Raw genomic sequence first — 68,106 nt, forward strand, 5'->3', positions numbered from 1 at the left:
ATAAGACAGCGCTCACCTCCGCCGCCGTCGGCTTGACGGCCTCGCCACCCTCCTCCCACACTTCCCGGTTTTCACCAAACTGTTTGGATTTTAATATCACCCTTAAGTGTTGTTGCTAAAGACGTCCCCAGCTAAGTACTAATTTGTCCCAACTTGAAACGATTGAGCCGTTTCTACATCTGCGTAAAATAACATTAATTTGTTTTAACTGTGTACTTTACTCTGTTTATAAAAGGATTTGTGTTTTTCATTTTGGGATCGTCGCTTTTGCCTTTAAGTTTCTAATGCATGTTTTATTTTTCAAGTAAATGTTTTTGGTAATTACGCGTAAGCTTAGTTCACTTCTTTGGACTTGATTTTTGTCAACAAATGGAACCAAGTAAATATTTTAATAATTTATTATTCTTGTATTATAACACACGTGCAAGATAGTGATAGATAGTTTTGTCTTGTTAACTACGCGTTTGTAGTGAAATAAATGAGAGAACCGTATGAACTTCATGTCGTCGACGTCTCTACGTTAGCTATAGGTGCATCCCATTTCTATTCAAAGTATTAAAAAATCCTGTGCTGTCGGACATTTGGAGAAGCAATATGTTTAAGCAGGTATTATTTATAATTCAACGCATAAAATCTACATTTGAGAATTAAGTTTATCTTTAGCTGCCTATTTCGTGGTGGTTTAAGACGCCCAATTTTTATGCATGAGTGCGCGTTCGAAACCTACCAACACCAGCAAGCAATGTGACTTTTTCCGAGTTATGTGTACTTTGTAAGTTTTTCGACACCACTAACAAATGGTGAAGGAAAACATCGTGAGGTAACCTGGGTTTATAATTTGTAATTATAATGTGAAAGCGTGGTGATTAAATGCTCAAACATTTAAACGGAGAAGCCGTGTGAGAAAAGGTTTTTGGTCAACAGTGGCCACTTATAGGCTGTTCATGTGATGTGTTATGTTCCTAATCGATTAGGGCAAGTGACCCGGTTGTGGCCACCGACCCCTTTGTGGCCATTTGGACCTTAAAATATTTATAACTAAGGCATGGACAAATAAATTACTCTGTGATGTACAGTATTTAAAATATTGAATATTGGAGACACTGATACCGTTGGCAGCTTTAATGTGTCAAACTTCACTTCGATGCAACAAGTCATTATTTTTAGTTGAGGGTGAAATTGTTAAGATCTTAACAAAAAGGCTAAGGCGAGCGGGTGAGGATTTGGTTTTTATTTTTTAAATCTTTGCTTATTGTTTGGATGTTTATGTTAATACTACATGAAGAATATATTGTCTAAGTGAAACTAAAGTTATTTTGTCGCCATATGTTTCTGAAGTGCGGTTATTAGAAGGTGGCCACTAATGGAGCCAAAATTATGAATTTCTCCATCTTTGGCCACATGGCTGGCCAAAACTAATGTACACAGACACCCAACTTCTTCCCCTTTATTTTATCGTGGCTTTTTTTCCTTGGCTTTACATATCAACAAATACATATTTTTCATTTTCAGAGATGCAATAAATTGCCTTCACACAAAGGGGAGGTCAGTTTATTTTGCAGCTTTTACCAACGTCATATAAATGTTGTTCTCTTTATTTGTAAGTTAAATTCAAGTGAAGTAATAATATTTCATATTTTCCAAACTAAATAAAAACCATTGTTTGTAAAATGTCTAATTTAATTAATAAATTTTGATTACTTTTATTGTATTTTTTGATGGCCAAAACTGGCACACGACCGTGGCCACAAATGGCACGAATCTGGCCAAAAATGGCACAAACTCCCTTTTTTTTTCTTTCTTATACAGTTATTTTTCTATTGGACGTTCATTAAAAAAGGTTTTTCTTAGGCAAGGTTAATACATGTTAAATGACTTTTTACAAGAATTATGTTCGTCATAACAAAAACTATAATTTAAGAAAGCCTCAAAGTCGACAAAATTCTTAAAGTGGCCACAACCGGGTCACTTACGATACATAATTATTAAGGACATTATCACCATTTTTCTATTGATTTGGTCAAGAACAGTGGATTGACTTGGTTTATTTATCAAGAATCATAATTTGTGTTTCAATTTGTCTCGGCAGAAATATTATGTTTGGGTTCAACCCAAAGTTAACGCCTCAAGGTTTTGATTTTGAATATTCAATAACGGCGATGAGAATTTTTAGTATGGTTTAGTAGTAAGAAGTTAGTAGAATTTTTAGTTAGTACGGTATTGTGTATACAAAATTCTATAATGTCCTATGTGTGTCTTTCCTGTAACAAACTATAATTAATTAAATACATAAACTCAAAGCGTGCACTGAATAAATACCCACGTCACAAACTTAAAGATAACACAGGAGCTAATTAATACTATTGTTAATGTAATGAAACTATTATAAAAAAAAAACAAGGTCGCGTCTTTTATACCCGAAGGGGTAGGTAGGTACACCCACTTTTCACCATTTTTGTTATCAAGTCGCATGTAATAGAGGGTGAGCCTATCGCCATATGCTGGGCACAATTCCAGACTCCGTGCTACTCCCGAGAAATTTTCGACAAACTGAAAAAAAAGCCCAGTAATACTTTGGCCAACCCGGGAATCGAAACTGAGACTCCTTGTCCGACAGTCACACTTGCGACCACTCGACCAACGAGGCAGAGAAACTACTATAGTGTTTTAATAAGTTCCTCGTTCAAAAGGTTTACGTGATATCATTCATAATAACATCGTGATGATTCATTGGACGGGCCACAGGTGCACCGCCGGCGGCCGCATGACCACACTGTCTAAATTGCATCCAGTGCGATGCGACAGTTACGATATGAGCATTCCTATTTCTATTACGACGAACTTATTTACGATTTAACACATTCGTGGACATACTATCTCACAAGTTGCAGCTACTAAGACACTACTTTTTTCGTACATTGCCCACAGGCGTAGTGTCACATAATGCAAAAATGTAAAATAATGTAGTGACAGTACAAAAGTCGTAATTATACCTGTGGTGACAGTACAACCGTTCTTTACGATAGTATGAAAAATCAGTCGTGAGGCGTACTGATTTTATCGAACTAAAAACTGATACGTCGACAGGCGTACTGTTGTATCACTTTAGGCTATCTACACGTTGGTGAACAGTCCACCAACGTACCTATTAAGACCATTTTAACAAATCAATTCAGCAGTAGTCACTGCAGGCAGATATTTGTACTTAGGTACTAATGTGAAAGTTTCTCTATGTATTTGTATAATATACCAATACAATCTACTCACCATAATTCAAACCTTCAGTAATTGATCGATATTATCATGAGGTACCTAAAATCTCTTTATACTATTATTAGAACTTAAGCCGGGATATTTACCATGTTCATTTATTTCGATGAGTTTCCGATAGTTCGGCACTGTTGCAAGCGCCATGATCACGGACACGGATAAACGTTTACCCGTGATCATGGCGTCTTAAGTTCTAATAATAGTGTTAGTGACCATGTCAGTTTAAAAACTTAAATCTCCTTATATTGCGAACTAAATCAGTACGGTACATTTTTATGCATTCGGTAATTCGAGCAAAAGAACATCATTGCTACGTAACCAAATGATTCGTTAATTTGATCTTATCGGCGTCAAACTATCGGTAATTTTCAGTTGCAGAGTAAAAGATCTCTAAGTTTACCTTCTAAGGCAATTCTGAGGCAAGTTCGATTATTCGAAATATTTTGGGAGTATCTCGATATCCTCGAATTTCATATTAACGAAAGTCTACTGTACAATATACAAGATAGTTATTTTGATAGGATAGATTTTTTTGGTGGAATGGAACTGAACAGAACTGGCCTGTGGAAATGTGAGTTATTATATTAGAATGTAAATAACGCAAAAATATAGTGCATTTAAAATATCGTACAAGTGGAAGTTGTCGCACGTAATACACTAGGTAGGTACTCGACTTACAAAGCACACGCAAAAGCGTAAAATCACATGTCATTAGGTGTCGGTTTATTTAGATACTAGCTACTTCCGCGCGGTTTCACCCGCTCTGCTCGGTTCCTATTGATCGTAGCGTGATGATTTATAGCCTATAACCTTCCTCGATAAATGCGCTATCCAACACAAAAAGAATTATTCAAATCGGACCCGTAGTTCCTGAGATTAGCGCGTTCAAACAAACAAACAAACTCTTCAGCTTTATAATATTAGTATAGATGAATGTCCATCCAGTGCCTATTGCTTCAAACGATGATACCATCACGGAACACCTGAGCCATCCCATAGAAACTCCCATCCATCATTAATTTTAAACAAGTGTAGTGTAAGTAATGGTTGTAATTTATCTGTAAATAGATTTTGAGTTATTCTTGTTTGGTAATAATAAATAGTATGTCCTATTTTGTCCGCAGACTAAAACTAAACAATTTTATTATTATCTTCCACTGCTCTCAACAAACTACATTTAGTGCCATCTAGGGTATAATAGAATGCAACACACTGTTTTCATCTGACTCTTTCCTACCAATACGATTTTTATTTTATTTTGGTAACACTGTAATGTTCCAGCTATTCGCCGCTCTACGGATAACGAGGGCGCTTGTAGCGCTATTAGTTCTGCTATTAGACACCAGTTAGCCAAATGAGCGCTAGTAGTATGCTGTTTAGTGTATCTTTTCGCCACCAGTCGAACATAATGGCGCTAGTTGTTTCCTGTTTCATTTTATTTTAGTAATTTTCTACCAAATGTGTTACGCCCTCTAGGGTAACTTCTACCATAAATTCAACACCAAGTTACTCCACTACAAGATACCAAGTCTTTTGCGCTCTCTACGAATATCGCAGTTATCGCTAGAGGGCGCCGTACGAGGTTTACCCTACCTACCACGCCAGTAGCCAGTACTTTTTATCAACAGATGGCACCCACGTACCCGTACAACTTTCTCAATTTATTATCATTAAAATTAAACCTATAATGTAAATATTTTTTTCTCAGCAAAATTAACTTACTAATTGTAGGTACAACCACTAAAACCTTTCGGTTTATACTAAGTTCAAGATATCAACATTTACCGTGACCACTGAGTGTGAAATACCTAATTAAATAAAGGATACTTGACGAGGATGTAGCGCCGAAGTGAATATTAATTATCACATGTTTTTGAAAGCAAGTACCATCAACGTTTTACCCTACAAGACGTTTATAGCAACAGATTTTTTAAAACAAAATATCATTATCAATAACTAGAGACAACAGACAGTATATTTTAAGAACTGGCGTGAGCTCGTACTTTTGTATAGTAAAAATTTTCTTTAGCGTACTGCCTTGTACTTATCATACTACCTACTATTTATTGTACCTGAGCGTACCACGACGACTTTCACATTAAAAGCTAATAGCACTCTTCCATAATTAACAAAATTTTCATACTGAGTGATACCAGTGAGTGGATACCAATTGTATTACTGGCGCACTTAGTGCTTCTATACTGGCAATATACCTCCTTTACACATATGGGTCGTTGTGAACTGTGCTAAAGTGCAATTATAAATCTTACTTAGGTAATGGACTAATAATAAACCCATCCTTAAGGAGATTTCGAACGTGTTCCGCTATTCTCTTGAATATTTTCTTTAGTATATATTAACTTTTCCCTCTTCTGTGGTCTGTGATAGCAATCTCGAATGTCTCCTGAAAGTTAAAAATTTTAAAATATTTACTAATAAGAAAGCTTTGTAGCTCTTTAAAATTATGGGACCGTCGTGATACGGCAACCTCACAGAAAACCAGCGTGAATCAACGCTTGAGTTCGTTGCTCACGATATAAAGGTTGGCAGATAACTTGGCAAGATTTTGTTATAATTTTTTTCAAGAAAATTACTTTATTAACTAAAAATACGCGGACGCGGACGTTCAATAGTCAGCGTAACGTCGCCGCGTCTGCGCACGATGCTTATGAGGATCAATCCCTGTACGACAGGCGGAACTTTCTTATTATTTAAAAAAAAAAATTGCCAAGTTACGTGCCGAAGACTATACTAACGTTTGAAAGTTTTCAAAACACGTGTTATTTTTGTGCCTAATTCTTCCTTCACATCTGCGTTGCTAGGCACATATTTTTTTTGTTAGGATAGCCATGCAAAAAAAACTGAATCTTTGGAACATTGTTCGTCAGACCATGTCATAAAACTACACAAAACGTTTATTGTGAGTTCTCATACCAATATCAACTCAGTCCTTTACTGCTGCTTTAGGTAGGTACGTTTCATTTTATGTTTGGTTATGCACTTTGTAGTTATAAGACTTAGAGAGAATTATTATTAGTTGAAAGTTACTAATTGTACGTTTTATAAACGTATAGATACTTTTGAACTTACAAATTTTAATATGAGGGCAACTTTAAAGTGGGGATGGAGAAATAATAAAATTCACCTGCACTGGGACTCAGCATGAAGTGACATGGCGGCACCTCATGTCGAGTCACTCTGCAGTATTTAATATTATTGTAGTATATATTTAATGGCGAAAGAATATTACACATGAAATTCTTAAAGTACATGTTCACGGCGTCGAAGCTCAATTTTTCGTCGTTATGGATGGCGAACCATTACTATCTACTTACGTTTAAATATTGACACAATAATTGAAAACCACAGATACTAGTTATAATAAGTGAATGAATTATCATTACAGAAAAAAACATAACTATAGATAGATATTACAATCTTAAAGTTTCCTACAGTATTCTAAATAGTATAAACATACATACTTGAAATACTTATGCTTAAAATATGAGTAATTATGAATAATTTGTATAATAGCTAGTAACTTACAACATTATTTTTTTTTATATGAGTGAATAATCATGAAATATTGAATATAATAAGATTATAATATTACATCCTAGAAAGAGACAATAAAGTATCCTTTACAAACTCTCCAACTCTTGGTAATGTTTTCTATTCTGAAAAATGCAGCACGGCTATACTCAGATGGTCAACAATATTTGCACTCCTCTTTATTGTCTCGTCGTACACAATACAATGGGAATATGATATTTAAGATTACTGTGATGCTTAAATATTAGCCCTAAATTAACTCTATCCCTATGTTCGTAAACATAGTCGTTTCGGAATTACCCTTAGACAAGTGTCACCACTATGCAGACAATGTTCTCATAGACGCTTGGTAGCGCGCGCGGGTGGGATTGCGTACAGCGCACCACTGTTCCAGAGTACTAGGCCAGCAGGCTGCTACAGCTGCCAGCTCGGTCGATATATCGCACAACACTGAAACAGGCTCTCACACGGATGGTCGGACAAATCTTCAGCCTTATTATAAACGACGTTAAATGTATCTACATAATATAATATTACTGTATCGTGGCTAGACACCAACTTCTATGCTGGTTCCACGATTCTATGTCGAATGTGTACGCGACGACTACTACGTACATCATAGCTTACCCTACTTATCATTAATTCCTTAATCTGTTATCTAATGGCAGTGATGGTTAGCAGTTGTCGGGAGGGACTAAAAAACGTCAACCTTGCCCCGGAAAAATCAAATCAACATTCATAATACAACAAATTGAACCAAAATCTTTTTTTTTTTTTTGTCTTTTGTCAGTTTTTTATATCTACTACTCTACTACATATTTTATATGGAGCAGGCGTGGCGGCCTGCTCAATTTACCGATAGACGCCCGGACAAATTACCCTAACGCGTAACCTGGCTTCGGGACCTATCTATTTTTCTTACGTTTACCATTTACGACATTAATATTTTATGTAGTAATTTCATCATGTCTAACTTATCTTTAGCACTAACATTAATCGATCAATTGAGATGTTAAATTGAAACATGAAGCACATATAATCGTCTACTCCGCCTACCTACAAACCGATTGTAAATCGATGTACTACTATCAAGCCACGATGCGAAAACCATTTACTTATTTTACAAATTTAAAATTATCCGTTCGAGTTCGCACTTACTGCCATAGCAACCAGATGGAATCACAACTTTAACTCTATCGTGAAATAATGTGTGAAACTGGAATGTACTTTAGTGTTTAATACCTAAGTTTTTAGCTTTAAGCCTGTTTCAGTGCCTAACGCCATAAATCCGCCCTTGAGCACAAACATTTCAGAAAATAAACAACTCGTTTCGTTTCAATCGAACAATGAGTTCCACCGAACAATCAAGGAATGAATGACGAGTGACAGTCTTAATTGAATATTTTACAAAACGTCTAATAGTAGTAATAGATAACTAAGGGCGTGTCAAAATTATACAACAAATTATATGAGAATGTGCATTTATATAACGAGACGGAAATATCGCCTCGAGTGACATGTGCGACAAGACGCCACAAGCACATGCAACGCGACTCGCTGTATCAACTCAACAGTAAAACGCGCATCGCGCGTCGCGTGATAGCGTGGTCGTAACGTGATCGTGACGCGGTCGTAAGGTGGTCGTAACGCGGCGGCAGGGCCTGCCGACACTTGCGATTATCTTTCATATATTGTAACCATTGTTTGAAGCCGCGTCGTACATTTTTGCCGTATCTTGATCGCTACTAAAGGTAGTGGGCAAAACAACTACTAAGTCATTGACCGAATAATCATAATGCAATTAAATATTTTACATTCTATAAATTTTGAGTACATTTCTTTTCTAAACCTTAACAATTAATTCAATATCAAAATTTTATGGACTATGAATTATTAATAACGTGAAAAACAGTCTTCCAGGGTTTTCGATTATCAAAAATTGTAAATTGTAAAATTTCATTTGTATAATAAACCAATAAAGTACAAGAATCTCAAAACAGTCTAATCATACACGATAGCTCATTCTTTAGAACTGAAGAGCTATGTTTTTAAGAAATGCATCATTCTTTCAAATTTATCTAAATCAGCCAATTTTTGGTATCAAATATTCTACACTTACAAAGTAGAGTAAATTATTTAAAGTAGAACGCCATCGGCGCAGAAGTATGAATGAGAAGAGAGATTTGTGAAAAAATAATCTCAAATAGGTATACGACGCTTCATTCAAAGAGAGTAATGGGCGTGTCCCATTTAGTCAATAACGACAATTTAAAAATATCATTCGTAGCCCTGTTCTTACACCCTGTCAGTATATTACGGACTTTACAGATGGAAACAATGCGGCGGCTGAATGTGATATCAGAAATGGTCGAGTAAGTTGGCACGATTTATTCACTTCCCTAGAGAGAACACGCCTGCGGTCGTACTGTTCAGGCGACTGACTGCAGACTCCAGTTCCATACATACGATACGATGATGCGCTGCAAGTGGACTATCTCGATACAATTACATACTCTATTTATCATTTGAATAAATGTTTGCCTAAATCTGAATACGATATAACTGCAATACTTATTAATATTGATTTGAATCATCCAAACATTTAATGACAGAATTATCAAATATTTAAACACATATAGCATTGAAACATTACACGAACTACATCCGTAAATATAGAAACAAAATGTTTACCTAAGACGAAATGGTTAATGTAATACGACACGACATCACGTCAACTACATATTATAAAGAACGGAGACCACAATATTATAGCTCGCGTTCTCTTCAACTGAAAGCAACGGGAAAGACAAATGGATTTACACACTTATAATTTACAGAATCTACGACGAGTCTGACTCTTAAGAGTATATCTCAACTTGTTAATTAATTAATTATACGGTATAATGAAATTTAGCGCCGTACATGCCGTCGTCGTTTACTTTTCTTTCTCATTGTCCTTCTCCTTGCCTTTCTCGTCCGATTCCTTTTCTACTTCTTTTTCCTTTTCATCGCCCTGTAAGTACAAAATTACAGATATGAGTACAATAAGCGATTGGGCTACAAATGTAATAATTATTAGTCTTTACAAAGTGTACATATAATTTACCTTGCCCTTCTCCGGCTCATCAGGTAGTGGCTGCTTCTCAGCAGGGCCGGTGCCTTCCTTGGTCTCCTTGACTTCCTTGGCAGGTTTGGGCAGGTGCGCGTTGAGATCGAGGGTGGAGCAGATGTCATCCCAGTCGTTGAAAGCGCGCTCCTTGATACGCGACACCAGGCCCACGAGGTTCGGGAACAGCTCACTCATGGCGTCTCGCAGCGGGTGGGCCACTTCTTTGTCGATGAAGTGGACTTGTGCGAGGTTGGCGAACGCAACCACATCCAACTGAAAATAACACGTTACGAATCAATCTTTGTTCCTATATTCCTACTTTTCGTCATCAACTACTCTCTGATAAAATGCTTAGAAAGACTAATCTTGTAGTTGAAATTATCTAATCTTATTTGGAATTCCATTAGCGTAATGGACTAACAGACGAAACATCTCCGTGTAAATTGTAAAACCTTGACTCACCCTCAACTTAGATAATGAGCTTTAACTTTGAGCTTAAGCAATAGTGACAGCTATTGAGCATGAAATTTTACAAAGGTTATTTTGTACGCGATTAGAAGATGGTTTAAATTGACGCCTACCAAAATATTTACTGACTATAAGATATACAGGGATAATATAGAATGTATTTAATAAAAACAGTACTTACAATAGTTGGTTCATCTCCGAAAAAGAAAGGTCTATCTGACAGCAAATCAGAAAGCACCCGTAGATCATTCTTGCCGAATTCAAGAATTTCTTCTTGTGAGTGAACGCCGATGCCATGAGCCTTAGCTTTTTTCATGCCCTGCAAGTATTTACATAACATGAATAAAATAAAAATAAATAATAACGTCGGCCCATTTAACATAAAAAAGGTATTTATTTTTATGTAAACTTTTCAATAACTTAAATACTCCCGCCTTAGACCCATAATTATGAACGAATTTAAATTATGAATCCCAAACAATAAAAAGTTGTACGATAACTACACCATTTAATTCAATAACTCTGTTATGTCACTATAAACAAATACAAACAACGAACACCCCCAAAAGTTAAGTAAAGAAGCGATGGTGACGTAATGACGTACCTTACGGGCAGCCGCCAGCTTGTAGCAGAAGTTCAGGATCGGGTTTGGCAGGCGGGTGTTAAGCGCGTTCTGCAGATTCACTTGGTAGCCCTTGATTACGCTGTCCGGGTACTTGGCGCGCCACCACAAAACCACCCAAGACAGATGGTTCTCGATCATAGAGATCATAGCGTGGCTCACGACCCGCTGCTCCGGCGTCAGAGCTGTATATAACAAATGGGTCAATTCAGGGACGGCAGGTCACTACATTTTATGCACATGCGCGACGTCCCAGAATTATCTAGGAAACTAGGACTTGCCCCGGCCGCGCAGAGTTCCTGTAAGCCCTTAGTTAAATATAGGAGCTCTGTACATCAATACTATCGGTATCCAACCCCCACCGGTTTTCCCCGGCGACCTACATTTCAACCTACATTCTAACAAAGAAAATATCATGATAAAAAATATTATTATGTAATTAATTTCTCATTCAACAAAAGGGCTTTAAAGTTGCGTAGATATCATGTACAACTTCTAAAGCTCTTCACTTTCTGAGCTCCATATTACCGAAAACAAAGAACTGGAAACAAAGAGTTGCAGTTGATGGACACGTACTGTATTTACATACATAATATGTTGAATAATGTACTTACACGCATCAAGATCTTTGTTGAATTTCTCAGAGAGCTCTTTGATGATGAAGGCGCTGTCGGCAATCTCTTCGCCATTTAGTTCTACGAATGGCAACTGGCCCTTCTTAGATCGGAATTTTGCCTTGTGATCGACGTTCTGTAAGAATAAAACAAAAAACATTTAAAGAACCTACAAGATATCTTGTTTAACAATTATTTGTAACAATCGCAGTTAAGCAATAAACTAAATAAATAAAAGAAATAAACCACCTAAACGTAAGCACATTTAGTAAATTCCAATTGTGCAATTGTACATTGACACTTAACGCATATGCTCGAACGAGCAAACGTGTGTTCAACTTGAACCTAAACGGTTAGATTTAACATTAATTTAAAAGCTATCTGCGCACTGTGTTTAAGAACGTGTTTTTTAGACTTTACCACCCATAACGGAGATAAAACGATCTTTAAAGACTTTTTGACTGAGCTTACAGATTAATATTGTGTGAGTAAACAATAACGTAGATAATTATAATGAACAATATCTAATTCTACCTAAACCTGGTTATCATAAAGTTATCTTTAGCTAAAGGAGGATTTGAGTGATCCAGATATAAGATTGCAATAATCAACGGAATCACTCTCCGCATACTAATTACATCGAACTTATCGTTGACAATGGATAGCTGGGAGCTTGACAACAATTCTCCCGAAATAGAAGCGCGCATATATAACGTATGTATCGTAATACATAAGTACCTTACCTACCAAGATAATCACAGATTGCTCTTTTAACGAGAGAGTAGTAAATATTTGTTTAGATCGTCGTAATTACCATGTATAAATTAAACACTATTATATACTCTAAACTCTAGACTAGAAGTCCGTGTAATAAAGTAAAGTAAATAGTTTAAGCTCAAGAGACAAGCCCCCGTACGAGTATTCTGCCGTTAGAAATCCGTCGCAAACAGATGAAAAATACATAGTGTTGTCCATTTTTCTTTATATTCGCGAATTGTTATTTAGATACCAGAATACTGCGGGTAAAGTTAGACAAACATTTTTAATGGGGGCTCGGCTTTCAAGCGTAGGCGCCCTGATAAAGGTCGCAGAGGGTGACTGCATGCAGGTCGCTACCAATTGGATGATCAAGAAGTTATTAGGGTAGACCTATGTTCAGCAGCAGACTTTGAATGTATCTATTTGATATTTTTTCATATGGTTGTGTGTGATTGATATTATTCAAGTGTTCACATTCTCACAAGAACATTTCACATAAAGGATTCAGCTTACGTAAATTAATGATATAATGAGTTTTTGCGTGATGACAGAGAGACAGACAAAAAAATCACATTTTTGGCTTTAGTGTCTTTCTAGTAACAGTCCCTACTATTTATATATTTTTTAACATTTTTTATTTGCAGAATTAAAACGACTACAGTACTTTTTAGTACATATAGTAGATGTGACCCGCCTGTTGGAAGAAGGCCCAATCAATTTAAATTGCATTTAAAAAAAGTATCACACTCGACCCTAAATTACGAGTAAGGCAAGTTACATTAAGTTAATTAAGTAGTATAGAGGGTCGCATTATACGTTACTTGAAAATGTAAAATTCACTTTATTTTTGTAATTACACAAATAGAACAAAACCCGGCCAAGTACGAGACGTACTCGCGCACGACGGATTGCTCATACGTACCAATATAAAAAGGAAAGGTCACAAATATTGTATGGGAACCTCCACAACCTCCCAGTAAAACATAATATATTTACTTTATGTCTTATTTTTAGTAAGTAATTATTCTGTAAATATTTCAAACGTCTACTAGTAGCGCTGTAATAAATATCGAGCATATTCTCATTTTTGTATGGAACCCCTTTAAATATTCATTTTATTATATTTTTAATTTTTATACTCATGTTAGTTATACGTATACGGTGCTAAAGAAATAAATCATCTGTAAAAATATCAACTATCACGGCTCACGGAGATACAGCCTAGAGACAGAGAGACGGACCGTGACGTCTTTGTAATAAGGTCTATTTTTGGGTACAGGACCCTAAATATAAAATCGTTAACGCTACCAGACCCTACCCAAAATATCACACGAAGGTCGATCGACAGTTATGTTGCCGTTAAGTAGGTAGAGAATTGGTTCAATCAATCGGGGGTAAGATTATAAAAGGGATTCACAAAAACGTCTCGAATAACGACTTTGCTGTAAGCAACTAATGTAAGTGTTTCAAAAAGTGTCTATCCCAACTTCTACTGAAGGAAGTTCTTGATACACGAACTCTTGAATTAGTTTCAACGTGACATCAACAGGTTGTTCGTTGTCTGCATAGTAACAGAGAAAAAGTTTGAATAATTGTCAACAAGGAGGATAAGTATGCGGGATTTGGTCGGGTGGCGGGCGGACCACGAGGGGCGCGTGGTGCCGGCTGCGAGGAGTGCGGGGGCAGGACGCGGCGGCCGGGGAGAGGGCGGCGGGGCCTCAGCCGTTTGGTTTATCTGGTACGGTATCCATGACGACGGGCTCCAGACTTCGCCGAGCGCAAGCTCGCCGCGCCGTGCGGGGAGAGCGCAGCTGTATTGATTTCGACTAGCGAGGTTCAGCGGCCGGTAAACCTACCCCGCCGCCCCCCGACTGCCGCGCCTCTCATCTGCTTGAGCCCCAGCCAGTTATTATTATCAGTCAAATCATTATCACATGTATTTACGATTTAACAATTTTGATATTTAATTGATGGTTCAGTAGCAAGGATCTACCAAAATTAATTGAAATCATAATTGTACGGACAGATACTCTTTAATAATGGTTAAGAAAATTGATTCTCATAATTAATAATAATATCTTGAGTAGGTATGTTGCAGATACTTTACTTATATGGCAAAGTATAATAAATTATTGATTTTATTGAACCCAGACGACAAAACACATTGGTCGAGTGTCAGCTGTCAAGGATCACACGTATTCGCAGCATTGTGGAATGTGTACAGTAAGAATATACCTACTGTAGCGAACTCATATGGGCGGTAAGTGCCCATATATGGGTATTACAGATACATTATCATAATGACAAAGCTCAGCATTTACAAATTAAACCAAAGCATCGATTTCTTTATTTAACTTCAGACCACGTGCCGCTAAGTCCAAACTTAGCGGCACGTGGTTATTTTAAAAAAAAAGTTTTACACTCTTTAACAAAGTTTCGCATTGAAACATTTTTATAGAAACGCGTTATTTATATAAAACATTATATAATAATATTTTAGAATTGTAAAGATAAATTGACGAATGTACGTTACGTTAAAGAGACAAGTGTGTAACGGAGGGATTAATCTGGATTGGAGTGATGTTTCAAGGACAAAAGGGCTGTAATAGAATAACAGGAATGCCCATTAAACGTTGCACCAACCCCAATCATTAAACCAAACAACGTGCTTGGGCACATGGCTGACGGCGTTGCGATTTCCGACGCTAGAGATTACATACATATTTTATTTATTTTAAATCAATGGATTTTTTCATGGATTTGATCATAATATGTATATAATTTGTTTACAAAGTTATTTTGTTCGCAAGTTTTGTGAAACAAATATTTAGCCGGAGCTTTGTTTATGCATAATTTTTCTTCCAGTTTTTCTCTGAGCAGGATTAGTCTATTAATTACGTAAGTTTTAAGTAAAAACTGTCGTCTAGGGCGTGCTAATACCATTGTTCTACTAAGTTTACATTAACACAATAACATGATCAATTTTCAATCACACTTACAGCCCCGGTTTAACGTAAGCTATCAAGTATGATGAAAGCAGATAAGTATGTGTTTTTTTTTGTAACACCCTGTTCATACAGCGAACGGTATAGTGAGTAGCAAGGGCGCTGGCGACAGCGTCCCGGGCGGCGGCGGGCGCACCCCGGGCCGGGGAAGTCGCGGGGCTCGGGGTTGGTCGATGGCCGGCCGGGCTCGCCGGCTTGCCGGGCGGGGTCGCGCAGGCGCTCTTACGATCTGATTCAGGTCGAAGCCCTCGCGGTTGCCGACCCCTGCGTCTAGGCGTTCCCTCACTTAATAATGACATTTTCACCCGACGATACACTGATATTGGGCCATCATATCTCAAAACGAATATCGGACTCAATGAATTATCCAACATTAAACATTTTACGAGTTGTTATGGGGGACTAAGAATCTACAAACGATTTCATTTTATGTATCAAACGGCTTTGTTGAGTAAAATGCTTAGCGACAATACGTGCAGGGGTAAACGTTTATAATCAAATACACAAAAGAGCGAATACACACATTATAAGGATTTACGAAAATTCGTATCTGAAGCGTATCACAAACCATGTGCCAAGCTGTAAAAGCTTCCACTCCGAATATTTATATGAACGAATACTTCCTTATAATAAAATACAATAATATATTCCAACCTACTTCCAAAACACGAACAGTAAATATCAACGAGTTGAAGGATTACGTGTTGTACCTATGTAAATTCTCAAATTGAAATTGTTTACTATTCATTTCCCTGGATATTAGGTAGGTACAAGCTTGCCAGTTAGGTTGCACAAAACGCTAAAATGAATCGTGGCTAACTCAGGATGCAATGTATTATCTTTATTAAACCGTGTTACGCTACAGTAGGATAAAAATCTTAGCCATACACGAAACCTCCTTCTAGTATTTAACATGTTTTCACTAAATATGTGAAATACCTTGCTAGGTGGAAGAAATAACATTCATTGAATCGCGGCTAATTTTAACAATGTACGTTACTGTTAAGTATCGTGTGTTAAGTGTAAACAACGCAACATCACACAATGTGCTACCGTTACTTAAACAGTAGCGTTCGGAGAACGATCAAGCCATTGTGCTGCTATTTCAGTCTTCAGTTTATTGATTGATGTACTAAGTAGACACGCGATACTCTTAGCAATTTCTTCCATATATTCATACACGAACTCTTGAATATAACATTACAAATTATAGGCAATTATAATTAATTTACTTCCTGTAATAAACAGTTAATTGTTTTATGAGATTCCGTTACCAAGAGTGTCTTATCATGTTTTGTGACGTAGTAGTAAGCACAATATATACGCGAGATGCACGAGCATGTAAATAACTGCTGTGCGGACAGGGTATGTTACCGTTACCGCGGTGTGATAAGGGTTTAATAACCTTGCTCCTGGATCCAATCTCCCGTTTGAATATAGGAATCTCAATTCGATCGTCTGCAGAAAGTACAGTAAAGACACGAAACATAAATGAATTTAGTAATCTTAATTCCCGTTGTCCTGCACTTAACATCTGCAGCCAAATTTTTAAATAAACTGGTACTTAGACCCACACCAAATTATGTAAGCATAAAAATATTTCGGAATAGACCAGTATCGATTTGTGGATGTAACGAGGTCGAGGGAGCTAGCGATTTATTATTAGAACCAGTATAGGAACCCTAAATAGATATTCGCTTGCTTAAGTAAGCCGTTGAACATTTTTTGGCTCATTTGTTAACCCTTTTGGGGTTAAGTGACGCATTAAGTATATTTTTGTGTAAAGTACTCTGTATCCATAGCAGTTTAAATAGGTACGTTTTACAATCTACAACTACAACCCTCGCGCATTAACTACAACAGTTTTGCATGATAGCCTTGTGGCATACAATTATTATGTATGTTGAGTAATTTAGAACTAACATAACAATACTAATGCGTTTAAATGCCCACTTTGTACAAGACTCACGATGACAAATAAACAACGCACCTGTTAATTGTGTGTATGGATTTAATTAAGAGGAAATACCTTTGAACGTACCATTGAACGAACATATATTGTGAAAAGTGTGTGTACATTGTACAGTGGCATTACGTGCCATAATGTGTACTAGGGTAGGGTTAGGTAGAGGTAGAGGTTCACACCTCTAGTACCTCTACCTAAACCTTCAAGGATAATAGGCGTGACGATATATATAATATATGTTTGAAAGTTTTCGCCATATAAATTAGTAATTAACTCTATATGATAGTTACCTACATTGGGACATAGAGCCACATTCTCTAAAGTCATAAGTCAGTTTAGAAATTATTTGAACTGCCGATCGGTCTTGAAGTCTTGATTTGTAATACTATACAAATAATGTTAACCAATGCTAAAAATCGATCCATAACTTACTTCAAAGAATTTCTATTGAAGTAAGTTATTGATTTCGTTAGGCAGTTTGTTTTCATGATTTGGTTTTCCTGTCTCATAAAATATGAACATAATAATGGGGACAGATTTATTAAGTCCAAAATAATTAGGTTAAGCTTGGGGCTTTTACTAAAGACTACACCATTTAATTTAAATCTACACGAATTAATAAAATTTTAGTGTCTGTTTGTAATATTGAAATAACTTGTACCGATTTTGACGGGACTTTTATTGGCAGGTACTAAGGAGCAACTCAGGCTACGTTTATTTTAGTAAAAAACAAAATCCGAAAGTTTATCGAAAGTAATTATTCTACGCGAACGCAGTGGCTGGTAACAGCCAGTACTAAATTAATATTGACTGCTTCACAAGTGACTTTTATTTCCCGGAAAATAGTTACAATAATTCATCCGTCATAAATTGTACCGAGATTTATACTTTACTTTACTTTTAACTTTTAGTAATATCATTTAGTAACTCTTAAGATGCGATAGTTATGCATAGACGCGAAAGATCAAATGGGATCTAATTTACTTTTACTAATTAGAATATAATTAAGTGAGGTAAATGTGAAGCTACTGACTTCTTATAATAATAGTCTCAAGTAGTGTTGCCCGGAACTTGAGAAAGTGCAGCCGACATACCGTAGCCGCACGATTTCATAGCTCAGTGGCCAACTCGCTGCTGCGGTTTCTCGATCACATTGCAACATACATGAATTACCGATTTGAGTTACTCGAATCCTGTACAACACTAGCCGGTCATAAACAAGAACTCCAACAAAACTCACGCTTGTTTACTCCAACTGCGACCTATCCCACAGAATATTGTGAAGGATTTTTTTTTTTTTTTTTTTTTTTTTTTTGAGGGTGGAAAATCATCCAATGACTTCTCCCGCCTTGGGCGAGGCGAGAGGGAGTGTCAGACTCTTACTGACTAAAAACCACCCCGTTCCTACTCCTGCCCGTCGAGCCGGAGCCCCGGTAAACCCGCTAGGTAGTCCGCAGCTCCGGATTAGGCATCAGCCCTACTGGGCCCCATCTGTGGTGGTCTGATGGCTCTTTGAGGCGCGCGCAGAACGCGACGCGCCGCACGCACGGGTCTGGTTCTGGTCGGGCGGCGAGCTACCCTTGCTCACCGTCCGCAGACCCGCACTTACGGTGGCCGGAGATCGTCGCGCGATCCCCGACGCCCGGAGTGTCTCTCGCGACGGCTGGGGCGTGAGGAGGTTCGTTCTCTCACGCGCCCCGCCTCCTCCTTAGCTAGCATGACTGCTTCGCAGAAGGAGGAGACAGCATCCCAGTCCCCCTCGCTCCGCACCATGGCTTGTATCAGTGCCGGACGCGAAAGGGCGCCGTCGCCGACCACATCCCTGAGGACACGGCGGTGCTCAGCCCACGCAGGGCAGACCGCAAGCGTATGTTCCACCGTGTCCTCCGGGCGGTCTTCGCAGTGATGACACCCGGGCGTTTCCTCCCGCCCAATCAGAAACAGGAACCTACCGAAGCTTCCATGTCCGGTAAGCACCTGCGTCAGGCGGTAGGTGAGGACGCCGTGGCGCCTCTCTAGCCACTCCTCAAAGAGGGGACTTACCGCTGCAATGACAGCGAGCCCATTGTGAAGGATAAGATCATGTTTTTAAGATTGTCTTAGTAATATTTATTGCTATTTCTCATTAAATTGCTGCTACGTCTGAAGTACTTTTCCAGCCACGAAGGTTCAACGAGTCTTTCTTTGATTTAGAAATTTTAAATATTATGAGACTTTCATGTAACTATGCACGATACTCAATTATTCATACTAGGTACCTATCATTAATTGACACCAAAGAATCTTTTAAACATGAATTATTGCAGCAAGTAATTATTATGTGGACCATGTCGACTTTCATTAATTAGGTCACTGGGAAAGTTATGGTACGGTAACGTTCCTTACAGAGAGCACATTGCGATAATACTTAATGAAGGTCATGCTATAACGGTGCAGGTGCTAGTTATTAATATAGAACCTATCTGAGTCGAATACGAATTAATGACTTTGCAAAGTAGCATTAAGCAACCCAACGCGCACTTCCGTCGTGCAAATGTAGCTAGGAGGGCTGGCGCGCAGCCGACCCGCATTCCACCACCAAATACGTCGCACGAAACACGACTCTCAGTTGGAATAATAAACGCATTGTTGCCGATGCCTCACAAAGCAGGCGAAATCGATTACACACATAATACGAACAAGTCTATGTGAGATGTTATAATTATTATCTATGTGCTTATAAAGAAACTTACATTGCAGTCAAATTACAACGCCTCATGTAACAACATTAGAATTAATTTTGTTTATAAAATAACATCACCATTTTTGCATTCTAAACGTTTCCAATTTCCATAGGTTAGCTAGATGTCGTTATGTTATCAATAACGTTCTTCAAGTATTAGAATAAAATGTTTAATGACTACTTCATGTTCAAACTGTTGCTTCCCTGACTTTCTTCGCAAGTAAAGCCAGTTGAAAGTATGTTATTACATGTATTAATACTTAATACGGCTCGATTGTAACTGCTAGCTAGCTTCAGGTCTAGTCCATATTTCTCAGAAAGCTAAAGTTTTCAAATTACTATATCTCATCAGTTAAGTTCTTCGAAGCGTAGTAGTTCCAGTAAAACTCATAAAAGTCGACATAACTTTCGACTTAATCAACTTTATGGAGGACTTTGAAGTGCCTGAGGCTCTGGATTACTATAAAATATAAATACGCAAGCTTTTGTGTCAACAAGTCTTGCTGCTTTAATGTATCTGTACGATCCCAATTCATGACAATTATTATACTGTCTGTCCTTTACAAAAGGGAACGACGGACCCGAGACGCAACTAACTGAATTCCTCAGACATAACGCACTCGAGTCGAGACTATCATACAATCAGGCTTTATAGTTGGAATTATTACGCATATAAGTATCTATAGACATTATGTACATACTAATAAGAGGCACTGCAATACTTGTTACTCTAGAAGGAAATTATGTGCCTTACGTACATGATTCTTCCGGCGCGCCTAGGATATTTAATTGTTATAACCATACATTCGATTATAGCAGCTTTATTGAGTTGCTACGACACGACACGAATTGGATACATTATACATACATGAATACTCAGCGGATTTGTTTGTATTACGTTTAAAAACATAAGTTTCAACTTGCAATTAACGCTAGCTAGGTGAAAATTATACCAAATAAGCTACGTGGCAAATATTTATAATATCACAGTACAGAGTTTCTAGTTTCTGACACCATTAGATATGCGACACCGATCCGACATACAAAGCTTTATCAAGCCGATGTTGGTAAAGAAAAATAGCTTTGACTTTCAAGTCTTAGCTCTCTATTATGAAAGTTTATATGTAGTACCTAGACAAATAACTGCTGGCTAAACTGACTAGGGTTGGCGCTCGGAATACTGGTGACACCGTCTGCATTCGATAAACGAATAAACTTGTAACGTAAACCAATCTGATGGCTCTTTAGAAGGCATAAGTACCAAAAATTTGTGATCCAATCAATCGAATGTTAGGTAGGGCAATTTGTATTGTACTAAATAGTACCTACTACTAGTATTTACTACACTAAAAATTGAAATAATAATAAGCATGTATTTCAAACACTATCACGTAGCCTGAGTCAACTATGCAGTGTTGTTACTTCGTTCTAACCAGTGTAACTGCATCACTTTATAAAAGGGTTATCGTCTATCTTAGAAATTAATGACCAACTGGGAGTCTCTATTTATTAAATTGCCGCCCATCGGAGCTTAAGAGTTCATCGACCGAGCTTCGTTGTGGTCATGCGCAGGCTACGATTTGTCTTATCTACTCTATCTTATGTCTACTTCGAGTGTCGACGATTGTACATTCATTAGGTACGGTTAACACCAACACTCGATTAACATTTACCGAACGGAAGCTCTTTTCTATGCGTGTAAATGACTACTTGTTGTTAATGTGTTTCTTTTTTATAAAACTTATATGTTTAATGCAAATAAAAATTAATTATAGTAAGTATCTAAGTCGGGATAATTGTAAACAGCTTAAAAAAATTAGTTGTCAAACACTTTTGTTGTTGACTTTACGAATGATTTACGACAGTGAGTACCTATGCCTGTTCCTCGGCTGTAGGTAAGTTGAGCTCCTCGTAGTCAGTTACGCCACACATTTATGCAGTTATCTGCATAAAATTGTCATGTCGCGCTTTATTTTAGTTACGGAAAAAATAGACGAGTCGGAACTGCCTAGTAAATATCCACAATATTTAGTGAGTAGAATTTGTACATTGCAAGATAACATGCATGCCATTAGTCACACTCACACTGTTGCAATTACAATTAAAATCTCGAACGTTTGTCACTCAACAACAATACTAAGGTTATTAAGTGGAAAGTTGTATTGTGACATGGTTGAGGGGTATTTTTAGTTTTATTGTCCCGACGTTAATAGTTGTATGTTAATGTAGGTATGTATGAACAAGGTTAATACTAAAGGGCAATGGCCGCGGGCGGATACCGCACGTCCTACACCCTCCCTCACGCTAGCTAACGAGAGAGCACAACACATGGAAGCTTATAACGTGTCTATTATTATTATTAACACCCAATGCATAACGGTGGTGAATGGACAAAACATTTCATACTAAACATTATTGGATCGCAGCGTATTTTTATAAATACCTACGCACTTACTATTGTTAAATTATTAGCTATTAATTGCGAGTTGAGTGCGTATTACTAATTTATGAAGACATCTTTCCTCTTAATGAAACATTGCAGTATAGATACCTAAAGAATATAATAGCTAGTAATTAACCGTAATATAGTTTGTTTATTTTCCTCTCTTTGTGCAAGCAGTAACTAACCATCTTTTATTTGCGTAAGCTCTACTATTAGAACATATTTGTAGAGGGTTCTGTCACTTCATGTATGTAAAGGGTGCGATGTCAACTTGACCCCATAAATAAACTAGGCGACCACTATAATATGTCTAGACATTTGCCTTCCGTAAAAATATATTTCCTGGTAAAATCAAGCATTTTGATAGGTGTAGATAATAACTTTGCGCTTTAAAACAAATACCAAATTAATACGTATTATATCTGTGCACTTACACAGAATTGTAGTGATTATAAAATAACAACTATTATGTGGGCTAATTACTATTTGAATTAGGCAGCCAAAGCAGATATCAATGCTTTCAACACAAAAATGGCTTGCACTTTGTCGATGTCCATCTCGTATGATAGCGTAAGAGAATGCGTCCAATTGACCTTTTTGCCACAGATTAAATTCCAAGAGCAATGACGGTCCGGTCCGGTACTGCATTAAACTGCATTTATTAACTATAGGTACTCAGTACCAGGGACCTCACCCAGCTTCAATACAGCAATGTTAACATAATTGAACGCAAATTTTCGTCATTAGTCCATACGAAAATCATAATAATATGTTTGATAGTTTTTGATATTGTAGTTCGAGATGCTATTTCAACAGATTAGGAAGGCGATTAAAAAAGAAATCTCTCTCGGAATAAAATAAAAAGAGAAGAGTGAATGGGTAGAGCCATGCTTCGGCACGCATGGAGTGCCCGACTGGAGTGATACCACGGCCTCATAGCCGAAGCCGAACGTGAAAAAACGATTGCGTTGTGTTTCGTTGTGTGAGTGATGGTATGACCGTATGCCACAACGCAAGATGTAGACCACATTTTTTCGGCATGTGTAGGACTCAAACTCAAACCTTGCTGGCCAAGACATTTTGTTCCTTATCGCAGATTCTACATTATAGAGGGTCTGCAAAGATAGTGGAAGAATCTCAGGATAAAAGAATGTGATTAGATATATTATTGAGTGAACTCTTTAAGTTGCCGATGTGTTTTAAACGTAGTAGGTTTTGATAGTTGTGATCTTGGTATTTGTCGGTCTGACAAATACGAAGACTATTTTAATTTGTCGCTTATGTAAAAAAACCATAGATGTAAGTATTGTGTGTAGTCCCGAGTTCTGAGGCATGACCAAGATTTATTTATTTTCGATGTGATAGGACACTGTCCTACTTGTTTTTTCCTAATTGATACTCTCACGTATGACCGCTTTCTCACCAGATGGTGAGCGAGTATGTGGTTTACGGTCGGTGGTGCGCGTTCGTTCAGAAGAGATAAGTGTCAAACGCATTATCCGAAGCCAGGACAATTAAACAGGACTACACCACCGGGTAAGTCTACGATGGCGACACAACGTGCTCAGTCATTAAATGAGTGACTTTAGTACAGTTAGGTCAGGTAGTCTCGAAGAGAATTTCCAATAGAATTTGTTCCCACTTTCCTCTTTTCTAGAACAAACCTTTGTTAAAGTTCGTTGTTTAATAATTATTTTACTTTTGTAGTGACAAAGAAACAAATATTACCTGTTTGAAGACAATAAAACATACAATAAAATAAAAATATAATAATATATAGCATAATGAAAAATGGGGAAGAAAATGAGAAAATTCAGCGATAACGGTAAGCACGTACAACAAGGTATAGATACAATACAAAACTAATTCCGATTATGTATAATTATTAATTTTTTGGTCCCATTAACTAATTTTTTTATTGAAAGTTATGAAAACTAAATCTGTCTTAATTATTATTACAGTACTTGCCCCCATAGTCAAAGCGTAACTTTTATTTAATAACAAAAGTAAGTAGGTACGGAATTTAAGTTTGCGCGAAAATGTAATCGCCGCAAGCACCGACCAAGCGTCGGTTCTGCGTCGGCGCCGGGTGTAACACCCTGGCGTCGAAACTTTTTGTACCGCGAACGATCAATATAAGTAACTACGCCTTTCAATACACGTGAAACAATGTAGAATTTACACAGAGGATCGTTTTAAATTTATTGAACCTCCAGGTGTCAGTAAAAAATAATGTTATCATTGTACAGTAACAAAATAGAATCCATAAGTTTAGTAACATCGTAATAAAAATTTAACCCCAATTCCAAACTGCCAATTCATTTTTAAATTCGCTAGGCCAAATTCGCTGTATTTTCCGCAGAACATATTTCTTCCTTCGAACTCTGTACACACAAGAGAATGAAGAAAGAAATTAAATAAAAATGAATGGGTATCTGAAATAAAATTTGCGTAGCGTATGCATAAATTGCTGAAAGTAGGTAAGTAAAAAATAATACTCAAAAAATAACACACGCTAGCCAAATTGTCACATCAGAAGAAGGTATGTGTATGCACCTACCTCGTATTTGATGCCGGCCAAACGAAGCCATGTTTCGACTTTCAAGCAGTATGGTGAAGTTGAAGGCAACAAAGGAGTTCGTGAAAACTGATACAAGTAGACGATATCCTTTTCAAAGTTAGCTTTGTGGACCGTGATCTTGGGCGGGGCAGGTTCCACTTTCTTCTCCTCGGTCTTTTCTTCTACTTTTTCGGCCGGCGGTTCTTCTTTAGTTTGTCCATTGTCTACCGGCGCGTCCTCCTTTGCCTCCTTTTCTTTCTCGGTGTTCTCGGGCACGTTATTTATTACTTCTGTGGCCATTTTTTAAGTCAAAATGCGTATAAACCAGTCTCTAATTAGTTATCGCACGCACTTTAATTTACACAAAGAGCCACGCTAAAGAATTTGTAATTTTAATTCACTGCAACTTAAGAGCAAAATGCGCGTACCCCACCGTCTATGTTGTCTGCTCGACTGGGCGCGGGGACTGCCGGGGCGCTGCGGTACGGGCGCGGGCGGGTGAACGCTAGGGCTGCTGTTTGGGCTGGGCCGCCTTTTTTGCGGCAATAATGTTGCCAGTGTGAAATTATATTTCCCCCATAATATTTTCCCTAGATAGCACGTGGTCATTCTCGTGCTTATATTATTTAAATTAGATGTGCTGCAGATAATATAACTAAAATCTAAATGTTTTAAAAAAAACTTTTCAATATACTTATCTGCTTACATTACGGCTCGAGCAACTGCCAACACGGTAGAGGCAGCGCGTCACGCCAAATAACTATTAGAGATTGTCACTACAGAATGAGCCACACTAAATATATTTCCGGTATTAGTCCATGAAGGTTTCTGAGTTCGTGTGAATTATTAAGGTACCAATTTTCTATAGATACTGCCACAGTGAATTCAATTAACAATTTTATTGTAGTTGATGACGTACAGCTTTATTATCATCATGACAATTAAAAAATTGGTTCAGTGCATCATCTGAAGGGATTCTAATACACGAGAACGATACTTACCAACGGCAGGTACCAGTTCGCGTTATAATTATGTGTTTATTCTGTCTAAGATTAGTTAGATACGGTAGACACCGGCACCGACCCACACCACTGACAAACGGTGAAAAAATCATTGTAAAGAAACCTGGACTTAATATCTAATTATAAGATTGAAACCGCCAACCTGCATAGAGCAAGCATGGTAATTAATACCTTCTCCGTGCGAAATGAGATCCTTTCTGTCAGCAGTGGCCTCTTTATGCTGTTAAAGATTTAAATTTAAAAATTATAAATAAATACTATTTATTTATTTTACATACCTACTATATATATTATTTATTTTATTTATAATTATTTATTTATATTTTTATAGGGTATTTTAAGCATCATGCGTAAACAAATTTTAAAACGGCGGCAAAAACTATTAAACTAAATGGAACGCATTCCATTTTATACAAAGCCACCATATAACAGGCTATAAAGAAACAGGCTTTCAGTATGCCAACTTGACGTCATATAGTCGTAACGTGGTGGTCGCAGCGTATATTGGAACATACCCATAATTTTCCCATAAAATGAGTAGTACTTTATGCTCTGGTATTATTATTAACAAAATGCGACACTAGCGCCACATGTTTTGACAGATATTCAAAATTAAGTGCAACTCGTTGCATTGCCAAGCTTAGCTATCTAACCTATTTAATTAATCATTATACGAATTGTTACTGGTCAAACTGATATTCTATAAAAAAAAATATTTTTTAGTATCTATTTTGTGATCCTCTTCAGCTGATTACAAAATGTTATTGTAAGTAATACGTTGAACTGATTTGAATTTCGCGGGCTTTTTACAGACAAAATATTAAGATTAATCCACCTTTTAACTTTAACTTTTATAAATATTTTATAACTGTTAGGAGACTTTTATGATAAACGATAGGTAGTTTTGTAGTTCGTACCATTACTTTGTAGTGTATGATTAAAAGTAAAACAATATTTATGATTTAAAATATTTATTTGTTCAGTACATAGTATAAATACTACATAAAAACTTATATAAAATTATGCAAAGTTACGCTTAAATCTGTTCGCAGCAAACAACCCAATTCCTAAACGATATGTAATAACTGCATAATACATTTCTTTTATAATAAAGTTGTGATTCTTTTCCTCACTGTTTAAGTATTTTGATCATTACAACATTATATTAAGGCTAACTTATTTTAACTAGACTTCTAATATTAAAGCGAGGTTTCGCATTTATTAAAATTACAATTACATCTATCCATCCTTGACGATCTAAAGAGAAATTAGCTAAACTTACTCTTTAGTCGCCTTAGGATTCTCACTATTGAAAAATTTGTGATGGCAAGGTATTTATAATAATACATTGCACGAATTGGCAACCATATTCAATTCCTAGTGTGAAAACAGTCATTTTTTACAATTTACCTTAAAAAGTAGCTAAGTGATGATCTAAGACAGACTACAGCATCAATTACAACAACTCTAACGCTATTACATAATAAATCTACTGAAATATTATTGCATTTATCCTGTACTTGGTACCATACCTAAGTTTAGTAACCATTGCATATATCATTTAGAAATTGGGTTGCAAATATCACAATTTTAATGCCTTTATGGTTGTTATAACATCAAAAACTAGCGGCTGTGCAGAATTGTTGTCACCCATGTTTTTTCACTATACAAGCAAAAATAGGCGGCAGAAAAATTAAGCGAGAGATTATAAATGTGTTTAATTTTACAATAAAAATAATAAGTCATATTATTATAATCAAATATTCAAATAATCAATTTGCTGGTTAGTTAAACAAACTAACAATCATACCAAATACGTTTAAACAAAATACACGTTTGGTAAATAATAAAATAACATTTGGTTACTTTCATATGAATTAAATCTTAATAATTATCCCTGATTTGGCTTAATAATCGGCGAAATGACCTCCATGAAATGAGGGTTCCTAAGTAGAATAAGGTACATGTTGCTGGCAAAAATACAGAATAACATGTTCTGATGAAAGTAATAACTTGAATTAGCATTAAACGTTATAAATTCACAACATATAATATGCTATAATCGCAAGAAATATTTATTAAAATCGATAAATCTGCTGACTTCACGCATAAATTAATTTGACAGAGAAATTAACGGACGGAGAATGCTGTGATCATTAGTGTTTCATTATTTGTTTTTAGATATAGAACCTCAAAAATAGCGATTGGCTTGCTATGTTGTTGAAAATAAATAACAAATAAAATACACATTATATTGCTTGTGCGAAATACGTAAGTGTGGTCACAAAAGCTTACCAATATTTCTTGTGATCGATAACTTTTAATTCGTATCGAGCTCTATATCTAAATTCAATAAACTTTGATCAGTATCCTAGTATAGCTATCTACTCAGCACTAGCGAAACAACATTTAATATTATATCTCGTATAACTAATTTATACTTCTTTATTACTAAATTATTTATTACTAAATTTTTAATATTTTTAGAATTACTTTGTTTCTATTCTCAAGGGTATTAGGGTAAATTGTTCCAGTGACTTTTTGATGCACAATTACAACATCAGTTGGGAAAGTCGACTTATTGTATCGTCGATTACTAGTGTCGGCAAATAACTCTAGACACTCACTTAAACTACTTTTTCTACTTAATCTCATTCTTTACCACCAGGTAATTTTCATTTGCACTCTCACATACATTGATTTTAAGCAAATATATCAGAAACATTACGTCAAAATATACGACAACACAGATACACACGACAATAAAAGAAATAAGCGTCTCTATTTCTTCAGACTTATTAAAACACGAACTGCCGTACTCAGAGACATTTAATGATTACTGCTTCTCCTTAGTAATGATTCTTTTCTGAAAATGACTAAGGATTGGGTTAAGTAACCATTAAATAACTTTAAGTACGACGGTGAAATATTAATTAATAAATTAGTTCGATATGATGGTGCTGGTAAATTGGTAATTATTCTAAAAATAATGGATCTCTTTTGATAAACTGAAATCGATGATTTTCGATGTAAAATATCTATTGTAGTAATCTTAATGTAAAAATTGGTGTCTTATTCATTAATGTGATTATGTAGATTGCACTGAACCATAGTGTTCATGTTTCTTGTATCGCTATCTTATATAACGATGTATTTGTATACAAATATTCTCCTAACATCCTAAATTGCTTATGTCAAGAATACATTATGTACCAGATTTTGTCCATATGACGTTCGATCGTTAGTTCACTATATACTAGTTTATTGCAGACATTACTTTCCAGTTGAAATATCAACCAACATATTTTACAGTAAAATGCTTAATAAGAAAATATGTGACTATATTTAGACTATCTATTGCTATAGAAGTCAGGCAATCCGTTGCTTTTGTGATGTATTAAATTTATTATACTAATTCAGTTTGTATGCTGTGTGAATTCACAACCAACATGTTGACTCTTAACAAACGCTAGTGTTACAATGGAATCACAAAATAGACAAACACTCGTTATTCGTGGAGAGTTCACTGCTCACTTTGTTCACAATTAGCACTGAGGCACTACAGCCACGCCGTTTATTCCGAGCTGGAGCTCGAACTAGACGGCGTGTAGCTGTAGTAATCGTTCTGCTAGGCGGTATTTATCTGTTCCACATTCAAATGAGTAATAAAACGCAGACGCATCTGCAAGGCCGGCCGCAGTTTGCGGATAACACTCTCGACTTCGTTCTTCATGGTGTCGCCGACGAACATATATTTTATGTGATAGCTGTAAAACTCATTAAGGAAAATATTAATGTAAATGTCAGTTGAGATACCTACTTGGGTCTCCCACGCGGTTACAGCGATGCGTAATAAGTGGTTTTGTATTGAAAAATAAGACATGCTAACAGGATATACCTATTATAAACTTAGTTTTACCTATAAAATATACTTGAACTTTTATTTTTTCATAGACTATTTAATAAGAATTAGCAAATAAAATCGTTTTTATACCGCGACTGGAAAGTTTCTGGAAAATTGATGTTTACCTGCATCTTTATAAATATGTAGCGAGTGAGACCTCATGAAAGATATTCAGAGTACATTTTTATCGCTCTGACTTTTAAATTGTCTTATATTTGAAATTGTTATTACTTGATTTTATTTTTAAATTCTTGTATGACGGTCTGAAAATTTGTTATGCATTCATGAAATCGTCAATTATGTACTAAATGTATCTTTGCTAACTGAAAATGTTTACTGTAGATATAGAGGAAAGAAGAAAAACGACTGGTTATTAAAATTATGAGTAAGAATATTGAAATGGTGAAGATCCTCACTAAATATACACTACCATACTAGTTTTAATTATAAAAACTTAGAACCCTAACAAACTTGTTTAAGTATAAGAAAGTACAAAGAGATTTTTCTACCAAACAAAGTAATTACTGGAGATAATTAGCCAAAATACAGTTTTGAAAAGGATACAGTAAGTCGCATATGGGGTCAATGTACTGTAGATGCTGCTGGGACTTGTCAATGTGTGCCAGTAGCTCGTACAGTGTGATAGTGATGTCCATCACGGCCCGAGACAAGTCCGAGTTGAACCGCTGCAAGAACGGCCCCACCAGGTGACACAGGTACAGAAGCTGAATCTCAGTATGCACTTCCACTGACAGCTTTTCTTTAATAAATCTGAAAACAGGTGAATTCAGTATTAACAGGGAGAAAGGTAATGAAGAGGCTTTATGTCAACAGTGGCCAGTTTTAGGCTGATGATGATAAAAGGTAGATAATATTTATTTTTAAACCATATCGAAAATTTAATAACAATATAGCTTTGATATATGTTTCTCAAAATAAATAAATTATGCAGTCGAATTAAAAAAAAAGTTGAAAAAGTACACAATATACTTACTGCGGTACTTGCATAATCTGTCCAGCGCCTGCATGGTACCAAATAGCATGAGCCAGTGCCAAAGTCAAGCTGTATTTGTTTTCCAACATGGCGTCATTGGTTGTAGTGAGATTGAAGAGTTGGAATGGCGTGTGAGGATACGGCCATTCCGTCATTTCATTGTTTGTTATCAACTCCAGTATACGGTCATGAAGGACGGTCCAGTAGGGATCAGGTAACGCAGCCATTATCAGACCGATCGCATTGATCCAAAGTTGGATCTTAGTGGGTGGTATTACGACAAAACCTTTGGTGATCACATCCAGGAGAGTGTTACCGACGAAATTCGGCGCTAGAGGCAGTGACATCAACTCCACACACGTCACGTACAACGCATGTGCCGAGGGGTTCGGATATTCATTGAATCGCCAATCTGTGTTGGGGAAGTGTGAGCTGCCAGTCATAGCTGGTATATTGTTAAGGAACATACATTTTGGTGTGAATTGTTTTTTTAACATAGCTTACCATACTTTTTGGTTTTATTGTAACTTTCATGAGACATACTAAATTAATTATTATATGTTATCGGCTTACTCACGTAACTGTTTGAAGAGGCACTCGACCAGTTACAAGCCATGCTAGAGGCTCATATCATATTCATTCATATTCACATTCATATTCACATTCATAGTCGAGTTCCTCATTAAACAGATACGTGAGTAAGCCGATAACATATAATAATTTACTTTTTGGTTCATGAGATGGCATAATGTAGGGTGAGGATTTGTGTGTACTGTAGCTTCAAAATATTCAATAGTGTTTAGTTCTTACTAGCGCCTCTACTGGCGAATTCATACGCAATAATACAGCACGATGAACTATAACATAACTGATGCAAAGTTGACATAATACATATAACTACTAAACGCAAAAACCTGTAATCGGCTTATTGTCACATATCACATTCTTCTTAATCAGAAAGCTATTGGTTTTCCATGTGATTAGAATAAATAAATAACTGCCATTTCAAGAACCATCTAGGTAAGCATAGAATTTTGATACAGTTTGGATGGATTTTATCTTCACTAAACATAACAAGGAGTTACCAATCAATACAAGCAATACTTTCTTTAAGTATTTTCTAAAAAGGATACTGTCTACCATTCTGTTGACTAGACTGAGGTAGTAATTGAGGTCAGGACCGGTCCAGGCGGTTGCTTCCACGTCAGTTTTGGCAAGATAGGCTTGGAATGCTTCGGTGGTGGCCCATCCAGCTGGACGCACCTCTTTCAAGGAGCCCAGTACAGCATTCACCAATTTCCTCTTCAATAATGGCTTGTCGCGAAGTTTCGACTCATAATAGTGCAATGTGTTGTACAAGAACGTGATTGGACGATCTGTTAACCATATGAAGTGGTAATTAGCAAAATATTTAATTAATGTTTAAGTAATCAAATTTTACTATATCTTCAGTCAAAATTTCGGTAAAGTGGCTAGCATATTATGAACAATACACACAAATTTGTAATTTGGTGGTGAACATGCTAAAACTCACAATTTAATTTAATGAATAAGAATATCTTTTGTATGTTTATTTTCTTACCATACTGCATTAAAAAGGTGATGATGCAATGTTACTACAATAAACATGAGCACCAATTAACGTGTAATGCTTGCTAAGATACAACATAAACCACTCACCATGGAATTTGTACAGATATCCAAGATGTTCCAGCAGTTGTTCCAGATTCTTGCTAACCGATGGAATCTCCAGATGTCGGTGCACCACGATGTCCAGAACGGGAATAAACCTGAGGCACACGTTACTCAGGTACACAGGAATTGGACCTCCGTAAGCATTGTTTGCCTCCTCCGGCGCGAACTTTTCTGGGTATTTTCTATGGAACGCTATATGTTTATCGTACCTGTAATATGAATTGATATCATTTATAAACACCGTCTGAAACCGAAACATAAGGAGGTAAAGGTATAGAAATATTAATAATTTGTTAGATACATGCTATGCATGCTCAGCAATACTGATTTACGCAGTCACAGTTCACAGCAGTGGATCATACGCCTCGTCCATCGGAATCTGGTTCCCACCATTAAAAAATAATAAAAAATAACTGTCGGAAAACTTTTAGATGTATATTTTTCAAATGGCTACCATTTAGATATTTAAGGATTGCGATCGTGTTCCGTAGTGTCCACAATAACAAAAATATTTTTTTTTAGTGTTTACCAATTATTTTGCTTCCAATGTTCCGGTGAGTTTTCTTTTACAAAGTCCTGAGCTCGGTTTCTTAACTCGGAGCCTTTTAGCAGGAGTAGCTGGATGATGTAGAGGCAGACTTGGCTCTCATTACCGTCCGGGTTGGGGCGCAGTACCTGTGTAAAAAAGTAACATAAGATACCTGTACAGGGTTGCAGGTAAAGCCATCCTGTATCTTTTATTTAAAAGATGATACGATAATAGATATAGATATTGCATATTTTCTGACTGATTTGACTGGGAACCCCATATCCCACATTTATTTAACTTCCAAAGTGTTCGGCCTTTGAATTACTTTAACAAAAATTACACTTTTATCTATTGCACTTTTATCTATTGCCCCCTGTTTTGAACCAACAGAGTCGTAGTAGACAAAGGATTATTAAATAAAATAAATTTGTATTTATTATGCTTTGGGTATTGGTATTGTAATACTTTTTGAGTGCTCATAATAAATTGTCTTTTTCCTCAATGATTTGTTATTGAAACCATAACAAAGGAAGTAGTAGGAAAGGAAGTGTAGGTAAAACAAAGGAATGTTTCTGAGGATAATAACTATTTTATTTGTATCTGGGAAAATGTTTAGCCCTTGGAATTGGTCTGGCTGCACACCCAGAAACTGTTAAAGATCAATTCTTTTCAAATTTCAATTTGATAGTGCATGGGTACCATAATGCACATCATACTTTAAATTCGATTAAATATGTTAATTAAACTATTAGAAATTTTAATGATGACTGATTAAATGACTTACCAAACACAAAACAAGTCTATCAATGGTAACGATGTTGTACTTCCAGATGATGTCGTTGATCGCGTCGACGCACTTGTTGATGTGCGGCCCGCCGGCCGGGTTGGTCACCTCAAACACGAGGTAGTCGCAGAACTTACGCAAGTGCGCCGACAACGCCCGGGCACCGATGCGTTCCAAGATCCTGGATTAAACAAAGAGAACAAATATTTACTATTATTTTAAATACTAAAGTAATAACATGTTTGTTTATTTGTATTTCTTTAACTTCGCTTTAGAATAATTTTATGTCTGATTTTTATATTTGTGATTAAGCAGGCTTGAGAGTCACACAGTATTCCGTTTTCTTATGACCACGCGAGCGGACTTGAATAATGTTATTATAAAAATATAATTATACACATATGTTGCGATTGCACAATTAACCCCCTATTACATGGGATTTATAACATAACGGATGAAAAAGTTGGTGTACATTATACACCCCTTCGGGGATAAAAGGCGGGACTTTGCTTGTTTCGATTGCCTATTCATCAGTCATGTCAACGTTCTAGATATACATATATTTTTCATGCATCGGATAAGTGTTGTTAAAGTTATTTTTTCAATCGACATTTTAATACATATACAGCAGCAAGCATTCAACAAACTAGACGTTTAACTATATAACTATGATTAATACTAATGACACAATCGTGATTATTTCGCTTTGCTTGTATCAAGTTTTAGTGCCAACAATAGCAATTGAAAAACATATTCATTCGCCAGGAATAACGTAGAGCTATTTCACCACGAGTGAAACTCGGTTCTTTAGATATCATTAAACTTGTCAAGGTGGGTCAATCAATAAGACTATCATATAGCGAGCATAGCCGGCCAATAAATAGTGAAAAGAGGTCCACACTTTCAATGTAGACACCAGAGGAAATATCTTTACAAAAATCTTTTTATTTTTATTTAAAATTCGCAAAGAATAGAAAATAATACAAGAAATACAGTCGAATCTCAATCAGAATCATTCGCATTAAGGCTTTTATGAGATGAATGCATTGCAATATATTTTATAAACAATCGCCAAAGTTTACATTATGCCTGTAAAACAACAGTCGCTATAATTACGTCATTAAGAACATAAGAAAAATAATAAAACAATATATAAACTTACTTGAAAGCTACAGGGTTGATTCTATTCGTCTCAAATATCATCTTCCATAGCAGGCAAAGGAAGAGAGGCGTGCCCGGCACCGAGAAATGTGATATTATGTCGTTGTCGTTAGCCATTGAAGTCCATTTGCGGTACTCCTCCTCTACCGATTTCTTCAGCACCTGCTTATTCTCTTTAGGAGCCGGATTCTGTAATTGTTCATAAAAATATTATTGAAAAATGTTGCAGCTTACCAAAAAATGCTGTTAACATTATGTGCAATTCTGGCGCAGTGTATCAGTACCTGAGCAAAAAATTCCACCAGCATCGGAGGGAAGCATTGCAGCGTATGTTGGGACCACATGTGCGGCGTGTTTGTCATTATAGTAGTGAGGAGTTCCTTCACTGCCGCTCCGTCGCTACCTGCATATGTCAAACAATACATTAAAATAAATGTTGATAGAGAGTGTAACCTCGGAGTTTGTCTCAGTGTTTCATGGTATCATCTAGTTAATTTTGAGATGGGAATGTTCTATTTTGTAGCTTATTTACAGAAATATAAATATATTATAATAAAAAGTTTCATTCTCACCCTCATCAAAGAAATGTGTGCTCTGTATAAACTACATTTAAGATGAACAATTGTAAAATAAATACTTCATAATATAGGAAGGAAGAAGTAGTATACATTCCTAGAGTTTATACATATTGTTAGTATTAAACTCACCAGCTCCCGTCATATAGATTCCACGTGCAAGAGTCAGCACTAGAACTCGATTCAACTCCTCACTTTCGGAGGAGACGAGCGACTTCGGCTCGGAAACTACTCTCGACATTTGCAATTGCACTCCAGAGCTGCCCAAACTCGTTATCAATCTTAATGCAGTACTTTCGAAACTGAAAATAAAATGATACATGTTTATGTGTTTGTAAAACAATATTACAACATATATTATCAACAGCCCGAGACAGTCCACTGTTCGGCTATGGGTGTCTTCTACTTGAGATAGAGTTGGCATAATTTCCAAGCTTGGTAAGCAGGTGAAGATTGCAGTATAAAAGGTTCAGATTAATAATGGGAGCGCTACTGTATTGGCAGTAGCGCCGTAGGGACTAGAGACGTCTGGCGATATGAAAAGAGGTGACAATTGTATTGTACTCCTACATGCCTAGATGGCTAAACGTTTTTCTTCTTTTAGATGACACTTACCATAGTTGCAACTGTGTTTGATTGGCTTGAGGGTACGCAGCTAAGGAGTGTATGTTAGACAAGAGTGTCACCCTATAGTGCGGCTGCACGTGGTGGATACGGTACGAAAACATGTCCAGCAGGTTATGAAGAATACCCCAAGCATGAGATTTGAAAACATTCGGAAGTAGCTGATCTGTAACAATAAATAAACATTATTTGTCGTTACACAGGATAACCGGAGCTTTTACTTTACAATACGATTCTTCAAATGTTTGTAGTTTACTTACGTATAAAACCTTTGATCCCCATAGACTCAATTTCAGTATAAACCAATAAACGGCTATAAGTCTCCACTAATGCAGGCGCCATCATGTTATTGCCTGGTATGTTACTCTTATTCTGAGCTAATTTAGCAACATGAGTAACGGTGGAGTGAATAAGTGACATTTTACAGTGTAATGTCAGACTGTCAAGTATGCACATGGACAATGGTACTGTAGGCAGAGGGGTAGTCGGATTCCCATTGGGCATAGCTTTCTGGCTCCCAAAAAGTGTTTCAATGATAACTCCCATCGGTCTGGCGAAATATTCCTGATTTGTAGAATAAGCATTGCACAGCAAAGCTATGCGGTAATCTGAGCCCATCAATGTTGGTGTGTTGTTTGACGTAAACAAATGCTGGAGGTACCTAGGAAGATAATAACAACATAAGTTACGTTATCCGAGCAATATACTAACTTCCGAAGTAAGAAATAGATACATACTCATACTGCACTTTTAAATTTTGTGGCATAGACATAGTTTTATGTTCAGTTTCGGCTTTCTTCAACAAGTGCATCCAAATACACACTACAGCCATCTGATGTGTGCAATGGGCCTTCGTGCAATCAGGCACAGGTAGAGGTTCCTTCTCAGGATACAGCAATTCATACAGTTTTATTATTGGCAAGAAATTGGATGATGGGTTTCTTTGAATACTTCCAGATATAAATTGTAGTAACACCCACATGAGGTGGTCTCTTCCTTTCTTCATATCATGGCCAATCAATTTGCTGTGGAGACCCATCACAATGTTGGGAAAAGAAGCAAATCCAATGAGGATTAAGTATATGACCTGTGATGACAAATGAAGCCAACACCAGTGTGATGAAGACATTTCATCATCTTCATTCTCTTGTTCGCTTTTTTCCATTGGCAGAATCATAAGTTCGACTAATTGATCCTCTAATGCTATACAGCGTTGTTTATGTTGCTTCTGTAGGCCAAGCATCGAACACATCATGTCTCTAGAGTATGGTTGTTGCAAAACATGTCTCAGCAATGAAATCTGGGGCTTTAGAAGTTCTTCATCATAAGGCAGATTGCCCTTTAGAGAGAACTTTAATGTTGTGGGATCTAGTCGCCATGGATTTACAAGGTGATCTGCATAGCCCGAAAACTCAACAACAGGTAACATTTGTGAATGTCCAATAATAGAAACCATTTGAGCACATGGTTTAAAACTCTCCACAAAGCTAGAAAGAAGTTTTGCCAATTGCTAAAACAAAAGGAACGGTTATTAGAATTTTATATAACAATAATATTTAGGGACTTAAAAGTGTATTTAAAAACAAATACATACCCAGTGCGGCCAATGGTTATTACCAGGGTAATCCTTTTGAATTTCAGTTACAATGAAATATGCAGGAAGTAAGGAAGCATTCCTGTCAAATATATATTCAATTACACTGTACAATGCTTTGAGCTGAGGCATTGTACTTGAGTTTAGCCTGACTGGCAATGTTTGAGCCTTTTCTCTGCATCCCTAGAAAATAACATAGAATCATAAGTACTGACGAAAATTTAACCATCTAGAAACAACTCAAAGAACATGACTTACTTTCATTATTTCCCTTACACCTTTGTAGTCTACTCCTCCAATAATCCTCCTGATTAAATTGAAACTTTCAATCCAAAAATCAGCATTTTGATAGATCAGTTTTTCATTGGTCAAGATACAATCACATAACATTCTGTAACAAAATAATGATATTATGAACACATTCTTGCTCCACATTTTGTATGTATGTTTTATATGTACTAGGCAGACGTGACAAAAGACATCCACTTTGCAAAACTTACAGGATACACAATGTGATAACTGTGGAAATCTGTATAATACTAATATCAAGCAAAAATACAAAAGTACTAGTAATTAATTACGTACCGAGCCTGAATAACATTTGTATTCACCAAATTCTCTAAGAGACCAAGCAGCTGTTTCATTTTGTAACGGTTGGTGAGAACGGCCGTAGGAGTCAGGTACTGGCGTAGAGCCGACTCCTGCATCTCAGTGCTCAAGTGGGTCATGATACCACTGAGTCTCTTCTGATACATCCCTAACACTTCATTTTCTTCCTCTGGTTTATGAACTAAGAAGCAACTGAATGCTTCTTCTACTGCTTCCACTCTCTGAAAACAAAAAGGGTTAATTACTTTAAAATTTTGTTTGTAATGTATTATGTAGGTACTTATGGCTTTTTAGAGCCTTACTTTAAATACCTACCCTATTATCAATATAAATGAATTGTAATTATGGTTATTAGTGTTTGATAATGTGAATTCTTCAAAGGAATAAGTGTGTCATTATCATTTTACAAGTCATTATTAACTGAAGAATGTTGAGCATTCAAAATAGGTCCCAACATATATGTTGTTAAGGTTCTGCTGTTCAATAAATATAATAGGTAAATTCGTGTTTCTAACTCATATCTATGTAAATTGAGTAACTCTCAGTGTCCCTTGAGCTCTAAACAATGTGCTATAGTTAAAACTATATAATTATTATCAAGTGCAGTAAGGCAACATAGTTGGTTTGATTGATTGCATTAAAACTACAGAATCCAGTTGCAATAGCAGTAAGACTGCAGTTGAAACGCAAACCGCAGCCTGGATCCCATGTGTGTTTATAATAGAAAATTTAGTATAACAGAGTATATAGCCAATGTGGATATATGGTAACCGAATGCGGCGCGTTTAATTTTCTGAATAAACACAATCATTTATAAGAAATTCATGTAGGTACATACATATTTATATAATATTTAAAACTTACCAAAATCTCGCTAACAATGCTAGCGACCGGGGAGTCTCCCATCGTTGTGGTTCTATGATATTCCCTAGATATAAATCACTTCAAACTCTCACGAAATAGATCAGACGATCATAATTAATAATATTGAGACATGGTACCACAACATTAACAGTTTGCCGTTCAAACAGGTGCTCAAGCCATACGCTAGGTTACACCTGAATAATCAATTTATTCAAAATTGTTCCGATAGATTGAGGAAGTTCATTCAATTCTTAGGACAACAACATTATAGAGATAAGCTTAATATCAGTAAAAGATTAACAAAACACAAGTTAAAAAAGAATGCATCTAAGTTTTGTAAGGGCAAGCTGGCTCAGATTGACAGAAACACAAATGTGACAACCAGCCAACAGTGACATGACACCATAGTGAGATGACACTGACAATAAGTTTGTTTTTGTTTTCAGCAATCAATATAAATATTGTTTTTGTTTTCAATAATCCAGCCAGGAATCAAATAACCAAAGACGTAGACAGAGAAGAAGAGCTATTATTATCTTTTGTTATTACATATCTGCTTTGATGATTTTTTTAAATAATAAAATTATTTTTTAGTTACTTATAATAAACTACCGGAGAAAAGGTTACTCTTAAGTCATTATGATGGGAACGTTGTGTGAACTTTAAACTGTTAATTCAGCAAACAAAACACAGCGTGGTACAAATCATGACTGATGATCATGATCTAGACCATCAACATGGAACCGGCGAGAGATGTCGCGTTGTGTTAACAGGGATCGGTTCTAGGGTAGGGTAGCCCCTTACAGGTGTTGGGGGTGGCCACCAGCATGGTTTTAGTGAGGTAAAAATGCCACACTCCCTAGTCTTTTATCCCCAGAAAGCTACGGTCCTTTTGAAGGTTTTACCCCGTCATCAAAAAAAAAAGCTCAGTTCTAGGGTTAGCGCTAAAGAGGCGTTGATGCAAAAAAATAGGGGTGCCTATGACATGCTTACCTAGACCGTTCTGTAGGTTTAATTCACTTCTGGTCCTGGAATCACTCCTGCAGGACATCGACTACGACTGGGTGCAGAATACCGGCCTCCCAAACGTCATTAGCGTGATTTGCTGCCATAAGGGCACTAGAATGAGGTGGAACTCCACGATGGGCCATGTGCTTTTATAATCGTGGGGTTTCCATCGGCATCGAGGTGACCTACCTATGACTCGTGTCTCTTTAGCTTGTTGTATGCTTGTCCACATAACGTTTACTTACAGTAATTTGTTTTTCATTTCCATGGAATTTTGTTGAAAGGGGTAAAAGGAACTAAGTTTTATTGACCACCGCGGTGGTTGCCACTACCCCAGTAGCAATCTGGAAGGTGGCAGATGGGAATAAAGGAAGAATCGGACCACCACTCCAAGTTGCAGTTACTTTAACTATGATCCTGTTTGATCCATACTTCCAGTCCAGGAACAAATGTATATTATAAAATTGGGAAGTTAGATACCTTGACGCTTGACGTCGTCGTCTGTCACCGGTTTCAATGGGTAGAGTAGAGTAGTAATAAGTATAAAACTCCAATTTCATTTATTAATAATTTATTTATGAAAAAATGTCAAAAATAGTATGCGTCCCAAAAAGCAGTTCACTTAGATTAAAAAAGACAATACAACCATCACAATAACATCAAAAACAATACATATGCATAAATTAAATTTAAATAAGTTGTATTTGTTTAGATCACAAATTAAATATCTTTTGAGTTTCATAAATATTTTTTGTTACAAAAATAAACTAATTAGTCACCAAATACATTATAAAATAACATTAGCTGATATCCTGGATTATATTAAAAACAACAACTGTTCTCACGTAAATATATTTTTAAGAAAGAAAGGATTATCGAAATCTTACCCTATAGACAACGCATTGAGGGCAAAGGTTGGAAACAATGCCCGACTGAAGGTCAGCGCTGACAGTACGTCCTATCGTACATACGACAGGACGAGTATTTGGTGACAAACTTTTTTTATTCTTAACTATCTAAAAGATTTATATTCCTTTAAAAATAACAACGAAATACGGAATGATTTCATCATCACGTCACTTCATTAACTACCCAAAGACAATGTAAATAGGAATGTTATAGAAAAATGTATATAATCAAAAATATTTCCCTTTTTCCTTGAAAAAAGGCACATTTATAATAATAATAAGATGCTCTAGCACCATGTTGTAAAAACGTGACCGAATGCGTTGCATATCCCAGCCACCTTATTCATGAAGCGATTGTAGCATATAAAAACATAACATAAATTATTAAACTGCACCCACATTACACAAAAATGGATTTATCGTACGTAAATTATAATGGTCCCTATGTCGGTAACAATGTAACAATTTAGTTGTTGTATGTTGAAGCAGACACGTTGCCACCGTGGCCAGTCCAATTTGTATGTACGAATTCTCCTGGCTTGGTAATAAGCTCGTAGGTGTGCGCACCAAAATAGTCCCTTTGAGCCTGAAATAAAAGAATTTATGTTAAAAGTTTTGATAAACCTGTAGTTGTCTTACTAAGTATAGATTTACGCCTCCAACTCGAGAGAATAGTTGGGCTTGTAGGTTCATTAGGTAGTGTATGTTATACATAATCATATACATACTATGTAGAAACTACAATAATATTTTTATAATCTTGGTTTTGATGAGTATTCTGACCTGGAGCATATTAGCTGGGAGTACAGCAGATCTATAGCCGTCATAGAAGGCGAGTGCGGCGGAGAAAGCGGGCGCGGGAACACCGACGAGCGCGGTCTGTGCTACCACCTGCCGCAGAGATTGCTGAGAGCCACTGATGCGCTCACAGAAGTATGGGTCCAAGAGCAGGTTCGTCAGCTGAGGGTTCTTAGTGAACGCGTCCTGTTGATAAAAGCGAAAACACTCGTTACACATAGTTCATATCATGTACAAAATGCTGGTAGGTTACTGCATATCTCAATTTTAAGATAGGAAGAATCCCTTTGTGACTCGAAACTGAGTGAGTAAACTGTGATTTTTAGTTAATTTGTCTCACGATAGTTATTATAAAAATAAAGTAAGTATTTTTTAATTATAACAAGATTTGCATATATTCATTTAAAGATACCTATGTACTAATGACATTGTATCATTTGAATGTCGAAGTGGTCACGTTATCTTAAGAGGTTACAGATTAATTATTCTTCGTTACTATGTAACTGATTGAAATTGGAACTGAAAATTCATGCATTATCGATCACCAAGGTTATTAAAAAAAATTAGATCATTATAAAGTAAAAACGACTGCACAATTGGGTTGATATTCATTGGAAGTATTGAAACTGCATTTATAAATTTATTTTTACCTTAGGGCAATAAAACAAAATGCACAGCATGATTTACCTAATTGCAGATATTTAAAAGGTACAAAGGACAATAAAAATTTCAGTATTTTTACTCAAGAAGTAAATAACGGGTGAATAAGAATTGAGAAATGAATAAAAATAGAAGAGGGTTAAAAGGTAACAGAAGACGGGTGAAAAGACAGTAGAAGAATTTCCCACAGAGTTTGTAGTAATTCCTAGGATGCAATATTTATATTTAGTTAAAAATCTGCAACTTTACAAAGTTTTCACTTATGTTTTATAATGTTGCAGTTGATTCAAATAAAATAGACGAAAAGTTAATATTATAAATGCGAAAGTTTGTAAGTTTGTGCTATCATTACTATTTGCTAGAATGTATTTCTATTTTCTTACCTTGATGTTGCCAAGGAAAGCACTTCTGATAATGCAGCCTCCACGCCACATCAGAGCGATGCTGCCGTAGTTTAGGTTCCATTGGTTCGCCTGTCAGAACATAAACAGTAAACAGTAAGTACTAAGTACCATTATATACTACCAGTAAGTGCACTGTGCCTGAAAATCGCAACACTCACGAATGTGCAACCCAAAGGAGATAGGACACCATTTGTATCTATGTAAGTATTTATAAAGAGTAAATATCCAACAATTACTTTTTGTTCTACATCACAACTCTACTCTAAGGTAATCTACGCACGTAACCATTACTTACAATAATATTATTACAATAAATAATCTTATTTCTTGCAATATCACCACTAAGAACTGCGTCACTTATCGCATCTCATCAAGATTATTGTAATTGTTCGTAATGTATCAGCAACTATCGTATTACAATAAATATATTCGTTAAGTAATCTTCCCTAAAATCTGCTGACAAAAATTAGATTATCTTTAAAACAATCATAATTATTTTATAATACAATTGCTTTTTTAATGTGTCTTTAACCATTTTCAACTAATAGATAGATAGGTACAAATGTTAACACGACACTGTATAGCCCCCGTAGAAAATATTTCTTTTTCATATAGATATGCCTTGGCTCACCTTGGCTGCCTCACGGAGTAGCATGAAGCCTTGGGCATAGGATATCAACTTGCTAGCATAAAGAGCTTTACGCAAGTGTTCCAAGAACTGCTTCTTATCACCGCTGAATTTGGTGGTCGATCCAGGTAACACCTTGCTTGCCTTAACTCGCTCATCTGGATAAATAAAACAATATGTTTCATTCATAATATTTCATATTCATGTTGTATCAGATTTAAGGCTACCCAATTGTTGTAGGTAATTTTAAGGGAATTTAAAGCCATAGCACACAACTAAAGTAAAAGTTTTCACAAACCTTTAAGGGCCGAAAGACAGCGAGCGAACACTGCCTCACCAATTAGGGTCACAGGTACACCATACTCTAGGGCTGCAATACCAGTCCACTTTCCTGTGCCCTTCTGTCCCGCTGTGTCCCGAATCTTCGGCAGCAAATATTTACCTGTAGATTTACATTAGACACTCTATTATTATAAAATTATTGATGTACCTTATGTTCCTAGCATAATATGTTAACATTCAATTGCAATAAATGAGTAGGTATTATTGGTCATAAGACACTTACCATCTGTATCCTTGAATTTTAAGATATCCCTTGATATTTCGATAAGGAATGAGTCTAGCTCTCCTTTGTTCCATTGTTCAAATACTTCAGCCATTTCACCTTGCTCCATACCTTTAAATCAATATGATATTGTTATAGAAATATATAATTGCAATCATAAGAAGGCCTGCCTCCTGATCAAGTTATATTGTTGTGTTTTGAGACAATCTGTAGATAGTCTTTGGGAGACACAAAAAATCTGTATTATAGGTTTTTAGGGTCAGTTCACAATAAATGTGCATTTGTTATGTAGTCATTAGTTAGGTTATATTTGTCTAATGGTATTCTGATGACCAAAATTTCAAGACTATTTTCAATTAAAAAATAAACAGTAGGTACCTAGAACATCCTTCATCAGGTTGTAAGCTTCGCAAATGAGCTGCATGTCACCATACTCGATACCGTTGTGGACCATTTTGACGAAATGTCCAGCGCCATCCTCGCCCACCCAGTCGCAACAAGGCTCATCATTGGCTTTCGCACATATAGCCTGAAACAATTACTATATCAATATTCTATACTTCATATTTTATCGCATAAACTTTATTTTTATTTCAAAAACATGCACATGGTTAACATAAACGTAAAGCAGTTTAAAGCACCCTATGGTTAGCAAGCCATAAGTAGCATATAAAAAAATATAACAAGTATGATACACACATAGTAAGTAAAATTGTACTCAGGGTGTCCACAGCTAATGTTCAAAATAATTCCCTGACTTTCCAGAATGTGGACACCCTGGTACTATGTTTTGGGCAATTAAACAATTTTTTCATGCATAGCTATTCAAAAATACATGAGTGATAGAGCAGTTTTTTTCAAATTCGCACAGGTAGCAGATTTTATTAAAATAATAATGAATTGACAAAAGGGTATACCTGGAATATAGGTTTGACATGAGGCCAAGCAGCAGCGTGTCCACCAGGCATCAGGGATGGTCCATAACGAGCACCATCTTCACCACCACTCACCTGAACAACGAAAAAATGTATTTACAAATCTGGGAAGCTGAATCTAAATTTAGATTTGTATTTAGACTTCTCATTTACAACAACTTTCATTCGAAACTTTAAACTTCTGTAGTCCATTACATTAGATTTAGTACATAGTTTGGTCATATTAAATAGATTGCATGAACATGTTAACCTTGATTTGTTGACATTAATATACACCTAATTATTATTTTTAATGCCCCACACTATGATTTTCTCCTATGTCATGGGTGTGTTTTTCACATACACATGACATCCAGGCCCCGAACTACAATTTGTGGATTATGGAAAAAGTTACACCTAATTGTGTAGTCAGGTAAAATGAACTTTTAATGGTTTGATCATCATATAATGACTGTTAACGTTTAACATTTTCATCATCATTATTTGATGAAACCGTTAAAAGTTCATTTAAGAGTAAAATGAACTTTTTATGGTTTAATTGTATGTAACATAGCAGACTTCACTACGAATATATATTTTTAAAGCACACAAAATATACTTACACCCATTCCCACGTAAAGGATACCAGTTGAAGCGAGTTCCTTGCACCAACGCTGTGTGTCTATGTACTGTGAGTTTCCACCGTCAATTATAATGTCGCCCTTGTCAAGAAGGGGCACCAGCTTACGAACAAACTCATCAACAGCCGATCCAGCTATAAAACAAAATCACACATTTAACTTTGTTACTTTGTGCAAATTGCATAAATGGCATTTCAATTTTGTCATGTTTGTTTTTGTATTTCAATCAACAGATTCTATTTTAATTATTCTTCTTAATATGGAAGAATTGTCGAATATACAAAAATATTCATCCTTGTTACAATACTGTGAGCAAATAATAATATAAAATAGAGATTTATAACCTCACCTTTAACAAGTAACATAACTTTCCTTGGTTTCTTGAGTTTGGTCACCATATCTTCTAGTGATGTAGCACCAATGATTTTAGTTCCCTTGGCTTCATTTTTGAGAAATTCTTCCACCTACAAATTACAATGTCAAAGTACCCAATCTTACTAATAAATGAAAATGTTTGTGTGTATATTTGTTACTGAATCACATCAAAACGGTTGAAACAAATAATTTTCACTAAAAAATATATTTGGTATTGCAGTGAATAAGTATAAGGCAAATTATTATAATAACAGTGCCTTCTAATTATTTTGCACTTTCATTTATTAATTTTTTTGTCTACTACTGTAGAAAAAATTATATATGTATTCTATTCTATTTAATATGTATTCTTTAGATAAGTATCTAGCAGATAATATCATACCTTGGCTACAGTTCTGTTGTAAGCGCACACAACAAAACCTTTGCTGTCCATGTTCAGAATTAAATTCTGTCCCATAACTGCTAGCCCAATAAGAGCAATGTCTGCTTTAGCCCTGAAAAAAATATCATTTTGATATCTAGCATCAAAGTAACATAAATATATGATTGTATGTAATACTGTGTAAGTAGTACATCATAGGACCCTGTACCTACATAATGAAAGTCATGTATGTTCACCTTCAAATAACCTTGTGGCTACACTTGAAAACCCAAGTTACCAACACTTTATGCCAATCAGTGAAGATAAAATTGTAAGTGTACATGATATTCATATTCAATTCTGTATTTATATTAATATTAGAAACTTTATCTGTCGCAATAGATTAAAGAAATAAGTGCATATTACATGTTAACTCAGCAAACTTTAGCCCCATGTATGGCATGCACTATACTTATACTAGAAACAAATATTTTCAATCAGTTATCTTTCTGTGTACTTTCAATGCCAAGTACAGTTTTTTAATGAAAAACTTGAACACTAAAAAAGTTTAACCTTAAAACAACTAAGTAACTCGATCAAGGTCTCTAAGAAAGTCAATAACGAGGACAAACATTTAGTTTTTTATTAACTATTAAAAACATTGGTATATTTGGCATTTTTAATACAATAATCTACACTATTGTTAAATATTAATTGGATAGCTGTAAAATCCAAGTCATGCTTATTATACCGGATAGAAAGAAGCTGAAATACTTACTGTGCCATTTTGGTAAGATTGTATTTTTTTCACAATGGTGATAAGTTTTTCAGATAGTTGCTTTTGACGTATTTTTCGTAAAATAAAATTAAAAACTTTAAAACTATTTTGTATAGCAAGTGGTAATAGTAAACACGACACGACAGACTAGTTCCCAACTTCTTTGACAAATGAGTGGCACTGGCAAGTTGATAGGAAGTTCGAAATAAGAATGACAGTAACAGTCCACAGTTTCACACACCAGTGAATGAAAACCTATGGGCTATCCGTCCGTCTGTTAGTCACCAGACTATATGTCTTCACTTCTCTGCAGAAGAAGCACTAACTGTGGTAGGAAGACAATTGAAATTTGAACGGATTAAAAATTATAAGCCCGGTCCACGATGTTTTTTTTTCACCGATTAACATTAGTGTCTAAATAATGTTAGAAATTAAAGATTATAACGCGAAACAGACCATGACAGACAACAGCTACAATAGTAAATTAAATACTAAAAAACCTAATGATGGCTTCGATATAGGAATAGTAAAACGGACGAATGATACAGAACCCTTCGAGCGAGTGTCAACTCGCACTTTACAGATTTTTTAGTCTATGTAAATTAAAAAAAAACGTCTAGGTGAGACCCCTCTCAAAAATAGACAGAGCCGATTTTTAACGATTTTATGAGGGTTTTTGACCGGTTGTTTTTGGAACGCTTAAGTGAATAATTCGTTGAAAAATACAACTTTTTAATTTTCTATACAAAGTACACAATACAATACATTTTTATCGTTAATTTACATACAAACAAAATTAATAGACAAACCGGTATCGTATTTACGGGTCACGCCCAAAAATAAACCGATATTGAAGGAACAACCCAGTATGGATTGTATAGTCTATGATAACAACCAAGAGTATAGTAATAGATGGGAAGTGATACCATTATTACCATTCGTTAAATTGATGCCAATCAATTGAAACGCCATCTAAATTTTGCATCCCAGGGGTCACATTACATTTTTAAATTAATTTGATTTTAATACAGCTAATTGACATCAGTAAATCAAATTCAAATCAATACCAACTATTTGACACAATATCATTGGAAATACTTTTAAAATAAGTATTTTTAACACCGCGCTAATTCATGTCAAGTTATCAACATCAGATATTTTCAGTGTATCGTGTTCAAAAATCACCAGGAATGGAAATTGCCCTTGTTTTTAATATAATTTTGCAATAGTGAACAAAATATTAGTTTCGGATGCAAATACCAGAGGGAACTAACTATACAATTTTGTTATCTGTGGTCGGCTGTTAAATGACCTGACGGTACAGATCCCAACACTACGACTGCACCCTAAAAACTTCTTGTAATTTTAAATTAATGATTTTATTGAATTAATTAATTTAGTAATTGGTCCCAATATTTTGGAGATTGGTGTAATGTTTCTGTTAGTCAGTGTCAATACAGTTTCTTATTAAAAAACGTATAAAATAAAATTACTTGTTGGTTTGGGTTTCTTGTGTTTGGTTCCATAGCAAGAATGTCTACCAACTACACAGACTCGGTGAATAAGTTTGGCAAAGATGCTTCGCGGGCTGCGTGTAAGAAGTGCGGTTACGTTGGGCATCTTACCTTTCAATGCAGAAACTTTATAAAGGTAAAAATATTTTTAATTTTTTTTATAATTTCAGACCATTTGTTATGTTTATAAGTCCACGCCCTCCGACGGCAGGCGTAACGATATGTAGGTACCTATATAAAATTGTATCATATTCTAAAGCACAAACCCACATCACAAAATTGTTAAGTTCAGCACTGCCCACTAGATATTATATTGACTATACAGTAGAACACTAGGTTAGTTATACTTTAGAATGATGATTTTTAACATATTATGTTGTTTTCTGTATAAATCTTTAATTTAAATCGATTTACGTACTTACTCAGGACACGGCCCTAATCTAGTGGGGGCTCACAGAAATTTGTTGTGGAACAACACTTGTACCATAACGGAAACCCAATTCCTTACCTCTCCAAGCCTTCAATTTAATCCAATTCAGACTTTTGCGGGATTTGAGGATTGACGACACACTTCTAACTTTACTGACGGGTTGGACAAGTGCAGTGCAACTTGCCTATTTATAAAATAATATTTTATTTTACAGTCTAATTACCATTTAATGGGAAGATTGTTTACAAAATAATTTTCTCTTTACAACAGGTAGACCCAAATAAAGAGATTGTGCTGGATGTCAGCAGTACGAGCAGTGGCACCGATGACGAAGAAGAGATCGCTACACCACTGCAGCGGCTCCAAAAAGCCGAACAGCGACAGAAGTTGCAGGAGAAGTTGCAAAAGGCCAAGAGGAAGAAGAATAGCAAAAGCAAAAAGAGGAAGATGTCTCGGTATGTGTCCTAGTTACAGAGCCCTTAAATAAGCTTTCAAGCAAATTGCTAGTGTTGTATATTTATAAGTAGTTCTCTCTATAATCACAGATCACCCAGCACCTCCTCAACTACTTGTTCCACTTCAACATCCAGTACATCTACATCATCAACGTCCAGCAGTGATTCAGACAAAGAAAGCCGTAAAAGGAAACACAAGAAGCAATCCAAGAGTTCTCATTCAAAGAGGGCCCCGGTCTAAGCAGCAAATGCTTCTCATTCGACTTTGTGTCCAGCCACTTTGGAAATCTACAACTGTGGGTCATTGTTCAATTTGAAATTTGCATTCAACTTGAGATTTTCTATAAGCTATGAGTCAGAAATGACATTTGTCACATCTAGGTTTATACTTATGAATTGAGTATTATTACTATACAAATGACATTAGTCATTCTTAACTCTTGATTAAAAAAATTGGGTATAGATATTATAAGTTTAATAATGGGTCCTGTGTATTCTAGTCATTTTTAAGTTAAAAAAAGTATTATTATATTTCTGTGATAAACATCCACTAATTTTTTTTAATGGTAACTAAACTGTAATATTTTTTTAATATATTGGTGTACTTCTTACGTTTTATTATAAATTAGCAGCCCATCAGTGGACATATGGTGTCATATTGTATTTCATTAATAATCTATTAAATAATTAACTAATCATAATCGCGTTGTGTGACTATATACAAGAGAAAGTTAATGACTTCTCATACATTGTATTTAAAATTTTTAATGATAAGGAAGTGTTTAATGTGCAATTGATAAAAGGAAACACATTTAAGTAGGTGTCTTTAATGTAATGGCTAAATATAAAATAATCTACATACAACAACTGATTTACCTATACTAGGAACTGAGATATAACTTTACATAACATAATATACATTATATAGGTATGATACATATATTACATATAAACTAAGTAACTATTGTAGTTTGGTATCTTAACCACCTCTCTGAGTGTTATATGTTCGTTGATGTGATTTGGCACTAGAACAAAAACAGTTTCAACAATTACAGTCTGCTCAAATTTTTTTGCACATAAGTAATACTAATTATATTTAATATTTATTGAGTTCCTACTAAACATACATGTATAAAGTCACGAGTTTGTCCTGGTTAAGGAGTAGTGCCTGTGAAAAGTGAAACTGTAATGGCCTGACTGTCGAGTGATCGATCGCAAGCGTGACTGCTGAGCATGAGGTTTTGAAGCCGACTACTGGATGAGGCAATCGTTATGGGTTTTTGTTTTTTGATGTATTTGTAGTTATACAGTCCGATTAAGGCGTAATACATAGCAAAAGGGTAATCTCTTATTGTAGAGTACTTAATTACAACATAACTGAAAAAAGTTGGCTTTGCATTGAATAATAAAGTTATGCGCCTCTGTCTACTCCTTCAGCAAACAATATGTAATATTTATTACGTGTGTAAAAGATTCGCGAGCATCACTTTTTGTCCGCATTTGCATTTATAATTCTCTAGATACTAAGAACACAATATAATAATATTCATAGTAGAACTGAATCTTTATTGCATAACTAACATGATGTATTATCACAAACTTTCGCATTTATAGGATACAAATATATAAATGTATGCATGCAGTTCGTGTGTCGCCACACAGTAACTAATGTTAGAAATAAGGAACTTGTAGATCTTTACTCTGAGTATTTAAAAATAAACTTATTCAATACCTGTTTGTGTTTTAATTAGGTTTAGTTTTAAGGTATCATTTATACTAGTTTAATGTGTTTGTTTGAACGCGTTAATCTCCAGTCTGAATAGTTTTTTTTTGTGTTGGATAGTCCATATTGTGTCTGTGATGAGCATTATGAACACTACGATATAATATAGGAACCGAGCAGCAGATGAAACCGCGCGGGAGTGTCTAGTAATAGTAAATCTACAATATCAATTAAAATTCATGAAAATATTTATTTAACAATTAGAGATAAGATACTTTGGGTTCCACAGTTTATGATACTATGTATAATTGTGGAGTACAATTTCTAAAAATGGCACATATTTACCCTTAGCATAACTATTCATATTTCTGGCAAATTTTTCTCAATCCAATCCTTGATGAGCCTGACTCCTCGTTTGTTCAACGAGTGTCCCAATCTCTCCATTATATGGAACTCTCCTTGCACACCATGTTCCTTGAGTAAATTAAATGTCTCCTTTGCCCATGATAAATCTACCAAATCATCATTATCACCATGAATTTGAAGTAAAGGTGGCACTGTAACAAAAGAGATATAAGTTAAATTTTAAGTTGTAAGTGTAATTGCATAATCATTGCTATATAGCAATGAGGTGATGTACCTTATCATTTCTATTATGTTAGACATAAGTCTAACATAGTAGAAATAGGCTTGGTTTGGGTACCCACTTCTTCACAGAGAACTGTGAAATAATAAAATTAGGCAATGTTGCTAGATTTTGTCTACTATAAAGTGAAGAGTAAGATCTGTATGCTTATTTACAACAAAAATGACGCTAGTACATAGGCTAGACAGCCCTGCACATGCAACAAGCATGGACGTTGTCATTTCTCATTTTGTCATTAACGTCATTGACAGATTGCTTAAATATTTCAAGGTTGAGTATGGTTTGGGGTTCATTATTGGGTAAGGTTCATAAAACCACTACCCATTAGAATTTAAGTAAACATTTTTCAAGTTCTTCTTGCCCTTAAATAATAAATATGTGGGTGCAAAATTTTGATGGTGGTCAAAATTTTAGCAATGATAAGTAACAAAGTATTATTTTTTAAATTTTATTTCCTACGCCAAAAATAATTCTACTTACATTTCGTTCCTTTCACCTGTTTGACTTCATCATACACAACTGAATTATCATTTAAAAATGAGCTAAATGCAAATGTTGCAGCTAAGTTACGATCCCATCTATAAGCAGTATGTAAAGCGAGTGCACCACCCATTGAAAAACCACCTAGAATATTAAATGAGTTTTTTATGACATTTTTTTCTTGTAAATAGAATAAAATAGAACCTTATAACTCAAAATTGTATTTTGTGCTTTTTACTATATACCCCCTTAGGAATTACATAACAATAAATAACATAGATATTGTGGTAAAAATCTTATTACATATGTACATAGGTAATACATTACAGTAGTCCACCTGATACTAATTTTGTATATAAACTTTATACTTAAATATTTTATTGAAAGTTTACTGCACTTTAAATATTTTCTGTACAATTATTCAAATCTTACCAATTATAATTCTGTTACTAGGAATTCCAGCATCATTTTCTTTTTTTATGAGATTTTTTACTTCTGCTTCTATTTGTGTTATAGATTCTAACTTTTCAGGCACATTAGGACTTATACAAGCTCGATCAAACCAAACTTTACTCATTTGTCCACCCACAGGGCTGTATGGCTGTAGTGGTGCAGTTGGATACAATACTTTGATTTGTGGAAATGAAAAATTCGCCACCATAAGTCTCACCCATTCTTTTATATCAGCACCAGACGATCCTGACAACATAACATAAATTTAAATAATAAATTACCTTATCATATATTTAACATTTGTACCTCAGAAACATACCTAATTACAGCTTTTATTATCATCATTTTAAAATTTAAATTCTAGTTTTAACTGTTGCTTTGCACAAATTACTATACTTTTTCTTGAATTACAAAACTAAATCAATATCTGTTGCATAGTTTTAAAGATCTAAGCATACATAAGGACAGATAGTAAGTAAGGAATTTCTTTTAAACTATTGAAGTGATGACTAGGTAGGTAGTGAAGAGTGAAGTGCTATTACCTGAACCATGGAAAAAGATAACTGTTCCTGTGTGTTTCTGCCCCGTAGATTGGGTTAAATGTAAGGCACCAAGTCTTGACATCTTAGTTTGTATTTGCTATTAATTTTATCAGACTGCTGTATGATTCTAAACAAAAATAAAATAAGGTATTTAGAGGTTAGTAAGTACCATGAGGAAGCATGTAAGCATACAATTCGGAATCAAATTCATTTATCTAAACAAACTTATTAATAAAAGTTTACTCTTTCTGTTGATATGAAGTGGTGTATCTTATAAAATAATATACAAGTACTTAATTAAGTACCTACTCCTTGCGCAATTGATTTGATTTTTCATTTATTTGTTACAGTTTCTCCTATAATAATACACTACTCCAACTTTTCCATTATAAAATTACAAGAAGGAAATGTTAAATTGATTTCTTGTTTGCATTGAATATGCATGTAAATAATTGGATCACTGAAAATCTCTTACAAATTGTAAAACTTACTTCAGGGAATAAGTAGCATAGGTTACTTTAAATGTAGATTCTTTCAGGATCGGTTCGAGACCTACTAAGTAAATGAAATCACGTGTATCAATATAACTGTACAATATTTAGACAGTAAACAAAGATAAAGGTATGTAACGTGTAAACAGTTGTAGGTACCTATATTTAATCATGAGAATAATGTTTCAGGAACTACTTATAAGTATAACAATCTTCAATGATAATAAAATTAAAGACATTATTGTTTGAACTTGAGTTGTGTCTTCAGTTGTCAGTGTCATCGACTTGTTTTGCGCAGAGAATATAAAACGTCTTGGTGGTTTTTGGAGGACATCGTCAAGTTTTTACTAAAACAACTTTACCTACTATAATTATTGCGGATTAAGTGGATGGTTTTAACAAGTGTTGTTGTGTAAATACATACATTTCACTACCGCGAATATATTTTATTTTATCATTAGTCTCCGATATCGAACTGTATAAAAAATATTGTAAATTACAAAACGCTTTATAAGAAGCTTTAAATTTCGCGGGCTACGGCTACCCTGGGCCTTTTATAATACTGGGTTACAGTTAAGTTGACTGAGTAAGAGATAAGCTTTTGTCCTCTTAGTAAGATATTTTGAAAAATTCTAACAAATAATAATAGTGTGATAAAATATTCACTATTATTTAACACGTTCAATGCCGCCAACACGCCAAGCGTGTTCTTGCGAATTTCTATAAAGAACTACGCCTCGAACACGCCAGGCGTGTCCTAAATGTTGTAGTGATATTTCGAAATAAAAAAAATTTTGAAATTCTCAATACATAAGTAGGCATTCTCAGGGCGACATCGCTATGAACTTCAAAAAAATAATGGTGGCAGTGAACGTGCCTTTCTATGGGATTACATGCTATGGTACCTATCCGAAGGGTTCTCGGAAAATCCTTAAAATAAACTAAGTAATGCCTACGCAATACTCTGTCAAAAAAAAATATGTGTAGAGAAATAAAAGTTATAGAGTTGAAATAAAATCTTTATTGGAAAAAAATATACTAAGTGATACAGAGGTGTTGTCTTACAGAAATTCCATCGTTCTGGCTAATTATCCCAATAAGTGGATAGGAAGACCTGTACCGTGGCCAGGTAGGAGTCTCAAGCAGCCATCAGACCACCACAGATGAGGCCCAGTAGGGCTGATGCCTAATCCGGAGCTGCGGACTACACGGCGGGTAGGGCAGAAGTAGGAACGGGGTGGTTTTTAGTCAGTAAGAGTCTGACACTCACTCTAGCCTCGCCCAAAATGGGTGAAGGCATTTAATGAATTTCACCCCTTCAAAAATAGACTAGTCTGTTGTAGTAGTCACTGGTTCAGTCGAGCTAAATCCTTTAAGAGATGACGGTTTCCATCATTCCTTACCGATTTGACTAGGGTAGCTCATATCCCAAACTACTACAGACTCCTGGCTGGCCATGCTATAGGTCCACCTACGTGTGTGAAATAAAAAGTAAATGTTACATTTATTTTTCCAGGTTAAAATATAAGGGTGAACAATCTTAATGTTTGGAGGACTTTTTTTGCTTCTTCTTTTTCTTTTTTTCCATTTTCTCAAGTTTTCTGGAAATAGAGAGGTAACAGTTAATGAAATTGTTAGTCTAGACTTGAATTAATCTCAAAACACGTATGAAGGTTAAAAAATAAGGCCCATATTAAAAACTTAAGTAATACCTGTCTTGGTACCAATACTGAGTTGCCCACCGTATTAATAAACATGATTCTTTATGCTCTCAAGTTATGGAATAGGTTTATGTTATTAGCTGAGTAACGGACTGAACAAATGAAACTCAACTCATAAATAGACGATAGGATAGGTGCGCGTACTCACTCAATATGCGTTAGTGTAGACTGTGTGTGACTTGAGAGACGTCAAATTGTCAAATTATCGTGGCGCGAACATGGAGTTTCAAATTCAAAGCATTTTAAGCGATATTAATACAACGAAATAGATAATTACGATGATATATTTTGTCCGATGCCTCATTTTTGTTTCTCCACTACAGTCTTTTTTTATAATTTTTAGAAAGTACTTCTTTTCTGTTGGATTACTATGAGATTTCTAGATTTCATTTTATTTTAAATTAAACATTTTTACAATTTCGAAATAATATGAAGTACATAGGTACCAGGTAAGTAATGTGTGTAAACGCACAGATGTTTGTTTGCCGTGATGACGCCTCTTTTTAGGAAATAAGAAGTGATTTTGTAATTGATTATTTATTTTTTTTATTTATTTCGGTCAGTGTGACGTAATCGATCACGAGTTGGACGATGGCCCTCAAGTACAGCGAATTACGATACAAATAAAGTATCCAAGTTCAGTTGAACTTGGTTACTGAGACAAACATCGTATTTATTTGTCTATTAATTAGCAATGACCTTGAGATGCTCATGATGCCACATTGGCGTACGTATCAAATGAGTGCGATCCTGAGAACGGTGTTTAGTCTGTTTATTAATACGGGCCTAACGTTAATACTCAAACGCCACTTAATTTTAAGATGCTTTTAAGAATAGTTCTGTCTCTACCAATTCTTTATACAAGACAGAGATTGCAAGATATTTAAGTACAACTTAGAATTTAGTAGCATTTCAGTATTCGGGTGTAAGATGGTTAAGTGCTGAGCAGGACTTCAACCCACCATTCCCAATGTCTTGTATCAATTCTAAATAACTAATCTATACTAATATAATGTAAAGCTAAAGAGTTTGTTTGTTTGAATATGCTAGTCTCCGGAACTACCTAGTCCAAATTGAATGATTATTTTTGTGTTGGATAGCCCATTTATCGAGGAAGTTTCTGTCTAATTAGAAACAACTAAAAACGTCTAGGTAGAAAATATTGTTTTGAGATAAATGCTTTTATGGCTACTTACTTCAGCAATTTTTTTTTCTGCTTTCTAGTCAGTTGACTAATAAGATCCTGTTCAGTGAGGCTGTTGGTATCATTATCTTCCATCCTTGTAGCAGACAGAGGTAAAGCTCCAGGTTTCATAACCAATCCAGTATCTCTCATCTGCTGCATAAGTGTAGGAACATCCGGTTTTTCTTCTTGCTCCTCAGGAGCTGATGTAGAAGCTTGCAGAGCACGAGCCTCACCCATTGATAAGGAGTACATAGAACATTCTTTATCTGGAGAAAGCATTATAAAATATTTTTTTTTATAAATTTATAATGCTTGAACATATAATGTTCAAGCATTATAAATTTAATATAGACAGTAAATTATAAATTTAATATAGATAAGTCCAATAATGTAATATAGACAAGTAACTGATAATATTGCTATAAATAATTTTACTTATTACCTGTGTTGATGTGTCCCCATTTGTGGCACTTTATACACCTGACATTACGCACCAGTATACCAAAGGGCTGGTCCCGTATTTCGTTGTCGCCTTTGCAATAGCTCTCCCTGGGTGCATTGTACTTTCGTTGCCACTCGAATTTGTATTCTGGTTCATTATCTTCACGTTCCCTTTCCTTCTTTACGCCCGGGGGTGGTTCATACATAAAATTCAAGCTCAATTTATCCTTACTATCTTTGCTTAGCAATGCTCTAGAATAAAATAAAAGATAAGTGATTTTTACTCCAAGGTTACAACTTTGTCGCTTAGAGACTGTATCATCCCTCGGAATCACTTAAAGATTAAGTGGATTAAAGGATTTAAACCTTAAATATATAATAAAATTAAAAATTATGATTGGCCGCACTATTTTAACTAACTACTAATGTAGTCCTATCAATGCATGTCCTAAGATGAGAATTCTGGACACATTCCTACCAAACAAACTGTACATTTTCAATAGTTGCATCGTCAATACAGTTCAGTGACTCGACTTATTTCATCAAGAATGTAAACTTTCTCCATCGGGATGTGGTGGTAATGTAGTCTGAGGATTGTTTACAGGGTAAGCCGTACCTAGGTGTTACCTATCCAGGGAAATTGGTGGAAAGATTATGGTTGGATAGTTGCGTGCCATATTTATTTTTTTCTTTCAATACACAACTTACTTGTTCTCATGAAGTTCTTGTTCCTTCTCATACTGAATACGCAACTCTTCTTGTTTTTTCTTATAGGCTTCGGTTTTTTGTTCAGCCATCCATACCTGTACATAGTCAATAAATAATTAAATACTACTAATAACGAAAACCCGGCTGATATTATGTTATAGTAAATAAACAAAACGAAACAAGTAGCTAATTATTAATTTAATTCAAATATGGATTATTCACTTACCCTTTTCAAATTATCTCTTGATGCAGGGTGAAAAAATTTCTTACACATATAATTGTTAAAACCCTTCCCCATGTTTTATGATTTTATTCTATTATTTCACAAATCCCTTCAGTTAATCGTTAGTTCGTCAGTCCCAAAAGATTTTCCCAGTTTTTCTCTTTGTCACTGGCCAATCACGGACTAAAGAAACGACTAGTTATTGATCCAACGTAAGAATGTTGCCAGTCGTTAGCCAGCTTACCAGGCAGCGAATAATTAAACAGCATGTTGTCTCTTTTTCCTTACGACACTTCGAATTGGTTAAAAAGAGATAAAATGTTTTTTTCATATTTTTGGTTTAATGTATATTGGTTTGAAATATTACGCATGCTAAATCAATAATTTAAAGCCCTTTACCATACGCCCTAATTTGGTTGAACCCGACCGCGACCGACTGATAGCCGCTCGACCACGACCAAATTGCTATGTGTATAGAGCGGTTGGCTCGACAATGCCCGACATAATTATTATTAATATGAATACTAGACAATGGTTTGGACATGTAGAAAGGATGGATGAAAACGATTTACGAAAGAAGCCAAATATGAGTGGGACCGCTGCGGCTCTAAAAAAGGGCCGACTTTCATTTCGGAGTAGAAAGAATTTTTTTCATAATAATTTGGTAATAGTAGAGTAACATAAAAACGACTTAGGTGGATCTACTGATTTAATTAAACGGTTATTTATAGAAGGAAGACAACCGAATGTTAATTACAACAATCATTCATCGACGAACGGAACATCGTTTCCCGCCATTTTTTTAAATCATGACAGCTTATCTACCATTGCATGGCAGTTTATCTTCCATTTCAGCTAACAAATATAAAAAAAGGTGAAATTATGATGGTAGTTTAATATATTTATACGAATCAAACGACCCTTATCAAGCTGAAATCCATCGAGTCGTTCAGGCTAGAGAGTGAACAATATTCGATTTTGGCACCAGAAGCCACCATTTTGTTTTTTTATTATTTTGATATATCCACAATAAATACGAATCTAACGAAACCTCTCAAGCAAAAATCCATCAAGTTGAGCGTGCCAAACAATTATACATACATACATACATACTCTCGAAAAACATAACCCTCCTTCTGGCGCAGTCGGTTAAAAAGTCAACCAAATCCAAAGACGGCTTACATTTAAATGTTTGTTAAGTGTTATAAATACTCGTAGGTAATTACTTGATTGACCTTTTGTTCAACAGTCGAAATGGTGAGAATTATGCAGACCTGTGATGCTGTGACTCCTCTGGTGTTGTGGGTGTCCATGGGCGGCGCTGATCGCTTACAATCAGGTGACTCGTTTGCTCGTTTGCCTCCTATTCCATATAAAAAGACCTAACGCCGGTTGATTTTTATCTACGTGTGAGAGACATAAGTCCCTTGTTAACCCGGCGTCATGGGGGTGGAAAAGTGTTACACGGACGTTGGGGTGGGTCTCACCGACCCTTTCATAATGTCGAAATTATTTCAATAAATTTATAAATAACAAAGACTATTTTTATGCGTGTTTATATTTTTGGGTATTTTTGTGATTAAATAAAACACAAATATTATGTTATATTATGTTTTAATTATATATAATAAAATTTTAAAAAACGAACTAAAATTATCAACAAACATTTTCTCTTCTACTTAAATGTTCTGATTCTGACTTTTTGTCGAAAAGGCCTCTTATTCCACTTTGTTCCGACTTTGCCATGATAAAAGTCCGAAGAATTATCACGGTTTACGTTTGAAGAACTAAACAATTCGGATGTAAATTGCTCTTCTCGCGAACGATTTTTATGCAATCGAATAGACAGTGGAATATCATCATTATCAGACTCTGAGATATCCTGTTCTGTGTCAATTGAAATACTACGCTCACTCTAGTGATCTTCTTCGTCACACACATCCTGGTCTGACAACTCAGTACCAGAGTCAGACTCTTGTAAAATTGCCAGAATACGCTGTCGTTCAGCCTCTTCACGGTCCATTTTTTACTAAGTACCTACAAAAAATACAAATAAAATACATAGAAATATATAACCAGCTACAATTGTAAATAACAATAAAAAATCAAAGATATAAATGATAAAAACACAGATAATAAGTTAAACAATATGTATACATAATGGCGCGAAATTGTTACACCGACTGCGGGGATGGGTCTCACGTACCTTTTTTAACTTTGTGCATCTGTATCTCCCACTGCGACCGTGACACGACTAACGTGTAGCTTTTGAAGCGTAGGACAACTCAACAGCTCCAGCTATTGAGAAGAGCAGCAACGTCGCACGCATAGTAACCGAACTACAAGCAAAATAAAATGTGGTGGGTCGCACAGACCCAACCCCCATGACGCCGGGTTAATGTAATGCCAATTCCGTTTATTGAAATTTTACGCGGAAAAATAATTGTAGTGTCTGACGAAATAAGATTGACTGTCACAGAGATAAAGAATTGTGTACCTAAATTATGATATTTTTGAAAATGTCCTTTTTTTACTTTATACATATCATCAAGTTATTACCTATATAATTTAATTTTGAGATTTTTATAAAGAATTTGCCGTTTTTGGGTAGCTAGTAAACCAAGGAAGTTTTTCAATAGTTTGTACTGGAATTATTTAATTCCAGTTTTCTATAGACCACATCAGTGACTCAAAACTGAATTTGATAAGAATTTAATTGCTATTTTAAAACGAATGATATTTCTGACACTATTAGTATTAATAAATGCTTATTGATGTATTGTGTCGTGGTGACTCATTGGTTTACGACGCCTGCTTCTTATGCATGAGATTGCCGGTTCGAAACCTGCACCTTTCATTTATGTACTTACTAAGAAACCTGAGCTTGTAATTTCTAATTATAAGATTGAAATCACCTCTTCGCATTGAGCAAGCGTGGTGATTAATGCTCAAACCCTGCATATCACCAGTTGCACCTGCACAGTAGGTTAGGTTTCGTAATCTGTAAAATGCGGGAATTTGATAACCCCAAGGCCATTAAACTTGTGTATATGGCCCTAGTACGTAGCAAACTAGAAACAGCATCCATGGTATGGAATCCTCATGAGGGCACTTATGCTTTGCTACTGGAGAAAGCGCAGAAAGCATTCCTTAGGTTTCTGTAAAGCTATTAGTACTAACCTTTTCTATATCCTACCAAGTTTCTGTTGGGAATGTTAAATTTTAATTATTTGGAAGTGAGACGAAATTACTCTCTCATTATTTTAGCCTGTAGTACACTGCGCGAGCAATCTGACTGTTCCGAGTTGGTGGCACGGGTGGTACGCCCGAACTGTCGCACATGCAAATTCTCCACTTGTTCGAGCATTGACGATGATCAATGCTCTCTTGACGTCCGCACCAGAGTGTGATTTGTTCGCAGCGAGATGGAAGGATGTATGTCGTGAATGTTTAAGATTTTGTGAGAAGATGGATGGCTGATGAATTAGTTTTAAATAATTAAAATTATTATGCCCCGTATTCATCGTAAACATTTGTTTAGCAACAGTTGCTAAACATTATTGGTGAGCGGCGAGAATGTTGGTAGCAGCAACACCGCAACACGTTGATTCAACTTTGTTGCTAAACAAATGTTCACCGTGAATACGGGGCTTTATACTATTATATTTTGTCTTTAACTATATAATGTACCTATTGGCTTAAGCTGTAAAATTACGCATGTTTTTTGTAATAAATAAATAAATCACGGCACTTAATGCCACTCACTGTACATTGTACACCCACTTCTTACCATTTATACGTCCTACGTGATAGGGGATGAGCCTATTGCAATACACTGGGCACAATTACGTCCCCAGTTACTTTCAGATAGGCCGGTTGGAAGTATGTTGGACGAGAAGATGTTGCGTGCAAAAGCTAGTGTTGTATATTGTACAAATGATTTTATTTCACATTAAATATGAACGCGTTCAAGTTATTTAATAATATTTTTTTAAAGGATGAGCATACAGGAATGTTCTTAACATTTTTGGTTTTGGTTTGTTAGAGTCAAGTTCCTTCTTTTTAACGGCTTTTTTCTTTGGTTTTTCGTCTTCCAAATTTAATAATTGTATTGTCTTTAGCAATAACAAATCTTCCTTCTCTTCAAAGGACAAGACTTTCCTTGGTTTTTTAGGCTCCCAACGAAATTTGTATTTATTCTTAATATTTTTTTTCAAGCGTTCATTATGTGTAGATAAAATAGTATCAATGCCACAATCGACATCATATTTATTCGGTGCTGGAGAACTATGGACTAGTTTTGGAAAACGATCAGCTCGATACAAGGGTCCACGATTAAAAGCTGGAATACATTTTGGCTTTTCCAAGCAATATGTTGCAGGCCCAGGTGTTTGCAGTTTACCAAGTACAGGTATCCAACAATACCACGGTAAAAAGCGCCCCTCAGAGGAACAGAATGGGGCTACATTTTGTGATTCAGAAGATCTATTTGTTTCTATTGTATTTTGCGGCAGGTCGGCTGGACTAGGCTCGTCGTGTTTTTTTAGTAACGGTTTCAATCGAATAGTTTTAGATTTAAATTCCCAGGTCAGTGGAAGGCATGGTTTTACCGTTTTTTCCTTTTCCACTGGTATATCTCGTATGTCTTCTACTGATTCTAAGTTGTCAGTGTAGCCTTCTTCTTCCACTTTCTCTTTAAATCTCTTAGCAGAAGTTCCAAAAGGGGCTTTACTGCAATGAACATAGTGACAAAGATTGATTCTTGTATTGTAAGAAGCCGGTCCTGGTCCATCATGAATTTTATTACTAAACCGCCCTGCCTTGGACCCGAAACAAGGTGGGTTCGGTAATTTGGCATGACATGTTATTCCCGTATATTCAATTGGATCAAAATCTCTTCGAAGCCAATGATCTGCTGGACCTGGAGATACTGCATATTTTGATAAGGTGAATCTTTCCGCTTTTGAGCCTGTGATGCTAAGATCAGTGCCTTTTGGTAGTTTTGGATCGTATGCTGTAGGACCAGGACTATTGTCAGACAAATTTTTTTGATATACTAAGTCCATAAATCGTAATTGTTTTGCTGTTCTTCTTTTATACGCACGTATCTTTTCTAGACAAATCTTATCTGCCGTAGGCTCCTTCTCCAAGTTATAATCCCCAGGACCAGGTTTTATTCCAAGGTATTTTTGAGGTTTTGCCGTTCTTTTACTCCATTTACAGCCCTGATAAAAAGCTGTAGACTCGTTTACTCTAGCATCATAAAATGGTGGGCATTCTTCTTTAATTACTTTCATTAATCGATGTTGAATACCATCTTTTATATCAAACCCATAGTCTTTCCTTGATGGTGCGGATAAACCTTCATCACCCAAAGCAGATCGTGGAGCAGGACCTTTGAAAATGCGTCTTTTCACTTTACCTTGACATTCTACTATATCTTCTTCCTTTTCTTGATCAGTGGGACATTCACATGGACTAGGAAAACCACATTTACACAAAATTTCTTCCAAGTCTTCATTACTAAGGGCTTTGTATGGAAATCTCGGTGTTTTTGAAAGCATTGCTGAACAATTTGGGATTTTATGTGGTATATTAGTATTATAAACTGCCTGAGTCCATACTTTAATATTACCTTGCGTGTTACGTGGTGTTTTTGCAAGAAAAGGAACCACATTCTTTTTTCTTCTGCTAACATCGCAATGATATGCTCCAGGATCATAAATTGTAAAATATTTTGGAGGAGGAGGAAATCTTGCTCCTAAACTGTAAGCCATAATTTATGACTGTGTATATTATATTTTATATGTAAAGATATCCATACATTAAATAACAGTTGTATAGATAGTTTAAGGTGAACGCAGTAAAACTAAACACAAAGTATGACCATTATTTACATTAGGATACTAACATTTTAGTGTTAATTTTATTATGTAATTGATTACTTTCCCTATACCCATTATACTTTTTTATTCAACAAAGAGTATAATAAGTATAGTTTATAGTTAAGTCTCAAGTGTTGTTGATTACCAAAGAGTATAAAAAATGAGTATGTATTTACTTTCTACTGTTACATTTACACCTAGAGGAAAGGACGTTGAAAAAAGGGCTTGATTTCAATACTTTTGGTTATGGAAAAAGAAATTGCTGACCTTAGGGACGGCAAGTCAAACCCGCGGACGTTCTTATTTCTCCGAAACCCTTTGTTCTCAATCCACTTAGTCCGAGTACGGTATCTGCAGGTTGTAAGAAAGCATTACTGGTTCTGCTTAGGCTATCTTCACTTACTGTACGTACATCCCAAAAAGCAATTGGTTTCCATAATTTCATGCCAAAATTCGTCGTCAGTGAATTTCAGTTTACTTTAGTTTCGGTATCAAGAATAAAATATTTTCGGGCAAGCAGGTGATTAGCCCATAGTGCCTTAATTCGCTAGCGGGGCTGCCGCCTCATCAGAACCTACGAATATGCTCGGTTCTGGTTCGGGTTTCCTCCCTAGTGAGTTGATTCTGTGTTTTCCTGGGGTCTCATCATCATAAGCTCACCATCTGGCACCAGAACAACTTGAAAGTATAACCTACCGACCAAAAATGAAACGCAAAACCGACCAGAAATGTTTAAGTAATCGATCTACAAATCTATGAACTATCATGCTTGCTAAAATACTGGGAGAATTAAGAACCTCCTCCTTTCAGGGAAGTTGGTTTAAAAGAAATCTACGGCGACCCGCGGCACCCGCACTCATCGTTATAATAACATGCACAGAGTATAATAATTATAGGAGAATTACATATGTAGTTCACAATTGGGTAATAATCAGTGGCGTAGCGTGAGTGTCGGCCGCCCGGGGCGGAAGACAATTTTGCCGCCCCCTTATTTAGGTATTTTAATTTAATGTATACTACACATTCATGACGAGAACAGTCATGAATCAGAGCACTCCCCGTGGTATAGGCGATAAAATGTACAATGAAGCTACATCTCTACGCATTGCCAAAGTGTCAAGTCGGTTTTAAATTTCCTGCCACTCAACAATCCGATTCGCACGCCGCTGAACGCGGTCCAGAGGATGAACCTGGTACTGGGGTGCCCCCGCCCACAGATGAGACTAGTATTCCATATGGGGCCGAACCTGCGCCTTATATAGAAGCAGGCGATGGGCTGGAGTGAAATACTGCCTTGATCTGTTGAGCACACCAAGCTTTTTCGAGGATAATTTAGCCTTATCCTCTAGATGGCCACGGATATGGACGTCGCTCGAAATGTTGATGCCAAGTATCCCAATTCTAATACCGGGCTAAACACGGCGACCTGGGTCTTAGTAGGGTTAAACTGGAACAAATTAAGTTCACCCCAATCTGAGATTCTCCGCAAAGAAGTCTCGATTTCAGACACAAGTCTGTTTCGGTTCTCGATGACGTTTTCCCGAGAAATGTTAGCGCGGCCGGTATAATAGGCATCACCTGTACTGTCATCCGCATAACAATGAATGCTGCTGATTTGCAACATATCATTGATATGGAGGAGGAACAAGGTAGGTGATAGCACGCAGCCTTGAGGGACACCAGCGTTTACAGACAGAGAGTCGGAGCATTCCCCGTTGACAATGACCTTAATGCTTCTGTCTGCAAGGAAGCAGTAGACCCATTCGCACAATTTCTCGGGAAGCCCATAGGAAAAAAGCTTCGAAAGAAGTGCTTTATGCCAAACCCGGTCGAAGGCTTTCGCCACGTCCAAGCTAACTACCAACGCTTCCCCCTTAGATTCGATCGCCTGTGCCCAACTGTGTGTCAGGTAAACCAGAAGATCCCCAGCCCATCGACATTTACGAAAACCGTATTGCTGGTCACTGAGTAGCTGGTGATCCTCTAGGTACCGCAAGAGCGGGCAGTTAATAATGGATTCCATTATTTTCGAGAAGAGGGAAGTTATGGCTATCGGTCTGTAGTTGGACGGATTTGTTCCATCGCCTATTTAGTGTTCCGTAGCCAAATGGCAAAAACGGAACCCTTATAGATTCGTCATGTCTGTCTGTCCGTCCGTCCGTCCGGCCGTATGTCACAGCCATTTATTTCCGAAACTGTTGGGCCTACATAGTTGAAACTTTGAAGGTTGATGTATTTCGGTAACCGCTATTCGAATGACTCCATACATGGAACTGATTAAAAAAAATTCAGCTAACATATCCATAATGGGTGTCTATGTTTAGGTCTTTAAAAAAGACATTAAGGTTCTTAAAACCATTTTTCGTCAAAATTAACCGTTTGAAAGTTAGACGCTTCTAAAGTGGTTAAATGAGTGTCCCCCCCTCTAACTTTCAAAATAAGAGAAGGAGAAAACAAAAATAAATATATGCTGTAGATTTCAATAGAAACTAACAACGAAAATTAGTTTGAACCAGATATCATTATTAGTTTTTAAGAAATAAAACATTTTCAAAAACCGCAAATATAACTTTGTCGTTCATACAAACACTATGTAAAACCAAGTTATTTTACAACTTTTATATTATGTCATCTACTTGCTGTTACGGAATCCTTCATGGGCGAGTCCGACTCGCACTTGGCCGGTTTTTGTTTAGGGATCGGATGGACCAAGGCCGTCTTCCATGATTTCGGGACTACGCCTAAAGAGTAAGCTCATTTTATTCGGTCCAAATTTGTACAGTCGACTCTATCTAAAGGTTCCCTCTCGGGGCAGGACCACTCGTTAAAGGTTCCATCCCCACTATCACTACTTTCTCCGATCTCTAGTTGCGAAAAAAATATAAAATGGTTGAAATATTTACAAAATATTTTTATTATTTATTGTTTAAAATTTGCCGCCCCCTAAAAAGTGCCGCCCGGGGCGGGCCGCCCCTGCCGCCCCCACTACGCTACGCCACTGGTAATAATGTACAACTTTATAGATGCAATGCCACTGATTTTAATTTGTTAAATTTTCCAATGACTTCTTTCACCCCTTGGGTGAGGCGATACAGAGAGTGTCAGACCACAGGTCAGACCCTTTATCATACCAGCCGTAAGACTTTCACTGCTGCATAGGCCTCCCCCAATGACTACCAGATAGGCCGGCTGGGAGCGACCTGCATCCAGCAGCTCCCTGCAACCTTAATCAAGTCGCCCGTCCACCTTGTGGGTGGATATCCTAATCCCTATGCTGTGCTTGCCGCCACGCGGCCTCCGCTTGACAAAATTTGCCAACTACCACTTAATCCGGATCCCGTCGTGGTCGGGCGGCAAGCTACCCTTATTCGCCAGAAATAGCCGCGCGATCCCCGGAATGTCTCCTATGTTGGCTGGGGCGTTCCGTCGTTCTCTCGTTCCCTCATGTACTCCGCCTCCTCCTTAGCTAGCATAACCGCTTCGCAGAAGGAGGAGACGGCGTCCCATTTCCCCTTGCTGCTGTTGCTGTCAACTTCTAAACACATGCTTTACATGCATGGATATTTGGAGTTGGTAATTTCTGATATAAAAAAATTGGGGAAGAATAAATTTTTTGCTTACGCACGTAATTTGACCCATAGCGCGGGGTCCATATCAAATAAATATGATCAAAAATACCTAAGTGCATGTATTACTAATACATCCACTCTGCATAAACTTTTT

At 36.0% G+C, this 68,106-nt stretch overlaps 7 protein-coding genes across 10 annotated transcripts; 1 reads left to right on the top strand and 6 right to left on the bottom strand.

Annotated features, from left to right (window-relative positions):
* Nucleotides 1–6,476: 6,476 nt before the first annotated feature.
* Nucleotides 6,477–25,585, bottom strand: LOC118279826 (failed axon connections). The gene is made up of 6 exons (XM_035599664.2): nt 25,091–25,585; nt 11,636–11,771; nt 11,004–11,206; nt 10,581–10,718; nt 9,929–10,204; nt 6,477–9,835 (listed from the first exon to the last, which is right to left on the bottom strand). Exons 1-6 carry the CDS (start codon nt 25,388–25,390, stop codon nt 9,758–9,760), a joined length of 1,131 nt encoding a protein of 376 aa, XP_035455557.1. The 5' UTR covers nt 25,391–25,585; the 3' UTR covers nt 6,477–9,757.
* A 1,481-nt stretch (nt 25,586–27,066) lies between these two features.
* On the bottom strand, nt 27,067–39,837 carry LOC118264556 (mediator of RNA polymerase II transcription subunit 23). The gene is made up of 17 exons (XM_035577102.2): nt 39,446–39,837; nt 38,558–38,802; nt 38,231–38,363; nt 37,973–38,155; nt 37,116–37,888; nt 36,639–37,039; nt 36,370–36,544; nt 35,887–36,056; nt 35,464–35,582; nt 35,181–35,368; nt 34,019–34,199; nt 33,235–33,380; nt 32,691–32,914; nt 32,144–32,386; nt 31,011–31,455; nt 30,581–30,787; nt 27,067–29,879 (listed from the first exon to the last, which is right to left on the bottom strand). The coding sequence occupies exons 1-17, from the start codon at nt 39,485–39,487 to the stop codon at nt 29,741–29,743; spliced, it is 4,014 nt and encodes a 1,337-aa protein (XP_035432995.1). The 5' UTR covers nt 39,488–39,837; the 3' UTR covers nt 27,067–29,740.
* Nucleotides 39,838–41,007: 1,170 nt separating this feature from the next.
* LOC118264560 (6-phosphogluconate dehydrogenase, decarboxylating) lies at nt 41,008–47,973 on the bottom strand. The gene is made up of 12 exons (XM_035577114.2): nt 47,486–47,973; nt 46,729–46,840; nt 46,321–46,435; nt 45,954–46,105; nt 45,334–45,426; nt 44,795–44,945; nt 44,417–44,527; nt 44,150–44,293; nt 43,855–44,009; nt 43,203–43,292; nt 42,145–42,345; nt 41,008–41,947 (listed from the first exon to the last, which is right to left on the bottom strand). The coding sequence occupies exons 1-12, from the start codon at nt 47,491–47,493 to the stop codon at nt 41,828–41,830; spliced, it is 1,452 nt and encodes a 483-aa protein (XP_035433007.1). The 5' UTR covers nt 47,494–47,973; the 3' UTR covers nt 41,008–41,827.
* Nucleotides 47,974–48,496: 523 nt separating this feature from the next.
* On the top strand, nt 48,497–51,617 carry LOC118264599 (protein SREK1IP1). The gene is made up of 3 exons (XM_035577163.2): nt 48,497–49,135; nt 49,700–49,884; nt 49,975–51,617. The coding sequence occupies exons 1-3, from the start codon at nt 49,019–49,021 to the stop codon at nt 50,123–50,125; spliced, it is 453 nt and encodes a 150-aa protein (XP_035433056.1). The 5' UTR covers nt 48,497–49,018; the 3' UTR covers nt 50,126–51,617.
* On the bottom strand, nt 50,692–54,522 carry LOC118264579 (lysophospholipase-like protein 1). Of its 4 annotated transcripts, none has more exons than XM_035577138.2 (7): nt 54,379–54,489; nt 54,220–54,283; nt 53,729–53,855; nt 53,166–53,432; nt 52,734–52,877; nt 51,953–52,164; nt 50,692–50,909 (listed from the first exon to the last, which is right to left on the bottom strand). In XM_035577138.2, exons 3-6 carry the CDS (start codon nt 53,808–53,810, stop codon nt 51,968–51,970), a joined length of 690 nt encoding a protein of 229 aa, XP_035433031.1. In that variant the 5' UTR covers nt 53,811–53,855; nt 54,220–54,283; nt 54,379–54,489; the 3' UTR covers nt 50,692–50,909; nt 51,953–51,967. The 4 variants fall into 4 exon arrangements, with proteins under 4 accessions (XP_035433031.1, XP_035433037.1, XP_035433044.1 ...); XM_035577144.2 differs by having other exon boundaries at nt 54,220–54,280; nt 54,379–54,461; XM_035577151.2 differs by lacking the exon at nt 54,220–54,283 and having other exon boundaries at nt 54,379–54,522.
* A 703-nt stretch (nt 54,523–55,225) lies between these two features.
* Nucleotides 55,226–58,719, bottom strand: LOC118264570 (corepressor interacting with RBPJ 1). Its single transcript, XM_035577125.2, has 5 exons — nt 58,502–58,719; nt 58,276–58,370; nt 57,569–57,819; nt 57,137–57,392; nt 55,226–55,820 (listed from the first exon to the last, which is right to left on the bottom strand). Exons 1-5 carry the CDS (start codon nt 58,571–58,573, stop codon nt 55,760–55,762), a joined length of 735 nt encoding a protein of 244 aa, XP_035433018.1. The 5' UTR covers nt 58,574–58,719; the 3' UTR covers nt 55,226–55,759.
* A 3,740-nt stretch (nt 58,720–62,459) lies between these two features.
* On the bottom strand, nt 62,460–64,433 carry LOC118264548 (uncharacterized). The gene has a single exon (XM_035577090.1). It carries the CDS (start codon nt 64,273–64,275, stop codon nt 62,476–62,478), a length of 1,800 nt encoding a protein of 599 aa, XP_035432983.1. The 5' UTR covers nt 64,276–64,433; the 3' UTR covers nt 62,460–62,475.
* Between the last annotated feature and the right edge of the window lie 3,673 nt (nt 64,434–68,106).

This window comes from Spodoptera frugiperda, chromosome 25 (assembly GCF_023101765.2).
Source record: "Spodoptera frugiperda isolate SF20-4 chromosome 25, AGI-APGP_CSIRO_Sfru_2.0, whole genome shotgun sequence".
Lineage (NCBI taxonomy): Eukaryota > Metazoa > Arthropoda > Insecta > Lepidoptera > Noctuidae > Spodoptera > Spodoptera frugiperda.

Coding starts and splice junctions, on each gene's coding strand:
- LOC118264556 (XM_035577102.2), bottom strand. CDS start 39,487: ATGGGAGACTCCCCGGTCGCTAGCATTGTTAGCGAGATTTTG. Junction 35,583..35,886: donor AATCTATATGACGGGAGCTG/GTGAGTTTAATA, acceptor TGACATATGCAG/GTAGCGACGGAGCGGCAGTG. Junction 32,915..33,234: donor CATTGGAAGCAAAATAATTG/GTAAACACTAAA, acceptor TTCATATTACAG/GTACGATAAACATATAGCGT.
- LOC118264548 (XM_035577090.1), bottom strand. CDS start 64,275: ATGGCTTACAGTTTAGGAGCAAGATTTCCTCCTCCTCCAAAATATTTT.
- LOC118264579 (XM_035577151.2), bottom strand. CDS start 53,810: ATGTCAAGACTTGGTGCCTTACATTTAACCCAATCTACGGGGCAGAAA. Junction 52,878..53,165: donor TAGTAACAGAATTATAATTG/GTAAGATTTGAA, acceptor TTAATATTCTAG/GTGGTTTTTCAATGGGTGGT. Junction 52,165..52,733: donor ACAGGTGAAAGGAACGAAAT/GTAAGTAGAATT, acceptor CTTTTGTTACAG/TGCCACCTTTACTTCAAATT.
- LOC118264570 (XM_035577125.2), bottom strand. CDS start 58,573: ATGGGGAAGGGTTTTAACAATTATATGTGTAAGAAATTTTTTCACCCT. Junction 58,371..58,501: donor CAAGAGATAATTTGAAAAGG/GTAAGTGAATAA, acceptor GACTATGTACAG/GTATGGATGGCTGAACAAAA. Junction 57,393..57,568: donor ATGGGGACACATCAACACAG/GTAATAAGTAAA, acceptor TGCTTTCTCCAG/ATAAAGAATGTTCTATGTAC.
- LOC118264599 (XM_035577163.2), top strand. CDS start 49,019: ATGTCTACCAACTACACAGACTCGGTGAATAAGTTTGGCAAAGATGCT. Junction 49,136..49,699: donor AATGCAGAAACTTTATAAAG/GTAAAAATATTT, acceptor TCTTTACAACAG/GTAGACCCAAATAAAGAGAT. Junction 49,885..49,974: donor AAAAAGAGGAAGATGTCTCG/GTATGTGTCCTA, acceptor CTATAATCACAG/ATCACCCAGCACCTCCTCAA.
- LOC118264560 (XM_035577114.2), bottom strand. Junction 44,946..45,333: donor ATGTCAAACCTATATTCCAG/GTATACCCTTTT, acceptor TAATTGTTTCAG/GCTATATGTGCGAAAGCCAA. Junction 42,346..43,202: donor CTTTCCTTGGCAACATCAAG/GTAAGAAAATAG, acceptor TTTTATCAACAG/GACGCGTTCACTAAGAACCC.
- LOC118279826 (XM_035599664.2), bottom strand. CDS start 25,390: ATGGCCACAGAAGTAATAAATAACGTGCCCGAGAACACCGAGAAAGAA. Junction 10,719..11,003: donor AGCTGGCGGCTGCCCGTAAG/GTACGTCATTAC, acceptor AAATACTTGCAG/GGCATGAAAAAAGCTAAGGC. Junction 10,205..10,580: donor TCGGAGATGAACCAACTATT/GTAAGTACTGTT, acceptor TGTTATTTTCAG/TTGGATGTGGTTGCGTTCGC.